Source organism: Mustela erminea, chromosome 1, assembly GCF_009829155.1.
Source record: "Mustela erminea isolate mMusErm1 chromosome 1, mMusErm1.Pri, whole genome shotgun sequence".
NCBI lineage: Eukaryota > Metazoa > Chordata > Mammalia > Carnivora > Mustelidae > Mustela > Mustela erminea.
In genome coordinates, this window is record NC_045614.1 from 181,367,906 (window position 1) to 181,439,994 (window position 72,089).

The 72,089-nt window shown below is 34.3% G+C and overlaps 1 long non-coding RNA gene across 1 annotated transcript; it reads right to left on the bottom strand.

Annotated features, from left to right (window-relative positions):
• Positions 1–21,973: 21,973 nt before the first annotated feature.
• Positions 21,974–44,108, bottom strand: LOC116567196. Its single transcript, XR_004276147.1, has 3 exons — positions 44,094–44,108; positions 26,545–26,549; positions 21,974–22,065 (listed from the first exon to the last, which is right to left on the bottom strand). It is a non-coding gene; the product is annotated as an uncharacterized LOC116567196 (long non-coding RNA).
• Between the last annotated feature and the right edge of the window lie 27,981 nt (positions 44,109–72,089).

Sequence of the window (72,089 nt, forward strand, 5' to 3'; positions counted from 1 at the left end):
AATTAAAGATTATCTTTAGATACATTTAAAATGGTAATATAACGTATAATTGCAATTCATAGCACCAGTATAAAACACTTCTAGAATTTGTTGATATTCAATGAATCATTTTGAGAACTTTGGAAAGCTAGATTTTAAGTTTTCATTGTAGCAGGCTGTTTTCTTTGAAATATATGGTGAGAATTGTATCCTAATTGGTGGCAGCTTCTTCTTCTTCTTCTTCTTTCCTTCTTCTTAACATATAATGTATTATTTGTTTCAGGGATACAGGTCTGTGATTCATCAGCCTTACACCATTCACTGTGCTCACAATAATGCATAATCTCCCCAATGTCCATCACCCAACCACCACATCCTCCCGCCCCCCTCCTCTCCAGCAACCCTTAGTTTGTTTCCTGAGATTAAGAGTTTCTTATAGTTTGCCTCCCTCTTTGTTTTCTTCTTCTTTCATTTTTTTCTCTCTTCCCCTATGATCTTCTGTTGCACTATATTCTTGCACTACTGGGTATCTACCCCAATGTTACAAATATAGTAATCTGAAGAGGCACTTGCGCCCCAATGTTTATAGCAGCAGTGTCTATAGTAGCCAAACTATGGAAAAGAGCCTAGATATGTCCATTGACAGAAGAATGGATAAAGAAAATGTGAGATACACACAAACACACACACACACTGAAATATTATGCAGCCACCAAAAAAATGAAATGTTGTCATTTACAATGACGTGAATAAAAACTAACTGACTTCTAGGTAAAATATTAGTGGATTATTTGAGTGTCAAGCCATCCATACATCAGTAATCAGTTATTACTCCAAATTCAAGTCCTAAAAGATTTATAATATACCCCATGATACCAATTACTTTCATTGTCCAAAAGGAATAGCAAGAATGTTGGGCAATAACAAAAATATTTCTATATAGAACAAGGCACTTCTTTATCTAGAGTAGAAAACACGGTTTCAAGATAAATTTAGTTCTCTATATCAGAATCACCCCTGCTTTAGGGTTATTCCATTTCAGAATATTTACCTGATGCTTGTAGAGACACATTCAATTTCTGTTTCAATATTTTGTTTAAATTAAAAAAAAGTGTCATAAACAATGAATTCTGGAACACTGAAAAGAAATAAAATAAAATAAAGTATCATGTTCTTAAAACTATATAGTTTATAATTTTGATGATAGACTTTTTTGTTTCAATCTTATATAGGTTTAAGACATTAAAGATTTAAATATTCAAAGACATTTAAAGATTTAAAGTAAAATTTAATTCATGCTAAAGGTATTTGTGACAAGATGAAATAAAATTTTAATTGTTCCTGAGACAATTTTCAAACACTACTTGCATAATAGATGAATGGATCAAGAAGATGTGGTATATATACACAATGGAATACTATGCAGCCATCAGAATCCGTTTTTATTTCATGTCAGAGGTTGATGAGGAGATGACAAATTTAGTGAAGTTAGAAAACAACCATAAAATGTAAAAGTATGAAAAAAATAGTAGATATTTTTCTAATATCTATAGAAGATAAACGAATGTGAAGCTGTCTTAACTTTCAAGGAGTTAACTACTGAGATAATGCAGTTAAATGAAACAGAGAATATTGTAAAATTCAATAAGAGAAGTCCAAAGATTATGGGAATTCAGAGGAATAACAGAGTATATACATTTAGGTAAGTGAGGAAATACTGTAAAATACATTTGATATGAGCTGTAAAGAATTGGTAAATATTCAAAAACATGAAAAAAATGTTATAATTAGAAATATACACACAAACAGGCATATACATATACAAACTCTATTGGATTATCCCTGAACAAGGTGAATGAAAACTTTTAATGATGGGATTTTCTGGTGACCAACACTGATTGGACATTTTTTAATATCTCATAAATATCTTGAAATACAAAAACCATATATTTACTAAATCCATTAATGACCCAGCATTTGCCATTTAGGGACATGATACACAGATGTCAATAAACCATGGAAAGAGAGTGCAAATCTATGTGATGAGACAGATAATTCTGGCAATGAAATTCAATATAGACAGCATAGCTGATGATAAAGGAGCCTCTAATCTGACAGGAAGCCAAGATACGTTGCCAAATATTTTAACTAAAAAATCCTGGTAACCTAAATTTTAAACAAACAAAAACCAATGTAAATGTACAAAGTATGTTTTATTGATTCCTTCATTTACTCAATAACCTGTTATGAATGCATATCATCAGGGAAAGACTCATGTGAATTGGGAAGAAGGAGCAACTAAATATTGTATTTCAAATTCCAAGAATGAAATTAAAAGTGATTTGTTGGATTTCAAGGAATGTGAAAACAGGGAAGGGAATTGCTTTTATTCCTTACTCCCTTAATGGTAATCCTGTTCATCAAGGCTTTCTGCTATAATCCTGTCAAATGTATCTCCGATATGTCTTTAAAAATCTGTTCTCTCCTATTTCCTCTCATTGTTGCTGCTCAGTTCAGGCCCTCATAGCTGTCACTTGAAATATTGTAAAACAACCTTTTAGCAGCTTTCTATACAACCAGTTTATCTAGTTCCATTTGACTTGTCATGCTGCCACTCCAGTTATCACGCTTAAAATGCAAATAAATCATCTATTTACCAGTATTAGAACTGTGTTGGGACGCTGGGCATATAGAATAAAATGCAAACCATTGGCTAGACATAAACTATAGCCATACATTTTGCAGCAGAACCTTGATTGACATTTTTCAGCCTCATTGCCTATACAACTCTGCACAATCCTCCCCCTCGTTATTGTACCCTGTGGTCTGTGAAGCTTTTTATCACACCTTGGGCACAGTAGGCTCTTTCATAGTCATACAGCTTGGTAAAGTTTGCCCCTCAGTTTCTGGAATTGCCTTCCTCCCAGATTATTTACTTATTTACTTATTTATTTATTTAGTACTGAAGTCGTATCACTGAAGGCCCAGCTTAAATATCACCTCTTCTTTGTAGTATCTCTTTGTAATGCCCAAGAAACACTGTTCTATTTTCTGTGATCCCTGAAAACCATATACCCATGCAAATAAAACTAGTTTATATTTTTACATTTTTTTAGAGTCTGTTGGTTTCTGGCTCTTCTATCCTACTCTAATAGGTAAAATAAGTTCAAATTTCATTTCTTCATTTCCATCTATCTTTTTATTTTTTTTTCCTCAATACCTAACATAGGGCTTAGTATAATGGAAATAATAACACATGTTTGTTAAGTAGATGAACATACCAGTTGAAAATGATGCTGTCTGAATTTCAACTTTTACATGTAAATTATAGTTTTTACTTTTGTAATTTTTTATTAATCAAGTTTATTTCTATATTCTAGTGTTAACTACAGCAGCAAAGAGAAAAGAACCAAATTCTGTGTGTAAGATTAATTTACAGTCATATATTTTCTTAACTATGGATGGCATTTTGCCTGTTGCAGTAAAATACTCCCTCCTCTCCCACCAATTGTGATTTGTACCTTCTTAGTATGCCAATATAAGTGCAAGGTTCAAATATATGTTCTATATTTTTACCTTGGAGACAGTAATTGAAAAAAATCTATGGTGTTCTTGTCAAAAAATCTCCACAAAAGATCAAAATAAATTCAGAAATTGGTGAAATATGAGAGTTTTTAATGTATTTTTCCTAGAAAGTCCTTCAGACTTTAGGAACTTTTGTAATTAGAAACTTTTAATAGATTTTGCTATTTATTTTATATCATACATGTGAAGGCTTAGATTTCTCTGTCTTTGGGGAAGTAGATACTTATCCATGATTGGTGGAAAACTGGGAAATTTATTAAACTATTTCTGAAACTCATTTTTATTAGTATCAGGATTCCTCATCAAAATTCTACAAAAATAATTGGTGCCCTCTATTAAACTCCCCCCAATAAAAACCCTACAGTTGCTTTACTTTTCAACTCTCAGAATTCATGTAAGAGGGCTGAGAATTCGTACTATGAAGATGTAAGGTGGTAGTGAATAGAGTAGAAAAGAGAGGGATAAATATCTTCCCTGGCTTCTAAACTCTTCTAAACCAAATCCTCTCAATTATGGAGATAGGAAAGAAAACTTAGGAAAGACAAAACAGTGGTAAGGTGTGACAAATGGCATGAAAATTGATGAAGCCTCACCAAGAGTGGTTATGTAACCTCAGTATTAGAATAAAGAGATCATCTGAAACTATCAAGAGCCCTCTTGAATACCATTCCACTATAGCTCAAACATCTTATTAGGTTTATTTATTGGCTCCAAAGTGTTTGTGATATGTATTATAGCTTATTCAACAAATACTGAATTAGACATATTTTAACCATGGTCTAAATCAGTTTACATTTTTTCCAAATCTTTCCAAATGACACTGCATTTTTCTTTTGAATACTGGCATAATGCACAGAGCACAAAATTGTACCTATAAGAGTAAACAGATTTTATGTTATACCAATTTTCTCTCTTAAGTGAAATGTTATCCAATTGGTAACTTAACTAAACTAATAATCTTTAAACATATTTAAAAATAAATTTTAAAATATTTAAAATACATTTTTAGAAAGTATTACTGAAAAAATAGAGTAGCATTAATTCAAACTTTTAAGAGATGGCTATAATTAAAAAATTTTAATGAAAAAATAATTTTCAATTATATATGATTCTTTTGACTTCTTACCCATATATGACCATACATTATCATACCTATAATCATAGCAAATTTTGGTTACTTAATTTGGCATTATAGTGTATGCATTCTCCATGTTGCCATACATGATAAAATATTTGATATATCATGTTACTTGATGTATATTTTATAATTGTTTCACTGCATTTTAATTTTGAAGTATTGTAGATGATGTTTCATAAATGTAGAATTCTTTTCCTTAGATTTTTTTTAATTCTTTTTTTTTTTAAAGATTTTATTTATTTATTTGACAGAGAGTGATCACAAGTAGGCAGAGAAGCAGGCAGAGAGAGGAGGAAGCAGGCTCCCTGCTGAGCAGAGAGCCAGATGTGGGGCTCGATCCCAGGACCCTGGGATCATGACCTGAGCCGAAAGCAGAGGCTTTAACCCACTGAGCCACCCAAGCACCCCAATTTTTTTTTAATTCTTAAAGTTGGAAAGAAAAATAATAAAAAACCTATGAGGAGACTAAATGTCAAATATTTCTTAAGACATGGATTTTATATGTAAACCGAAGAAAATTTATGAATAATATATATAGCTCTTGATGTATTAAATTACTTTACATAATATGTAATGTAAACTAATATAGTTCATATTATAATTATTACATTAAACAAACAATTATATTAGTTTTACAAATAAAATAAGAAAGTATATATTCATTTGAGAAAAGAAAATGATAAAAAGCCACAAAAATCTTTTTCTGTAACCTTGAATGCTTTATGTAAATTCTGAAACTTTGCAGTCTCCTATGTATAGAACAATGACAATATCTACTTTTCAGGGATTTTTGTTTGCTTATTTTGAGGATTAAGTCTTATAAAAGTATACAAAGGCCCTACTACACTGCTTAGTATGTAATATAAGATTAAGACACATAAAAAATTAGGCAATATAGAGACTTTCATATATATAGATTTTACCCCACTTTTTTCCAGATTTTAGTTAACTTGTAAACAATTGCTTCTATTATCCCTTTTTATTCCTCAAACTTACCTTTTTAAAATATACCTGTTTACCTTTTAGGAATAAGGTAGATTGATATTTCAGCTCAAATAATGTTTAGTTTTCATTCTTGCTTAAGCATGTACTTTAGAAATGCATCGAGGAAAAAGAAAGAGAGAGGCCAACAATAAAACAGACTCTTAAGTGTAGGGAACAAACTGAGGGTTACTAGGGTGGATGGGGGATGGGTTAAATGGGGGATGGGCATTAAGGAGGGCACTTGTGATGAACATTGGGTGTTGTATGTAAGCGATGAATCACTAAATCTTACACCTGAAACTAATATCACACTAACTGGAATTTTTAAGAAATCGGAAGAAAAAAAAGAAATTAAGACAGAAACAGTCTATATGTCCAACTCTAAAATAATGAGAGAAATTATTAATCCATATTTTTTTACCTTCTAATTTTGAAATAATTATAGATTCACAAAAAGTAAATTTTTAATTCCTAAAGTAAAGTTGGAAGGAAAAATAATAAAATACCAATGAGGTGATTAAATGTCAAATACTTCTTAAGAGATTTATTTTATATGTAAACTGAGGAGAATTTATGAATTTACATTATCATTTAGAAAACTGACCTTTTCTCACATATGTAGACTGGTGAAACCACCTCTGGTCAAGGTACAGAACCCTTACATCACCTAAAACATTTCCTGTGTGCCAAATAGTCACACCAACCTTTCCCCATCCACCAGTTTTAACTCCTGGCAACCAATAATCTGACCTACAGATTCATACGTTGTCATTTTGGAAATGACTTACAAATGGAATCATACAGTTTGCAACCTTCGAGGCAGGTTTTTCACCAAGCACAGTGTCTTTGAGATCTGTGCAAGTCATTGTAGGTATTAATCCCATTCTATCCTGCATTGTAATTTATTGTGTATATGTACTACAGTTTGTTTAACCATTTACCTAGTGAAAGTTATCTATTGTTTCTGGTTTTTGACTGTTCAAAATAGTTGCAATGAACAATTGTGCATGTTTTTGTGTGTACATATGTTTTCAGATCTCTGGGATAATGATCTAGAAATACAGTTGCTGAGTCACATGGTGCATGTATGCTAGAGTGGCTGTATCATTTTACTTTCCATCAGCAATGTATGAGTGATCAGTTTCTCCATATCTTTTCAAGCATTTGGCATTGCCATTACTTATAACTGTTCCAAGTGGATATGTAGTTGTGCAGAAGAATTTACATAGTAGGTCTGAGATTGCCATCTCAGGTTGTCCTTGGCTGGTATCATGGAACCTGGATTTAGAGAGGCTTCCCACTATCCCCTAGTAAGAATGAATCACTGTATCTAAACTCTCTTGTAAAATGATCTGGTTTATGTTGAACACCTCCTTTCCTTCTGGAACTCTGGAATTTTGTGCTTTGTTTTTTGTTTTTTAAAAAGAGATTTATTTATTTATTTATAAGGAGGGGAGAGGCAGAAACCTTAGCTGAAACCAAGAATGGGAACCTCAACGGACTAGGCCACCCAGGCACCCCTGGAAATCTGGGATTTTGATAGGTTGGAGGCAGGGGGTGCCTACACAACCATCTCCCGATTAGAAAACCTTAGCACTGAACCTCTAATGAGATACCCTGAACTACAACATTTAACATGGGTTGTCACAATCATTGCTAGAGGAAGTATGACATGTGTGACTACACTGGGAGAGAACTGTTGGAATCTTGCGCCTGATTTGCACTGGAATTTTCCCCATGTATGATTTACCTTTGCTGATTTTGCTTTGTATCACTTCACTGCAACAGATCATAGCTGTAAGTAGGACTATATGCTGAATCGTCTGAGTTCTCCAAGAAAATCAGCAACTTGGGGTGGTCTTTTGAACCTTGATATAGAATTATCCCATGTTAATCTTAATTTACATTTCCCCACTGGCTAGTGATGTTAAACATCTTTTCATGAGCTTGTCATTTATATATCATCTTTGATGAAATGTTTTTTTATGTCTTCATTTTATTTTCTTCTTTTCTTTTTCTTTCTTCATTTCCTAATTTGACTTCCTGGTTTTTTCTACAGTTGAGTTTTGGAAGTTCTTTATATATTCTAAATCTTTTTATCATATTTATGGTTTGTAAGTATTTCCTCCCAGTCTGGAGCCTTTCTTTTTATCCTTTTAACAAGACAAAATATTTAACTTTGATGAAATCTAATTTATTGATTTTTTTAAATTTATGCATAATGCCTTTCATATTATGTCTAAGAATACCTCACAAATCCCATGTGCCAAGGGCATTTTCATATGTTTTCCTATAAAACTTTTATAAGGGGGCGCCTAGGTGGCTCTGTCAGTTAAGTGGCTGTCTTCGGCTCAGGTCATAATTCCAGGGTCCTGAGATTGAGTTCCCATATCTGGGTCCCTGTTCAGTGGGGGAATCTGCTTCTCCCTCTGCCTGCTGCTTCCCCTGCTTGTGCATACTCTCTCTGTCAAGTAAATAAATAAAATCTTTAAAAAAAATTTTATAGTTTTACATGTTATATTGAAACCTATCATCTTGTTTAAGTTAAATCTGTATAATGTGTGAGGCTTAAGTCAGGGTTTTTGGTGAATGGATATCTGATTACTTGATCTTCATTTGTTGAAAATACCAAACTTCTCCCATTTAATGACTTCACAACTTTTTCAAAAGCCAGTTAGTTATGCTTGTAAAGGGATACTTCTGGAAATTCTATCCTACTCCATGGATCTATGAATCTTTCCTCCACCAGTGCCAATCTTGATTACTGTAGAGATACAAAGCTTGGTGTGAGGTAGAGTGATTTCTTCTTTTCTTTTGTCCTTTTTCAAAATTAAAGTTTTAACTCTTCTCATTCTTTTGTCTTGAAACAAAGGTAGCTTTAAGAATGATTTATAAAATATCTTGGTGAAGATTTTGATAAGAATTATGTGAAAACTGTATAACAATTTAAGGAGAATTGACATCTTTATTATGTTTAGTCTTCCAATGTATTGACACAATCCATTTCTCCATTTATTTATATCTCCTTTGTTTTCTTTTATCGGAATTTTCTAGTTTTCAATGTATATGCTATATGCATGATTTGTTAGATCTACATCTACGTATTTACTTCTTTTTTTGAGTGATTGTAATTTATATTGTACTTTCAGTATCTATACACTCATTGTTAGTATACAGAAATACAATTTATTTTTATGTGTTTGTCTCTTATCCAGCAAACATACTATACTCACTAATTAGTTTTATGAACTATTTTTATGGATTCCTTGGGATTTTCTACATAGACCATTATGTCGCCTGTGAATAAGGACAGTTTTTTTTTTTTTTTTAAAGATTTTATTTATTTATTTATTTGACAGAGAGAAATCACAAGTAGATGGAGAGGCAGGCAGAGAGAGACAGAGGGAAGCAGGCTCCCTGCTGAGCAGAGAGCCCGATGCGGGACTCGATCCCAGCACCCTGAGATCATGACCTGAACCGAAGGCAGTGGCTTAACCCACTGAGCCACCCAGGCGCCCCAATAAGGACAGTTTTATTTCTTCATTTTTGATCTGGGTGCCCTTAATTTCCTTTACTTGCTGCTTTCAATTGTTTTTCTTTGTCTTTAGTTTTCAGAACATTTACTATGATACATTCTGAAATGGATTTCTTTAGGTTTATATCGTTTGGGGTTTGCTTAGCTTTTTGATTCTGTTGGTTTATGTCTTTTGCGAAATTTAGAAAATTGTCCATCATTATCTTTGAAAACATTTTCAATCCCATCTTCTTTCTCTTCTCCTAGTGGACTATGATTGCATCATTGATATATCTTTTTTTAAATTGTATCACAGATTCCTGAGGCTCTGTTCACTTTAATTCCAGCTCATTTCATATCTGTGGTTAAGATTCAATGATTTCTAGTATTTAAATTTTGAGACACTGATGCTTTTTTCAGCCACTTCCATTCTGTTGTAAATCCTACCATTGTGGGTGTATTTTTGTTTATTTTGTTATTAATCATATTTTTAAGGTAAAATCCACATTTGGTTATTAATTGTGTCTTCTATTTCTTTGCTGTTTTCTAGTTCTTCGAGGAGACATTCTCTTTTCAGTTAGTTTTAAGCTTGCTCATGATATAGCCTGTTGAAATATTTTTATGATGGCTGTTTTACCATCCCTGTCAAATAATTCCACTGTATCTGTCATGCATGTCAGCTTTGATATCTATTGATTGACTTTACTCATTCAAGTTGAAATTTTCCTGTTTTTTTTTTTTTAATATGACAACTGATTTTTAGTTGAAAACTGGACATTTTGAGTATTATGTTATGAGACTCTGGATTTCATTTAACTTTTTTGTTTGTTTATATTAACTAGTTTCCTGATACTGCTTCAGAAGGGGAAGGGGGTGGGTACTGCTTTCTTACTTCCATGTAACTATGAAATTCTAGGTTCCCTTTTTGGTCTCTATTGACACCTGGGGTTGAGGAGAAGTTTCCTCATTATAGTTGAGCAGGGGTAGGGTGGAATTTTCAGCTGTCAGTATGCCTCAAAAGAAACCAGTCTGGCTGGGAGGAGCAAGAATGTCTTATTGCTCTTCCCCACATGATCTCCACTGTCACTGATGGAAGAGGGAGGGCTCATTAATGTCGGCTGGTGATGAAAGTCTTGTCTTTCCATAGGGCCTACTCTGACGCCACCCCAGAAAAGAGAGTGCCTCATTTTCACAGACTGAAGGTAGAGTACAGACTCCCCATCTAGTCCTCATTTATACTTAAAATGAGAGATGAAAAATTCTGGTTCCCTACTTGTGCTTCTCTGGAATAACCCCAGCAGGGAATTTGGGTGTCTGTTGGGGATAGAAGCCATGGATCCTCACTTAGCCTTTGCTGCTGGAGGATGAGGATGGAACCAGAGTTTATTGTAGTATTTGGTTGGAATGGAAGATTTCATATGTAAAATATGTCTGTCTCATTGGGCTGCCTTTTTTCCTGGTCCTTTGTTTAAAAAAAGCAAGCTTTGTTTTCTTATTTATTTTGGGGGACAGTTGCCATTTCTGGTTTGCTAGCTTCTCCAGCACCAAGTCTTGGGAAAAATGGGGCAAAAAAGAAAACTCAGTGATCTCACCACCACATTGTTCCTGAGTCTCTCCCCATTTCAGAGTCTCCTTAGTTTGTTTTATAGATAGTCTTTAAGATTTTTAGTTGTATCAAGTGTAAAGAATAAGGAAAAAAAAAAAAAAACATTTCTACTCTATCTTTCCAGAAGCAAAATACCAAATCTATAGGGTTTTAGTAAAGAGAAAATAAATTTCATCAAGAGTCTAGAGTATTGACCATTACTTACAAACATCTAATAATTATTAGTATCCAACTCTCACAGCCATATAAATATTCTGAAAATTAATTGAAAGAGGGATTACATAAAATGAAGAATTAAGTTTCCTCCCTGGTGATATGATATATATTAAATTCACACATTAGTTAATCATCACCTATCAATAATTTGCATAGAGTTTGTAAGAAAGTGAGGATTTTTAGAATACAATCTATTAAATGAGAGTCATATTTCTTCTGTACAACACTTGCATGGATTTCATTATTTTGAAATCTTTGGTACAAGCTCCCTATTTATATTTCTTAAACGTAATTACTAAGAAGGAATTGCATCAACTGATCTCACTGCCCGATTGCTTTCCCATCTGTCCTTGACATTTAAGTGGATTTTCCGAGTATGAAAGAAAATAATAAAAAAGAAAAAGAGAGAAAGTGATAAGAGCATAAGTAGATAGAGGTCAAAACTACTGAATTCTCTCTCTCATTTAACAGCTTGAAACCTTAGAGATTCTACAATTGTAGATATACTTGCTAGTTAAACTGTTCCACATCAAGTTTTATTCATAATGGTGCAAAATGAAAACCCAGATACTGGATAAATCATGATCAATTTAACAGAGTCTTTATGCCTTTATCTCTTTATGAGGAGAATAACATTATTACCTCTACTACCTTTCAGGGACTTCATGCAAACATCCTTGACTGTGAATTTCCAAATTTGTGTTACCTAGTTTTCCTACTGTTTTAATCCCAACCTTCCTGACTATGCCATGCTGTCTTATTTTTTTTATTGTATCTTTTCACTTTTATTATATTAAATGTTACTATTTCCAAAGCCTTTGCACAAAGCTCTGTGTTCTTAGTAGTAAAAGCACTATATAAATCTAACAAGCAAAGCCAAGATTGAAATCCAATAAAGGAGAACCTCTAGAAATTATTAAAGACTTCACTGACAGAGAAATTAAACCTTGATATACCATTTCCTTATCTTTTCACTGCAGTAGAATCAGTGAAATCAATATATCTGAAATGAACCGCATACAGACTATTCAGAAGAATGGTTCTGGCACAAAAGTAAACAGCTTCTAAAACTTGTCAAGACTACTCATTCCTTGAAAAAGTGTGGACAGAGTTGTAGCAAGTTGCTTTTGTTTGTTTGTTTGTAATGTATCAAAATTATAAAAGTGAAAGCTATCACTTCAGATGGATCCACAAATGGATGCTAATGTACCCCAATATTAAAAATAGAAAATCTCATAACATAGCCACAATATTATAAAAAGGTCATGCCTGTTTCATGTTTGGAACTCAGGAGCAGAGGGATCAAACAAGTATTAATAAATATGACAGAAAAATAAATAAATTATTTGTAATTTAATTAGTAGGCACTAGTATCCAGTCTCCAATCACCATCTCTACAAGCTTAGCACAAAATATATAACCATCCAAGAGTTAACAGACAATAGTACACACAGATGACTGAAGATTCTTTAACATTTTTTTTTATTCTGGGGGCGCCTGGATGGCTCAATGGGTTAAAGCCTCTGCCTTCGGCTCAGGTTGTGATCTCGAGGTCCTGGGATTGAGCACCACATCGGGCTCTCTGCTCGGTGGGGAGCCTGCTTCCTCCTCTCTCTCTCTTTCTTTCTCTATCTCGGTCTCTCTGCCCACTTGTGATCTCTGTCAAATAAATAAAATATTTTAAAAAAAACATTTCTTTTATTCTGGTCACATTAAACTATTTTAAGTTTAAGGAATAAATATGTGTGACTAGATACATATTCCTAGAGATGAAAAACAAACTGAAAGATAGAGCAACTGAAGAATGATATACTAAACACATGCCAGGTACCATACAAAGTATTTTTGCACACATTTTCTCATTGAATACCTCCAAATTCCACAAGTTAGGAAGTAATGACTTATTCTAGACTTGTAAGTTATAGCTCCTGATATGCTTTTAAGCTTTCTCTATCTTTTTTAAAAAAAAAGATTTTATTTATTTATTTGATAGACAGAGATCACAGGTAGGCAGAGAGGCAGATGGGGTGGGGGAGGAGGCGGGCTTCCTGCTGAGCAGAGAGCCCAATGCGGGGCTCCATCCCAGGATCCTGGGATCATGACCTAAGCCAAAGGTAGAGGCTTTAACCCACTGAGCCACCCAGGCGCCCCTGCTTTCAACCTCTTAAGAGATGCTCCATCTATAGGCCTCCTTAAAAGTATGGCCTTAGGTGGTTATGAATAGTACTAGGTATTTTCATTGCATTACTCTTACTTATACGTGATTTGTTTTGGGAATAGATTCCCTCATCCAGTCAAAATTGGGCTGCCAACATGAAAAGGTATTCCAGGCCAAACAAATTCCTTCTTATAGGAATTTCAACTGGACAAATGGAAACAATCTATTTGTAGCTGGCTGTATAAGTCAAGGTTCAGTCAGAAGACAAAAACCACCCAGAGATTTGGATAGGGAGAATGTAGAGAATTTCTGCATATGTTATTTCAAAGATGAGAAGAAGTAATAAGTTTATCATCCCTAAGAGAAACACCTACCATCCCTAATCCCAGGGGAGAAAGAAAAAATTTTGATTTATTAAGATTAAGAAATTTAGATAAGGGGCCCCACAAAGCTAAAATTCCGACTCCTGAGGAGAAGATCCTCGCCAATGATGTTGAGGTTTCTGACCTTGGAGGAGAAAACTAAATTGTCTGGTACGTGAGCTTCTAGTATTGGTGTCTCAGAGCAGACAAGATGAGGCTGAGTTTGCACGTGTGGAAAAAAACTGTGAACTGGATTTACTGTCCCCTAGAAGAAGGAACTGCTGCCTTTGGATTAATCATTGTTAGAGTAATGCTTACAGAAACAAGCAAAGAGAAAGCAACCAAGAAGGAACTAGTCCTTTTTTCTTCTTCTTAGCCTTCTGCTCCTTTTCTAACACTCTCTATTGACTGGCCAACAAGGAGCTCGCAAAACAGATATAGGGCTTCTAGAATCTCAACTCCAGTGCTACAAAGCAGATTATACCAGGATGGGTTTGAATCTGAGAAAGAAAAAAACCTTTCTATTATATGTAACTATTATATTCTCCTCATTTAGCTGCTCAGCTTTCCTATATGCTCTTCTATACATATTTTAACTTTCCTATGACAACAAAACATGTTTTTACTTAATAAGATGTAACTTTCATTCAAGTGAAGCCATTCTTATACTCTACTGAAAAATTAAAAAAGTGTAAAATTCCAGCAATTACTGTACCTGAGTCTGGGACACTGTCACATTATCCATCTCTGATTTATGTTAATTTTTCCTCAAATTCAGTCACAATCACATCTACATATTTTGTTCCTTGAATTATAAATCCTGTTACCTGAGTGGTAAACTGTGTTACTACATTATACATTTAACCTTCTACAAGGCTTGAATAAAGTAATGAGGGGAAGAAAAAAAATACAGAAGGAAACTCAAACTCACACATACACATACGCATGCATATATACATACGATAAGCAAAGAAGAAAATAAATAAATATAAATACCAATATAAATATATAAAGCAAGGAATTCCTTATTTCTGTAACTGATTTTGAGGGCATAGTTGATATTTATAACTTCAGTCTTACATTAGTTACTCCAATTTATATTTTGCCCTTAAGCCATGGGTTTTAGGCCATAGTTAATATTTTATAACTTCCTTTTTTCAGAACTCCTTCCTTATTTTTTTGCTTTCAACTGATCAAGCCATATATTTTTTTTTCTTGGTGTGGTACTCTTGAACTTTCATCCTTAAAGGGTTTAAAATCTTTGTAATCCTTTTTTTTAAAAATTTTACATTAACTTATACTATAAGACATCCCCCAGAATCTCTGGGTTCCAAATATAACATTTGCTGTCTTCATTTTCTAGTAGCAACCAATTTCCCTTTTGTTTATATGTATCCATCACTCCAGTGATTAGAGTAACTATCTGTTTGGTTGCAGAAAAGGGTCAGGTGACTGTCTCAAATTGCAATTTAATGGAACCATGAATGTATCTTTGGTGGAAATCTGATTGATTGCTGCTGTAAATGCCCAAACTTAAGAATTAATCTTTCAGATGACATCTGAATGAGATGCACATTCAGATATAGAATGTGCTTCATAATAAGAAGCACAAGTCATACAGTCCTTTGTACTATAAGTATCCAGTGTCTTCCAGGACTCAGAAATGAGGAAGGAGCTAAGTTTTAATGGGGACATCAGCCATTTGTGAATGTGGGCAATGATTTCTCAAAAGCCACACAGGATTTTGATTATTGTATTAATCCTTATTAGAAACTCCATACAGGATTTTCCCCAGACACTTTGAGAAATATTGGATTATTTGCTTAAAAGGCAAAGTAGAAGAGTAGCTGGGACTTCAGCCTCTAATTGCTGCAAAGACATTGCTTGCTTTGGTTCTTACCAAAAACTGTCAGATTACTGGTTACTTAGTATGGTTTAAATTATCATACTGAATTAAGACATATGATGCTTCCAAATCCAAAAAGATCTATCAAACACTCTATTTATTTTATGGTGGTAGCAAAGCAAAGTGCAACAACTTGTCTTTCAATGTGCAGGAAATATGTACTCTCAGAAAATTCCCTCTAGTTAGTAAGCCCCTAAGTATTCCTGGGGTTTCTCTGATTCACTTACTAAGGAACCCAAAGTACTTGCTACTTGGTATTATAAAGTCCATCAAGCCATTATTCTAGTGGAACAATATGATGTTGTGTAGAGTATCAATACTATTAAGGCTTCTGTGAATTGCATTATTGCAGAGAGCAGAAGAGTCCTGAGGCAAAATTTCCAAATGTGTACTGTTGGTTTTGCCATGTGAGAACAATAGCTTTTGATTACCTTTTCAAATTGGTATTGAAAATTGCATTATTCAAGTTAATAGATGCATATTAAGAGTCTAGAGATGTGCCAATTTGTTCCATAAAGGATACCATAACTAGCCACAGGGGCAACTGGAATTTCCAACTGATTCAGGTGCAAAAATTCATATTCTCCAAGATTCATTGACCTTCTGCACAGCTAAAAGAGGAAAGTTAAATAGTACTCTCATAGTAATGATCACACATCTTTCAAGATTTTAATGGCCATCCTAATGCCCCAAAAATGTGGTAATTCTTCTCATCTACTCTCTTAGAAGAGAAGGAAGTTTTACTAGCTTCTATATCATCTTTCCTTCTAGAGTAGCTCTGCACCATTGGCCAGATGGCAATGTGGTGATTTTTACAGTTTGTCAATCATAACTATTTTTATTAATTTTAAGAAACTGGAGAGATAACCATAGGATAAAACCTCAAACATATTGGGATTAGTGTGATGTAAACTTAAACCAAAATCTCATTTATCACCTGAATCAAATAAAACCCTCTTCTGGCTGGTGGACCATGGACAATTATGGTATCTTATATTTTCATGATTTCCACCATTTCAGGGTCAGTATCTAGAAATTTCCAAAAGGTTTAGGTATTTACTTATCCACAGTGTGTAGTCACTCTAATAAATGGCTACAATTCCCTTTGGCAAATGTTTGAAGAAAGCTTATACTTAGAGAATATATTGGTGGCATTTTTGTAATTCCTACTCATGTGAGTCTAGATTGTTCTTCAATGCATGTACTTGGGGTCTGTGAAGTGTCTTAATTCTGGAAACTGGATGAACAGCAATGATTTAATATTGTGGTGAATCAAGTTAGAGTTTTGGTGACCAGATTTGGAGTTTCTGTCTGCTATGTAGATAAAGTAAACTTTTAGTAACTGGACTATATGTTCATTTATAGAGACACCATTTTAACAATTAACTACCAACAGATGTGGTTCAAAACTTTCTAATTACCATGTTATCTTTGGTACTATTTTCAGTGAAAAAAATAAGGAAAAAAATAAGTTCTGCCACCCAGTATCCATATTTCTGGCATTGAGTTATCTCCATTAAAACTAGAAAGCTCATTTTTATTGCATCATCTCTACCATAATGCTTGTTCCACAAAGGATAGCTAATGCAGAGGATTTCAAGAATGTTGATGCTCCATTCACTAATAAATTTCTTAATATCTTAATCAATGGAAGCTTCTCTGAATCCTATGAGGGTATTTACTGAGAGAGTACATATGTATATGTGAAAAGTCCACTGCAATATTCCATATGCTCTAATTACTTGAATGTCTTTCTCTTAATTATTCCAGGTAAGTTGTAGAAACTCAGCCTCATTAAATTCAGACCATGGTTTTGTCCAAGCTTTAGTCAACCAGTTAAGGAAACTATTGCAGTCACTTTCAGGTGCACAAGGTTACACATTAATCCAGAATCTTTCCTAGGCACATTCATATAAATAAACTAACTCAATTTGGTATAATTTCATCTTACTTCATCTAACATCCTTAAAATATATTCTCATTCATATTTCACATATTTCTTCTGATATGGATTAGTGAAATATTGAAAGTATTTTAACACAGAAGCTATTGCCTCCCAGAGCAATTTTTGTACTCCCCTGTCTGGAACAGGCTGTAATCTGTAATTTATCCCTATTTATGGGCCTGGTAGCAACAATGTGTTTAGGGGCTTATTCTTAAGTAAAATTAGTATCTATTTGCAATAAAACTGATATAATGTTAGTACAGGGTATTTAAGCAGAGAAAAACTCCTGATACTAGCAAGAGAAACTAAGAGTGACTGAAAAGTTCTTTAGTTGCATCTGGGTCCAGATAGACTTACCCATTTCAAATTTTAGATGCTCGGTCCTTCACAGTCATTGTCATAACATTCATGTGAGAGAATTACAAGGCAGTGACTTTATCTCACATTGTAATTCTGCAACCCAATGAAATATTTGTGTTTAGTTTTAGCTGTATTGGCTCTGTTTGTTTTATGGAGGCCATAGGTCTATTTGATTTTTCATGGTCACTTGACCTGAGAAATAAAGATGTGAGCATATCGTTTTGTTTCTGTAAACACTTCTGTGCACTTAGAGAATCTGCATCACTGACCTTTTGGTCGGCAGTACTTCCATAATTGAAAAAGTGTAACAGTTATTTGGTCTGCTGAGGCACTTGCTTTAGTAAGCATTTCAAGACAAGACATGTGATAATTGGTTTAACTATGATGATTATTCATAGCAGAGATTACTAGCATTCCATTTCCCATTGCCAAAAACAAACACAAATAACACTTCATTAAAGACCAATAACATGAGCAATACAAGTTCCAAGTAATATCTAATGATTTCTTTGTTTCAAAAAAAAAAAATTCTTATCAGTCAGTGTCCAATCAGGAGACAGAAACCACATCAGTTATTTGAATAAGAAAACTGAATATAAAAATTTTTAACTAGGTATAATGGTTTTAATTACTTAACTAAAAGGGAATAAAAAATACTGTGTTTTCACAGAGGTTATGATTGTAGGAAATTACTACTTCTGGGACTACAAGAACAAAAAGAAGAATTTGTAATTATTAAAGACAATAGCTTGGAGAAACCTCTGCGTTCAGAGGTTTCATAACTCTAAGGCAGTAATATCAACTACTTGGGTGCTATTGTGTTTGATGGGGGATAGTTAAACTTGTTAAACAATTGGTAGAAAATCTGCATACTGGATTCAGTTGCTACTAAAGGTGAGAACTGTAGGCCTGGTGAGCAAAATAGGTAAACAATTTTGGTGAACAAAAATAGGTAGGATGACACTCATAGGAACAGCAAGAAGAGAGAAAGAAAACAGGAAACAAAAAGAAAAGAGCAAGTTTCTACTTCTTCTTTTCCAGCCTTGCTATCTTTTTCCAATGTTTTTCTCTGACACAGTCTCTTATGAAATAACTGGCAAAGAATAAATGTGTTTTACAGAGTTTAAGCCTGAATATCACAAAACAGAGAGAGAAGTGGGTATTTGGAGTTGAGAGACAATAAATTGAAACATGGCACATTAGAAAAGAATCAGTTGAAAGAACAGCCAAATTGAGAGTGAAGCATTACCGGGGAGATGTTGGACTCTCTCTACAATTGATAATTTCCCTAGGCCAATTGTACATATCTTGCTAATTTCATAGGCATGTGCACCCCTATAATAATCTAGATCTGTAATTCTAGAAATTGGAATCCACTTATTATTATTATTAAAAATTCCATCAACTATTACGAATAGTTCTTATTTTTTTTTCCCCATAGCCCTGGAAGTTTGGGTGCAATGAATTCACCCATTCTATTTTCTTATTGAATTATTCATACACATAATAATTCCACTACTTTTTTTTCTATTTTATTTCTAATGTATGAAACGGAGATTTTGAGACCAAAGCCTCCTGACTAATCCAAAATAATTGTACTGGATTATTTCTTTTGGGAATGTGGATGCCCAATCCACTTAGAATTACATTTTACCTGAGGCAGGTATAACACTCACTAGAAATTAATTGACTTTAGCTACAAAACTTTTTCTCTTGAATTTTGTTTCTATAAGTGTGTCTGCCAAGGACTGATTATCTGAGGGTTTGTTGTCAACTAAGCTTTCCAAATCACAGGGTAAGGAACCAAATCCTTGAAGAAGAAGTGATCAACCTGAGGCAGAATGTTATTCTGAACAACCCATCACTATTCCTGACAAGAAACTGTAACTACATTCTATTTGCAACGAAGTATTAATGTGGTAATAAGGCAGAATTTCAGATGCTTAGTTTTTAATGTTTAACTATATTTTTTATTTATTCCAGTGGAATTATTATAGACTCTATAAACATCATTATACCTTTAAATTTTTTAAAGCCAGAATGCATTTAATTGCAGGCTGGTATTGCATAATATATTTGATGTTAATATTGCTAAATAAATGCTTCTAGAGAAAATTATAAAATAATTGTATAGTTTTCTAGTCAGCATCTATAACACTTTATGTTCATGTGTTATTCTATTTTATCTCAAAATGCAACTCTCCCATCAAGTTATAATAAAAATCATATCTAAGCAGTGCATTTCCTTTACTCACCTGTCACACATTCTTGCTTTATCTAAATGACACTCAGAAACTTTCTATAAATTAATGCATCATTAACTTTATTACTGCCTAGAGAGGTCAAACCATCTTGAAAAATATGTGAATATTATATGATGTAGTTATTTCTCTACAATCCCTTAAGTTTTAGGGTGACCTACTTAAAAGGACTACCCGAGGAGGCTGTGAATAGTGTGTGTGTGTGTGTGTGTGTGTGTGTGTGTATTCATACATATATATGTGAAGTTATAAGCAATAAGTTTGTAACAAATTATTAAAATTATAAAGAGTCATTGATACCATCCCCTATACAGGATTCAGTAAAAATAAATTAAGTAGTATATAGAAAGGAATATTTATAATATAGGTCAAAATCACTCTATGTTTTACATAGATAAGACTGATTTTGGCTGCTGTTGGTTAACTAATATTACTAGCTACTACATTCTTGTGATGAAATAAAATCCTATAATCTTAAGATTGTCACTCTAATACATACACTTTTATAGTGGTAGTCCTATATCTGAGTACTTCAGACAGGAAGTAATTCTGTTCTTCTAGGAGATTACTCCTTACCTTACTGCATATGAAAATCCCTAGAATATTTAATAAGAGTAACTAGATAAACCATAGAGTAGATAGAATTTCCCAGAGAAAACCAAGGAAAGAGAAACTAAGAATCCTCCTGAGGTGAGGACAAGTCTCAAAGTCTGGCCTCAAAAACTACCCCTATGAAGGGGTTAGGACTTAAAGGATCTAACTGTGGAAGAATTATGCCCCAGAGAATAATGAAAAATGATAAATTAGCTGGCAATTAGTAGAGGCTAACAGCTGGGTATGGTGTAAAATAGAGCTATCAGGAAAGAGACAGTGAAAGAAAGTCCTGCTAAAACCATTGTCCCTCCGTTGTCATACCATTTTGAGCATGGTCAAGGCTATGCCGTGTCACTTGTATTAGTGACATCAGAGGCTGCACACTATGGGAAAATAAATTTTACTGAGATGGTCCAGCCAGTTCACTAAACAAATAGACAAGCAAATAGTAATGACAAATCCTAGAAAAGAAGGCTAGACCAGTACCCAATATCACCACTGTAGATATTACAAATATCCAGCTGTCAACAACAAATGAGACATGCAAAAAACAGAAGGGTGTTACCCCTATACTAGGGGATAACACTGGCAACAGGAAATTCTTTCTGAAAGAGCCTGAATGTCATACTTCATAAAGACTTCAAAACAACTTTATAGATAATGTTCAGAAAAGTAAAGCAAGGCATACTAAAAAGATAAAGAGGTCACAGGTCATATCAAATAGAGAATATCAACAAAGAAAAGATATTAAGAAGTCAAATAGAAAGTTTTGAGTTGAAAAATAAAATAACCAACGTGAAAAATTCACTAAAGAATTTCAATAGTAGAGGTGCCTGGGTAGCTCAGTCTGTGAAGCAACGGACTCTCGGTTTCGGCTCAGGTCCTCATCTTGGGTGATGAGATAGAGCCCCACATTGGTCTCTATGCCCAGTGGAGAGTCTGCTGAAGATTTTCTTCCCCTGCCTCTCCCCTAATTCATGCATGCTCTCTCTCAAATAAATAAATCTTAAAAAAAAATTCAATAGTATATTTGAGCTGGCAGAATAAAATGATAAGCTACCTGATGATAGATTGATGTATATTATGCTGCTTACAGAATAGAGAGGAAAAAAATGAAGAAAAATGAATAGTCTGAAAGATAGTGGGATAACGTTAAGACTAGCAATATATACATAATAAAGACTACCAGAGAAAAAAGGAGCAGAAAAAAATGAAGAAATGATGGTTGAAAAACAATATTTTTTTTCTTCAAGTAGTATTTGGAAAACTAGATATCCAGATGCAAAAATAAATAAATTAATAAATAAATTAATTAATAATAAAACTGTACCCTTTCTTTACAGCATACAATTTTTAAATTTTTTATTTAAATTCCAGCTGATTAACATACAATGTAATATTAGTTTCAGGTGTACAATATAGTGATTCAACACTACCATACAACACCTAGTGTTCCTCTTAAGTGCATTCCTTAAACCTTATGACCTGTTTAACCCACTGCCCACATACCTTCCCCTAGTAGCCATCACTTTGTTCTCTATACTTAAGAGTCTGGTTTTTGCTTTGCCTCTTTTTTCCCCTCTTGCTCATTTTTTTTTCTTAAATTACACAGAGAAGTGAAATATATGGTATTTGTCTTTACTGGCTGACCTATTTCATTTAGCATAATCCTAGTTTCACCCATGTTGTTGCAAATGACAATATTTCATATTTTTAATAGATGAGTAATATTCCACTGTATATATACATACAACATTTTCTTTGCCTATTTATCAGTCAATGGGTATTTGGTCTGATTATATAATTTGCCTATCGTAGATGCTGCTATAAACATTGGCATGCATGTAACACTTTGAATTAGTATTTTTGTATTCTTTGATTAAATACCTATTAGGCAGTTGCTGGGTGGTAAGATAGCTTTATTTTTAACTTTTTGAGAAACTCCACTGTTTTCCAGAATGACTGTCCCAGTCACAGAATACAAAAATCCATTCCAAGTGGATCATAGACCAAAATGTAAGATCCAAAACTATAAAGATATTAGGAAAAAAAAACAGAGAAGTAAATCTTTTTGAATTTTGTAAAAAAGAAAAACTTCAAAAACTTTCAAAAAAACTTCTTGGATATAGCATCAAAAGCATAACTGAGGAAAGACAAAATAAGCTGAACCCCATCAAAATTAAAAACTCATGTGCTTCCAAAAACAGACACATAGATCAATGTAACAGAATAGAGAACCCAGAAATGGAACTTCAATTCTATAGTCAACTAATCATCACCAGAGCAGGAAAGAATGTCTAAAGACAGTCTTTTCAACAAATGGTGTTTGGAAAATTGGACAGCCATATGCAGAGGAATGAAACCGGACCATGTTCTTACACCATACACAAAAATAGACTCAAAATGGATGAAAGACCTAAATGTGAGACAGAAATCCATCAAAATCCTATAGGAAAACACAGGCAAAAACCTCTGTAACCCCAGCTGCAGCAACTTCTTGCTGGACACATCTCCAAAGGCAAGGGAAACAAAGAAAAAAATGAACTATTGGGACTTCATCAAGATAAAAAGCTTTTGCACAGCAAAGAAAACAGTGGCAAAACTAAAAGACAACTGACAGAATGGGAGAAGATTTTTGCAAACGTCTTATCAGATAAAGGGCTAGTATCCAGAAGCTATAAAGAACTTGTCAAACTGAACACCCAAAGAACAAATAATCTAATTAATAAATGAGAAGAAGACATGAACAGATATTTCTTCAAAGAAGACATTCAAATGGCCAACAGACACATGAAAAAATGCTCAACATCACTCAGCATCAGGGAAATAACAACTCAAAACCACAATGATATGCCACCTCAAACCTGTCAGCATAGCTAAAATTAACATGTCAGGAAATGACAGATGTTGGTGAGGATGTAGGGAAAGGGGAACCCTCCTGCACTGCTGGTTGGGATGCAAGCTGGTGCAGCCAATCTTAAAAATAGTATGAAGGTTCCTCAAAGATTTGAAAATAGACCTATTCTACAACCTAGCAACCACTAGGGATTTACTCCAAAGATAGAAATGTAGTGATCTGACAGGACAACTGCACCCTAATGTTTATAGCAGCAGTGTGCACAATAGCTAAACTATGGAGGGAGCTCAGATGTTAATCAACAAATGATTGGATAAAGGAGATGCAGTACAAATATACAATGGAATACTACTCAGCCATCAAAAATAAAATCTTGACATTTGCAATGACATGGATGAAACTAGAGGGTATTATGCTAAGCAAAATAAGTCAATCAGAGAAAGACAATTATCCCATGATCTCACTCATATGTGGAATGTAAGAAACAAAACAGAGGATCATAAGGGGAACGAGGGAAAGACAAAATAAGATGAAATTGGGACACCTGGGTGGCTCAGTGGGTTAAGCCTCTGCCTTTGGCTCAGGTCATGATCTCAGGGTCTTGGGATAGAGCCTGGCATCGAGATCTCTGCTCAGTGGGGAGCCTGCTTCCCCCTCTCTCTCTCTTCCTGTCTCTCTGCCTACTTGTGATCTCTGTCAATTGAATAGGTGAAATCTTAAAAAAAAAAAAAAAAAGATAAAATCAGAAAGGGAGACAAACCATGAGAGACTTCTTTTTTTTTTTTTTTTTTTTTTAAGATTTTACTTATTTATTTGACAGAGAGAGACACAGCAAGAGAGGGAACACCAGCAGGGGGAGTGGGAGAGGGAGAAGCAGGCTTCTGGCTGAGCAAGGAGCCTGATGTGGGGCTCGATCCCAGGACCCTAGAATCATGACCTGAGTTGAAGGCAGATGCTTAATGACTGAGCCACCCAGATGCCCCAAGATACTTTTAATCATAGGAAACAAACTGAGGGTTGCTGGAGGGGAGAGAGGTGGGGGATGAGGTAACTTGGTGGTGGACATTGAGGAAGGCATATGATGTAATGAGCACTGGATATTATAGAAGACTGATGGATCATTGAACTCTACTTCTGAAACTAAAACTATACTATATGTTAATTAATTGGATTTCTATTTTTAAAAAATAAAATAATTAAATAAAAAAACTCTGTGTGTCAAAGGATATGATCAAGAAAGTGAACCAACAGCTGACTGAATTGGCGAAAATATTTGCAGAGCATCTATCTATTTAAGGACTTGTGTCCAGATAGATAATGTAATTTTAAAATGGGCAAAAGATCGGATAAGTATTTCCCAATGATATCCAAATACCTTAGAAGTACACGAAAGGAGTTACATGTGATTAGCCATTAGAAAAATACAACCAATACCACAATAAGCAGTAAGATATGACTTCCTCCTCACTAGGGTGACTATAACAAAGAAGACAAATAATGCCTACTGCTGACAAGAATATGGAGAAATTAAGATCCTTATACATTACTGGCTGGAATGAGAACTGCTGTAGCTACTCTGGAAAAAATTTGGCTATTCACACAATGTGAAACATGTGAGCTACCATATGATCCAGTAATTTCACTACTAGGTGTATACCTAAAAGAAATAAAAATATATATCCACAAAAATGAATAACAAATGTTCATAGCATCATTCACAATAGTCAAAGAATGGAAATAATCCAAAAGTCCATCAATTGATAAATTTATAAACAAAACATAGAATACAATACAATGGAAACTTATTTGACCAAAAAATAAATAATGAAGTATAAGTACATTCTAGAACATGAATGAACCTTGAAATTATGCTAAGTAAAAGAAGCCAGACTAAAAGGCCACATATTGTACAATTCATGTATATGAAATTTCTAGGATAGATAAATCTACAGAGACTGAGGGTAGATCAGTGGTTGCCTAGGGTTGGAGAAATTGGAAAAAATGGAGAGAGACTAATAATGTGTTCAGTTTCTACTTTTAGTGATGTTTGTCCAACTCTGCTTTTCCAAAAAGCCATTAAATTGTGCACATTAAGTAGGTGAAGTGTATGGCATAATAATTACATTTCAAACTGTTAAGAAAGTACATCTGAAATCCTATCATTTGTGACCACATGGTTAGACCTTGAGGGCATTATACTAAGTAAAATAAGTCAGAGAAAGACAAATACTGTATTATTTCATTTCTATGTGGAATCTAAAAACAAACATAGAAAAAGAAATCAGATTAGTGATTACCAGAGGTGGAGGTAGGGGGAAGGGAATGAGGAGAAAGGTGATCAAAAGGTACAAACTTCCAATTGTAAGATAAATAAGTACTAGGGATATAATATACAGCATGACTATAGTTAACACAACTGTATGATATACATAAAAATGTTAAGAGTGAAATTCCAAAGATTTCTCATCACACAAAACTGTTTTTTCCCTTTTCTTTTTCTGTTTTCTTTTTCTTTTTATTGTATCTATGTGAGATGATAAATGCAAACTAAGCTTATAGTAATAATCATTTTATAATAACATAAAAGTCAAACCATTATGTTCTATACCTTAAACAGTGATATCTATCAATTATATCTCAAACTAGAGTATGGAAGAGAGTACATCTACCCTAATTTATAGAATGATAAAAATATCACTTCAGTTCTCTGAATAAAATGAATGTAAACATTTTCTAGATAGTAAGATTAATACATTTAAAACATAATTGGAATTGTATGTATTTATTTTAGGTATTATGTTTCTAGGATAGCTGAACTATTTTTCTGTCTAATCTGAGAAAAAAATACTTACGATCCCTTCTAACCATTAGATTAATTTGTTCTGTTCTTGAACACATTTATATCATATTAGAAAGTATTGATACTTTGATTCAGTAACATTGAACCCCCAATATTCTGAAGTGTATTAGAATTAAAGTTTAAATTTTAGTGTTTCAAAACTTTATCATTATGAATATAAATATTAGAAATAGTAATATTAGAAACTAATGGTTATTGTTATTTTAAATCTGTGAAAACTAAAACTATATTTGACTTAATTAATTTCTTTAAGAAGTTATTATAATTATATATTAAGACATTTAAAATTATGTAATTTTACTCTGCTTTAAGAAGTATACTTACAATCCTAACATTTGTAACAATTTGTTACAATCCTAACATCCTTTGTAACATCTGGAAGATAAAATAGATTTTGAGACTATAAAATTAGGGAAATTTTTTTTGGAATAAAAAAGAGTACTAGTGATTTTTCCACTAAACTTGAAAATATCATATTCAGATCTTTTATAAACAGCTAAATTTGGTTCACATGTAAAATTCCACATAATAAGATGGTATTTCTGAGGTATTACTTTGTCTCTTACTAAAAAGAAAAATACAAAATAAGCTGATTTACAGGTGATTATAAAGGTCTATAAAGACAATTATCTTCTTCATTTGAATACTAAATTTAAAATAAAAGTTCATTTTAAATTCAGTCATTAAAGGAGACACAGAATAAAATGATTTTTTTTAGTTATAATTCAGAAATAGAACTCCATAAATCAATTCCCTAACTAGAATTAACTCTTTTGAATTATTTCAATTACCCTAATGGAGGATTAGAATAGAATTTGAATGAAACCAATATATCACATTTTCTATACCAACCAGAAAAATAATGATCTAGTGACAGGGACAGTTTTAGGATTCAATGTAAATTTCCATTAAATTTTAAAAAGAGGGGGTCTTTCAAATATGTCTAAAATGTCTAATTAATCAAACTTTAGTGAATAATTAGTCCATTGTTAAAAATAATGTGCCCTGAAAATTTTAAAAGGATATAGTGTAAGAAATTTATATGAATTGTCCAAAAAAAGAGCTACTTTTAAAATGTCTCACTAAAGTTAAAACTGTTCAAATTTTAAATTTGTAACTAAAGAACAATATCTATACTAAAATTAATAATATAAATTATAACAAATATTTACACAAAATATACTTATGTATTTTTAAAATGTAAAATGTAGATGTTAAAATGAATTGAAGTAATGTTTGACTAGATTGTATAAAAAAAGAAAATAGAAATGAGCTTTGACTTCAAAATGTATTTTAAAATAACATATATTTTAGGTGTTATATATTCACAATGTTCTAAACAACTTTTTCCCAACGTATTTATTTATTTATTTATTTATTTATTTATTTATTTATTTGACAGAGATTGAGAACACAAGTAGGCAGAGTGGCAAGCAGAGAAAGAGGGAGAAGCAGGCTTCCCACTAAGCAGAGAGCCCAATGTGGGGCTCCATCCCAAGACCCTGGGATCATGACCTGAGCTGAAGGAAGACACTTAACCAACTGAGCCACGTAGGTGGCCCTTTTTTCAACCTTTTTAAAACTAAATGTATCTTTCCTCAATGAAAAAAAATAAGTTAAAGCGTGTCATGATAATATTGCATATCAATAACAGTTTTAAATAATGCCATTCTTATATAGATTGCAGTATTTCTACAATTGTATTCATTTTTTACCATAATTATTTTATTACATTGATAATATTTATCATAGTGTTTAAAAAATTAGGTCTGAAAATATTAACACAGAATAGATTACATCAAAGCTAGTTTAAATAATGCTGAAAACTTACCATCATCAGTGAGCATTAGGATTTTCATGACTCAATATCTGATATACAAAAAAAAAATTCAAAAATTATATAGACACAATCACTAGATGAGGTGAAGATAGGTCTGCCATTTTCCCTTCTTTTAGATCTTTCTTTATGACCGCCACAATATCTATCTATATCAAAGGAAAAATGTTACTCAAAAAAATTTAAATGTATTATTTATCATTGTTATGGAAATATCATCCTCTTTTATGAAATCAATATAACATCCACAATAGCCAACATGCAATTGTTAGACATGTGAAGAAGCAAGAGAACATGACCTGAGGGGAAAAAAGGCATTAACAGTTCTAGAGATGATAAAGATATTGAAACAAATAAACAGGGAGTTTATATATTTAGGGGCAGAAAAGTAGTTGTGTTTTTTTCCCAAAATAAAAATGTATCCTTCAGTTCCAAGAAAATTAAAAAAAAAAAAAAAAAAAAAAAAAAACCTTGAAGCAAAATAAACACAAAGAATCTACGTGTAAGAATGTCACAGTTTTGTCGTTTGCAAATATCTTCTCCCATTCTGTCAGTTGTCTTTTGATTTTGTTAACTGTTTCCTTTGCTGTGCAAAAGCTTTTGATCTTGATGAAATCATGGGATTGGGAGGGAGACAAACCATAAGTGACTCTTAATCTCACAAAACAAACTGAGGGTGGCTGGGGGGAGGGGGTTTGGGAGAAGGGGGTGGGATTATGGACATTGGGGAGGGTATGTGCTTTGGTGAGTGCTGTGAAGTGTGTAAACCTGGTGATTCACAGACCTGTACCCTGGGGATAAAAATATATGTTTATAAAAAATAAAAAATTAATTAAAAAAAAAAAAAGAATGTCACAGTTAAATTTTCTAAAAGAAAAAAAAAATTAGGGAGATGGGAAGAGGGAAAGAGAAAATCTTCAAAGAAATTTCAATAAGAGGGGTGCCTGGGTGTCTTAGTAGGTTAAGTGATTGCTTTCGGCTCAGGTCATGATCCTGGAGTCCCTGGATTGACTCCCACTTCAGGCTCTCTGCTCATCAGGGAGTCTGCCTCTCCCTCTGACCCTTCCCCTTCTCATGCTCTCTCTCTCTCTCTCTCATTCTCTCTCTCTCTAATAAATAAAATCTTTTTTTTTTTAAAAAAAGGGTATTCCATAAAGAAATATATTACATAAAGGGAAATAAATACAACTGACTTCTGATCAGGGAAAAATGCAATTGGGAAGCCAGTACAACAACATTTTTAAAATTCTGAAAGAAAAACCTGTCAAATTCGAATTCAGTGTCCAGCAAAAATACACTGTAAAATTGTGGCAAAATAAAAATTATTCATATACACAAAAACTAAGAGAATCTGCCACCAGCAGATATACACTAAGAAATGTTAATCAATTCTTTGGGACGAAGAAATGTGAATCTAGACAGTCTAATTTGTGATGGTTAATTTTATTGTCAACTTGACTAGGCTTTGATGCCTAGCTTGTTAATCACATACTAGGCTGGTTGTTATTATGAAGGTATTTCATAGATGCTATTAATTTTTACAATCAGTTGACTTTAAAAAACACAGATTACCCTCTATCACATGGGTAAATCTCACTCAACCACTTAAAAGCTTTAAGAGCAAAACTGAGTTTTCCCAAAGATGATGGGTACTTGTCTCGAGACTGATATATAAATATTCTGCCTGAGCTTCCAGGTTGCTTGTCTGTTCTGCAGATTTCAAAATTTACCAGCCCCAGAGTCACGTAAGCTATTTCTTTAAAAATCTCTGTATATGTCTTTATATAAATGTGTATCTTAATAAGATATCTCTAGCAAAATGATTTTGTTTCTCTAGAAAACCTTGATTGATACAAAGCTCTTATATACATGAAAAAAATTCCATAAATGGTAAATATGTTGACAAATGTAAAAGAATGTATCCCTTCTGTATATTTAAAAATATATGCATTGTTGACTAGTTCTATTTTAATTTTAGTTGAATAAGCTCCTGTAAAACTAACTTCCCCACAGAAAATAGCTTAACTTGAAGCAAAATACCAATTAAAAAATACAAACTTAAGCCTTCAGAAAATAAAGAAAGACAGGTTATACAGTAAAAATATAATCTATAAATAGGAGTCATTATAGGGTGAGTTCTTGCTTTTACTACATTTAGCTCAAGGGTTAAAACTGATTTTCAAAATTTATAGTGTTTGTGGTCTGAAGAACTGGAAGATAGAGTGCTGGGCAAATAAAACAAATGTAGAATGTGGAATGGCCATGTCGAGAATCCACCTCCCATGTTAGGATGACTATTATCAGGAAAACATGTATTGATGAGAGTGTCAAGAAAAGAGAAACTTTATACACTGTTAGTAGGAATGTAAATTGGTACAGTCATTTTGTAAAATGGATATTTTTCAAAAATTAAAAACAGAACTATCATATGATCCAGAAATCCCATTTCTGAGACTATATCCAGAGAAAATAGAATCTGCTTCTTCAAGAGCTATGTGCACTCCCATGTTCACTGCAGCACTATCCATAATAAGGAAGGTATGGAAACTATCTGTATCTATCATAAGGTGTAGAACATATACAATGGAATATTATTCAGCCTCGAGGAAAAAAAAAAGGAAATCCTGCCATTTGTGACAATATAATATGAACCTAGGGGACACTATGCTAAGTGGAAAAACCCAGACAAATATAGGCAAATCCCATATGATCTCACTTATATCTGAAAGCTAAAAAAGTTGATTCATAGAATCAGGAAGTAAAAGAGTGGTTTCCAGGGGCCCATTGGGAGGGGTTGGGGAAATGGGGCAATATTGATCAGAGGATACAGACTTTCAGTTTTACAGCGAATAAGTTCCAGGTATCTAAGGTACAGCATGGTGACTATAGTTAATAATATTGTATCGTATACTTGAAATTTGCAAAGAGAATATATATAAACCCTGTGTTCCCAAGGACAACAAAATAGTAACCATGAAGTGTTGAATGTTAATTAACTTGATCATGGTGATCATTTTATATTTGTGTATATTAAATCATCATGCTGTACACCATAAATATAAAAATTTTATTTGTCAATTCTACCTCAGTAAAGCTGGGAGGTAGGGGAGATATGGGATGATCTTAGTAAGGAGAGTGCCAGAGAAGTTGAATCACAAATTTTTATATAAATCTGTAATTCCCTGTTCAATTCTGACACATGACTGTGTAAGACTGAGTCCAAGAAAACTGAAAGGGGATAAAACTGACTGAAATTTAACTCTTGGGACTTCATCAAAATAAAAAACTTCTGCACGGCAAAGGAAACAATGAGCAAAACTAAAAGGCAACTGACAGAATGGGAGAAGATATTTTCAAGTGACATATCTGATAAAGTGTTAATATCCAAAATATATAAACAATTTATACAGCTCCACACCCAAAAGACAAATAATCCAATGAAGAAATGGACAGAAGAAATCAATAGACATTTTTCCAAAGAAGACTTAAAGAGGGCCAATAGACTTATGAAAAGGTATTCAATATCACTCATCATCAGGAAAATGCAAACCAAAATCACAGTGAGATATCACCTCACACCTGTCAGAATGGCTAAAATCAACAACACAAGAAACAACAGGTGTTGGCAAGGATGTGGAGAAAGAGGAACTCTCCTGCATTGTTGGTAGGAAAGCAAACTGGTGCAGCCACTCAGGAAAACAGTGTAGAGTTTCCTCAAAAATTTAAAAATAGAACTACCTTACAATCCACCAACTGCACTACTAGCTATTTATCCAAAGAATACAAAAATACTAATTCAAAGGGATACATGCATCCTAATACTTATAGCAGCATTATCAACAATAGCCAAATTATGGAAACAGACCAAATGTCCAACAACTGGTGAATGGATAGGGAAGATGCAGTATATAAATCTATATATATATATCTGCACACACATCTATCATTTATCCATATATATACATATATATGTATACACACACACACACACACACACATACACACTACCTACATACCTATGCACATACATACTCATACAAGGGAATATTACTTATCCATAAGAAAGAATGAAATCTTGCCATTTGCAATGATGTGGATGGAGCTGATAATATTACGCTAAATGAAATAAGTCAGAGAAGGACAAATACCATATGATTTCACTCATATGTGGAATTTAAGAAACAAAATAAACAAAGGGGAAAATAAGACAATGACAGGTAAAGCAAGAAACAGACTCTTAACTATAAGAAATTGATGGTTACCAGAGGAGAGGTGGGTGGGGGGAATGGGTGAACTACGTGAAGGGCATTAAGGAGGGCACTTGCTGTGATGAGCAGTGGGTGTTGTGTATAAGTGCTGAATCACTATATTGTGCACCTGAAACTAGTATTACACTGGATGTTAACCAACTGGAATTTAAATAAAAACTTAAAACCGACAGATTTGAGCTCCAAGAGACAGAGATTGCAATTCGTGTCTAACCAAAGTAATTTACACTCTTCAGAAAAGTATAGAAGAATCTAGAATCTAGAATCTGCAGTATGTAGGATGTAATACCAAATTTTCAATTCACAAAGAATTAAGAAATTTTGATTCATTCTCAAAGGAAAAAACAAACTACAGATTGTACAGAAAAAACAATCTTCCAATTCTGAGATGACCTAGACGTTATAGAGAGCAGGAGGTCATTGAAGCAGTTATTTAACTATGCTCAGTGAAGTAAAGAACATGATCATACCAAATGAAAAGATGGAAAAGCTTAGTAGCAAAATAGGAACAATAAAAGGAAGAAGAAAATTCTAAATGAAAGAGAAGAAATGTGATAGCTTGTATTAAACACTGTACAACACTCATAGAAAAATACAGATGACAGAGTAGAGGGTCAGCAACTTTCAAGATAGATCAATAGAAAATATCAAGTGAGAAGAAAGAAAAAGAAGATAAAAAATAAAATGAAGATAAACAACTTCAGGGACTTGCATGGCAATATCAAGGTGTCTAAAAAACACTGAATTTACCTAAAAGAGAAGAAGAGAATGGGACATATTAAAATGGGACAGATTAAAAATGAAAACAAAACTCAACCAGAAGTTTTCTCCATTTGGCTAAAAACGAATTTATAAACTCTAATCTTAGGCATTTATACAGAAGAGATGGACATCTATGCTCTCAAAAAGACTTACACAAATGTTCACAGCAGATTTATTTACTGTAGCTCCACATTGGAAAGACAGCTTATACTAATAAGAATATGAATAAACAAAATGTGATATATCCACACAGTGAGATATACTTAGCAATAAGAAGGAACAAGGAACTTATGAATACAACTGAATTTCATAGACATTATGATAAGTAAAAAGGGCAGATAGAAAGAATACTTTCTGTTTTCATTTATATGAAGTTAAATGAAAGCAATAATACCCTTTTACAATAGAAGTTATAAGTGTCTGCTGCTAGAAAAGGTGGGCATAGAAATGTTCTTCATCTTGGTACAGGTGTTGACTATATGAGTATGCACATTTGTCAAAAGTCATCAAAGTATAACACCTAAGATCTGTGAATTTCTTTGTAGAAAAATCAATAGAAAAAGTTAAAAAGAAAAAAAAGTCAAGGAACAAAAATCAAAGGATTTTTTTTTTAAGTAAGAAGTGGAAGAAAAACGTCAGATAAAATACTCATATTTGATTCTGATGAACCTTAATAATTAATGAAGCAGAAATGTCATATTGATGTCAATCACTTTGTAATTTACACATTCTATTATTTAAAGAAGATACTAATAGGTTTTGTTATGCTTCTTACAAGGACTCAGTTGAAAGCATATGGATTTCTTTGCTAATTAGGTGGAGCACTGATGATGCAGTATCTTTGTTGTTTAGAGATGGTTGTAGAATCATGTGCACACTATTTATAATACACAGGCACCCCACACTCTATTAATTTATTACATATTTACTTATTTAAATTTTTAAAAAGATTTAATTTATTTTTTTGAGAGAAAGAGAGAGAGAGAGAGAGAGAGTGCATGAGCTGGGGAGAGGGGGAGAAGGAGAGGGACAAGTAGATTCCCTGCTAAGCAGGTGCCTGAAGTGGGTCTCAGTCTGAGGACCCAGAGATCATGACCTGAACTGAAGGCAGATGTTCAGCCAACTGAGTCACCCAGGTGCTCCACACTCCACTAGTTTATTAAAAAGATATTTATTAAGTAGCCATTAAATGCTTGACAAAATGCTAAGGATCAAGATACAAAGATCCACACAGCTCTGCCTTTTAGGAATCTCCATTAATATTAATGAAATTGAGGGGCACCTGGGTGGTCCAGTTGGTTAAGCATCCAACTCTCAGTTTGGGCTCAGGTCACTATCTCAGGGTCAAGCCCCATGTCAAGCCCCAAGTTCCGCTTGAGATTCTCTTGTCCTCTCCCTCTGCCCCTCCTGCTCATGATCTCTCTTTCTCTTCCTCTCAAATAGATGGATAAATCTTTAAAGAAAAATTAATAAAATTGAAAACCTTCTTATCATTGCACTTAACACCTACATGTCCTCAATAAATGTTAATTGCATGTAAAACAGAATATCTCTACTTTTTTGGATCACTATGAGAATTTGATGAAAGCTATAGATATAAATTCAGAAAAAAATATATATATAGGCATATAATAGTTTCCTTACAAGGAATTAATTTCCAGTAAGGGAATTCATGGTCTCCTGAAGTTGTTTTATGAAACCAATATTAGGACTTAGAAATTAAGTGGAAGACATTTGAAGAACTAATGTATGTGCATAAACATTCTAAACAAAAAAATGTGTTGGGCTTTTTTAAGGGAGCAGCTAATTAAGAGAAATACCTCTAGGAGGAGGAAGGTCACTGTTAAGTGTCCTGGATGATCAAAATCTGTTTCAATGTGCTTATGGCTACGTCTAGGTTGATTGATATGGAAAGTATTTCTTTTGACTTAAAATATGCAAGTTCTGTTTCTTTGTGTTAAAAGTTGCAATGCATTCGAGAAGTAACATAACTTTGATTTCTGAAGTCAGACCTCTGGTTTTAAGTCCCAGTTTTTTATAATTACTAGTTCTAAGTTTTGTTTTGTTTTTCTGTTTTGTTTTTTCCTTTGTAAAATGGGACTAATCATGCCACCTAACCTATGGTGGTTTTTGAGGTTTAAATTAGCTAATATTTGTAAAGAACAAAAGATGACATATAGAAATACTAATAGGTATACAAATGAATGTTAAATAGTATCTCTCTGACTTTGAGATGAGGTAAGGAAATCCTGAGCTGTGAAGATATCATTTGAAAGCAAAAGGAGTTGGCAAAATTGAGAAAGGCAGAAGATTGACAGATTTTTGCTCAGATACTATTTTTACAGCTACAAATATTGTTTTAACAAGCTATTGAAAGTAAAAGGAGGATTCTAAAAAATCTCTTGATCTTTAAATCTCTATATGTTTACTTCCACATCTGAAATACTAAAACATATTTTTAGATCAGTTTGCTTGATGCCTTTTGTAAATGTCTCAGTGATGAAAGGTGTAGAGGGTAAGGGGAATTTTCACATGCGCATCACTAGGATATGGCAAGGCCATAATGAGACAACAGAATGGAGGCCGAAAAGGAAAAAGAATAGAAAAGAAAAACAAACAAATGAGAAACAAAAGAAGAGCCTGTAGAAATTCTCATTACTCATATAGAAAGCTAAGTGAAGGCAAAACTCGGCCTGGGCATGTGGTAATCAGAGTGTAAAAGATTTGCTATGCACAAAACATGGTATTTCTCAACCATTCCCACTGTGATTAAATGCTGCATGTACTCACTTTCTGCACCCTAGTAATTTCCTTTATCTTTCTTTCATTCAGCAGTATTTATTGAGTACTTAATATCTGGTAGGCGCTGTAGAAGAAATAAGTATATCAAAATGTTTGCACTGTGTCCCTGACCTTGGGTTGCCTGTAGGCTAAAGTCAGGGAGGCTTAGACAAGCGCATAAGCTGCAGAGCTATAAGTGCTCTAACAAAGGCATGAACAAATTGCCAAAGGAGTAGAAAAGAAGGAATGAGTAAGTGATAGTCAAAAGCAGAATCAAGAGTAGGTAGCTGCCATGTATCACTCTTTGTGACACTTTGTTTAGTGATGAGAGTCTATACTTTTCATTTTTATTTCAGTGTTTTCTCCCCTTTAATAGGAATATTTCTTGTATTTTTAAAAGTCATCTTCAGGATCCTACTCCAGAAGTTTTCTTCATCATCCTTTCTTTAGAGTCTCTTCTTGGCTAAATTTTGATTTCATTTTTATATTTTAACGTGATTGTTAATAGCTAATATTTTGCCTGACTTCTACATGATGTTATTTTCAACATTGGAAAAGAATTGATTTGAACAACATAAAAGAAGCCACTGATCTACCTCCAATTAAAATATTGACTAGAAATATTGCAAATTTTAAAGTCACCTGAAGAAAGACATAATTATGTAAGATGAGGCTCTAAATAGACCAGATGTCTCAAATGGGCTTTTTAAAAATTAGCAGATTTGGATGCATCTCCCTATGCATGACAACAATTAGAACTTCAGTCTTCAATATTGAAAGCATTGAATATAAGAAAAAACAAACTCAGATACTAGACCATAACAAAAGAAAAGACAATAATCTTTTTACATCTGAATTCTCCTGAAGCTATAAATTATTCTATGCACACATGCATAAACATATGAAAATATTAAAAGCCCACATAAAACAAAGCACAATCAACTTGTCTCTGCTCAGGGATGTTTTCTATGTGAATCATTCTTCCAATAGAAAAGACTACATTTCTACAATGTAGACTACTTATCCATGTTAGCTGTTTCTTACTTTGCCCATTTCAAAGTATGGATAAGAATTCTTAACTACTTCATACATATCACGAGGATTAATGATTCTAAGAAGCTTTCAAGATGGAATTTCTTTCAAGTATAAAGCATCATTAATAATAAAGGAAAAGGAAATTAAACCTTTGCATAAATATCCTTGCACATGATGACAAATTGATGTCCTGATGAACATAATTGGCATTGCATATTCCTGGCTGTAAGGCAGATTTTGTAATGCACCATTATAATTCTACCCAGGTACACAAATGACACTCATAATGAAACTTACACATCCTGCACTTAACATATATGCATTCAATGCGCACATACACAAACACGTACATACATATCAAATCTCATATGCTTTCCAAAAATTTACCAAAGATAGAAATTAATCTCATGAATGGATATAATCAACTAAATATGCTTCTATCTTCAAAATCTAAAAGCAACTTAATAATGCACATGCAAAATGAATAATATGAGGAAAAAAATAATGCATGTTCATTTTTTTTTTTTTGCTGTAGCTAGTATTTTCATGTCTCTCAGAAATCTTTGAGAGTTTACCTGCAATAATCCATTCTGTCAAACCATAATATGTCATAATCTGACTTTATGGGATATTAATTAAAATATGAATTATAATCAATATTCTCAGAAAATATGTGATAACAATTTTGTTAATAAGAGAAATAGTGATAGTTTTCAAGTCAGGTCCAATTCCGTGATCACCAAGCAGAGAGTCTTCAATTCTTGCCAGCATTTAAGAGACAATCTAATATGCAAAGACACACACAGACATTTGTATGAGAAGCACAATTAATTTTGATATGTTTAAATAAGAGGGTACTTCAATCAAAACATATATTCCAAAACAACTCTCTGTGATGTTTTTGATTCAGAAGTTTAGAGATGATAACACTGATGAGAATGTGGATAGTAAAATATCAAAACTGGCAGCACACAACTCTCATTTAGAAAAGAAATTAGATTTCCCTGCAAAATAAATTAGGAAAGGAAGTAGAGGCAAAGTGTGGTAGAACACAAAGACAATTCAAGCAACTCTTTTGAAATTGGCATGCTGGAGTTGCATTTCTGCTTCCTGAAGTGTGTGATTTTAGAGAGTAAGCCCCCAGGCTTTCAAAGGGGAAGGATGATAAAATAGTTACTGGGCAACCTGCATTGAAATTTAAAGTATCCATGCTGAGCAGGACACACCACTCTTGTGTTTCTGTGGTTCTAGAACTCTAAAATGTTTACTTGTCCTGAAAATAGAGAAAATAGAGTTTAAAGACAGAGTCAACAGATAGCTATTCCAGTGCTGAAAGTAAAAACAATGTAACACTGACTAGTGGAAGAAAATGCCCCCTCACTCTCACCTTTGTAGTCATCTGAACTATTCATTGAGTTCCTGTTACTATTGGTTGCCCAGCCTCTTTCTAAGAGGAAAACTTTGGTGGAGATAGCTTTCCTGAGTATGACATTCTAGTGGAAGAAGATAAGCAATAGAGAAAACACTACAGCAAGGAGATGACGCAGAATATTAGAGGTACTGAGCATTATGGAGAGAATAAAGTAGGGAAGATGGCCAGAAACTGCCCAGCTCAGGGGTGAACACTGAAATATGAAAAGGTGGTCAGGAAATGACTTGCTGAGAAAGTAACATGAATGGAGAAGACTTGAAAGAGGGGAGAGAATTAGCCTCAGGGATATCTGTGGGCATCATTCTGGCTGGAGCTTGCTGGCATAAATGCCCAGCGGCCAGAGTGTCTCAGCTACTCTAAGGTTGACAGGAATGATTGGGGGTGGGGTGGGGAGTGAGGGGAAAGAGAGCAATCAGAGATGGAGACAGAAAGGAAAAGAATCAGATTAGGTAGAGCCTTGTAGGCCATTGGAAACCTTTGCTTTACTCTGAATGAAATAGAAGGGCATTGGATGCTTTCAGGCAGAAGGTAACATGGTTGGACTGAAAATGATCACATAGATATGGGTACTTATCTATTATATCACCTATTATCTATACATATACACAGTATTTAGGTGATGACAAAAATATTGCTTATTTCTGTGCAATTTTAAGTGTGAAATCACATCCATTAATCTTTCCATAAAAGGGTTATATGATAGAGGTGCCTGGGTGGCTCAGTCCGTTAATCTTCAGGTTTCAGCTCAGGTCATGATCTCGAGTTTGTGAGATCACACCCCACATTGGTTTCCTCACTCAATTCAGAGTCTGCTTGGCTCTCCCTACCCCTCTGCTCATCCCCTACTGTCCCTCTCCCTCTGCCCCTCCCCCCGTTGGCACCCTCTTTCTCTAAAATAAATCAATAATAAATATACATAAATATACAGTAGGCATCTTGTCTTCTGAGTTTGATCTTTTGTTCAAAACAATTCCAGCAGAACAAAGGGTATAGGCCTATGGCAGAAACTACTTATTTTCTCCCTAAATCCATTTTGCCTTTCACCCATAGTAGTAAAATGGCTAGCATACATTGTCATCCAGAGTATTACTATGTCACACAACCTCCCTTGCAGATAGATGAGACTATGTGAGTAATTTCTGGCCAATGTCATGTAAGCGGTGGTGGTCTATGGCAGTTTTTGAGATCTGTCCTCAAGAAAGAGTTGGCATAAACAGTGCATCATCCTTTATTCTTCCCCAGACCTTCCATTCTGTTAAGTGACAACAGTATTTCCTAGTTCTTGTGTTGCCCTCCAAATTAATTTCTACATTTCAGCTTTCTCTTTCTGGATAGTTAAAGGTATGCTGAAAATATTGTGGCTAAAAGTGTAGGTTCTAGCCCTGCATCAGGCTTCCTGCTTGGTGGGAAGCCTGCTTCTCCCCCTCCCACTCCCCCTGCTTGTGTTCCCTTTCTCGCTGTATCTCCCTCTGTCAAATAAATAAATAAAATCTTAAAAAAAAAAAAAAGGAGGGTGGGTCTTAATGTGAAAATAATCAGATTCAAATCCCACATTCACCATTGGCTTACCTGTGTGAGCTTCAGCAAGCTCTTTACCTTATTTGTGCTGAAGTTTTATCATCTATAAAATGGAATTATTCTGAGAATTAAATTCATATAAAACTCACATATTTCTATATGAGAGTACCTAGTGATAGTATACCTCCAGTACCATTTTTCTTACTCTTATCATCTATTTTGGTAACAAATAAACACTTTGATCGCAGTGTTATAAATCAGATCCAAAATGTAAACACTTAAAATAAATCACAATTACCTAATTAATAATTTCCTTTCTTAAGATGTGGGTATGGACAAAGTTTACCTAGAATCATCTTTTTATTTGTCTTCGAAACCAGAATTCCTAGACAGAACTGTTTTTCTATCAGATTTAACCTAGTTTCTCCATTACATTCAAGTTCCCAAATAGCTGTTGTTTGCCTTTGTTGTTCAGAACCACAATAGTACCAGCCACATAATTGTTGCTCAGGAAGAAGTATTCAGTGCATAAATACATAAAATTGTGGAGAAGCCAAAATCCGTAAGACCTCAAGGACTTACAATCTTTAGCTCCAGTTTTGTTTCCAGACCACTAATTGAAGCCCCTCCAAAGCCAAATCTACTGAAATTTAGAGGCAGCTACTTTAGGGAAATGTTAGAGAAAGAGTCTTTTCCTGAAGTAAACACAACAAATGAGTAAGTGCAAAGGGAAAATAATGAGTGTAATTATATCTTTATCTAGGTGTTACTTCTAGTATCTATTCAAAAACAGAGAAAGACTAGGGGGAAAAAATGAAAAGCTCTTTTTTTAATACTGCTAGAACCTAAGTTTCAATTAATGTGCCAAGGCAATGTTATTCTGAAGATATGGCCATCCTGCTGGAATAGAACATAGAGGACTAGACGTGAATTTGTGCTTTCTTTCTTTTGAGTAAAATTACGGCAAGAAAATTTAGGTGCATATGAGGAAATATTGTCTGTTTACAAACTGTCCTTTTAGACCAAGTCTGCATTTTTTGAAGGGAAAATTAAAGGAAACCTTTTATTGAAGAACAGAGACGCACATGATAGAAGCAGTGTTATATCCGGTTAGAAAGGTGTTATACAGTCCTTTTCATTTGTTGTTATAGCCGTACAGCAGAATTATGCACAATTTTTCCTCTTTTTTGAAGTTCTCTGTACCTTCCAAATTTTCTGGAATGAAAATACTTTTTTTAAACAATAAGAAAATGAACAAATAGCAAATGAGAAAGCCAGTCAACAGAAACCTACAACATTCACCTAGATAGATAACACGAATGAAATTAGCATACAAGAGATGATGACTTTATGTTTTAAGAATTAGCAATGATTGGCTGGAAAAAAAAAAAAAAAAAGAGAGAGAGAGAGATGTAATAAATTAGTGAAAGCCTGTCCCGAAATTGTGAATATTAGAGGAGTAAAAACCAAGAGGATACATGGGACAGAGCCAGGAATTAATAATAAAGGTATATCTTTGTGGGAAAATAAAATCAAGAAGAAGAAACATTTGGGCCTGTGAAATAAGGTATGGACTTTCAAATGATGGAATAAAAAATTAGAAAATTTTAAATTGTAGATTCAAGAATTACTGAAGAACCAAAAGCACAAAGGTATAAACTAAGTGGTATGGGCCAATTACATAATGTCAGCGATCTCTTCTATAAAGGAGGATATAGTCTACTGCTAAAAATGTTTATGATGATTTAATTAGGTAATATATGGCAAATGATCTTCATCAAACTTTTTTTCTCTTAAATTTCACCTCTCTTGGGGCGCCTGGGTGGCTCAGTGGGTTAAGCCGCTGCCTTCGGCTCAGGTCATGATCTCAGGGTCCTGGGATCGAGTCCCGCATCGGGCTCTCTGCTCAGCGGGGAGCCTGCTTCCTCCTCTCTCTCTCTCTGCCTGCCTCTCTGCCTACTTGTGATCTCTCTCTGTCAAATATATAAAAAAAAAAAAAAAAAAATCTTATAAAAAAAAAAAAATTTCACCTCTCTTAAAGAAAGGAATTCCAGAATTATTTGGTTAGCACTAGAAATTAGTGGAAGAAATTTTAAAAAATAGATTTTAGAAAATGCTTGATTTTTTTGAAAAATAGGTATATTATGTTTATCTTCTAACTTTACTAACGAACTTCTAGTAAACTACATAACTATATTAATGTAAAGAAAAACTAAAGAATAACCATAGAAAGGAACTTACAGTGCTATATACCATATTACAAATGTAGTTATTACAACACTAAATATAAACCTGCTGATGTACCTTTAGCATAGGTGGCAACAAGAATAAAACTGAGAAGTAGGTTAAAGTGTCATTTGAGAATTAAACTCTAAAATCAACACATTGTAGATGCTACATGAGATAGCCTGACATCGTCTTAAAGAGATAGAAATGAACAAGAAGAAATACCAGTTCCAAGGAGCCAACACTGACTGGGGCCCTCAAAGCACCATCTGGGAAAACAGTGTTCTTTGAGAGAAATCAATTATCTAATTTTATGACAATCTGTCAGAGTATATGTGGTCATCAGAGTCTGGGACCAGGAAATCTTTGAATTATGAGGATGGGAGTTCTTGCTCTGATTTGAAGTTCAGCCAGCAACCTTCTGTCAGTTTGCTTGCCACGAAGGTTGCCTACAGGGAGAGAATGTGCTGATATGCAAGCTGCAAATATTTCTTTCACTTAGCACTTGTATTTATCATTTAAATTAATAAATTAGCACTCTGATTTTTTTATGATCAGTCTCCCGTCATCTTTACTCTGTTGGCATCTGTCATTCTAATAAACTATGTGACAAAGACAAGGTCAGGTATAATATCTAGAAGATCAAGGGCTGAGCCCTTTATCATGCCAGCCTATTTTTTCCAGGATTCTTCCTCAGCTACACATTTTTATTTTAATAACAAATGCAACATATACAAAATAAGCCTCAATTATTGTATTTTTCCTCATTACTTATCTATTACAGTCATACCTTTTCAACCAAAAGGCCAACTACTTGTTTCAAATTGACTTTGACAACCAATACAAGAAATGAAAAAAGATGATTATTTTGGTGAAGTCAGTAAAAGGAGTAAACATAGTCAAACTATTATGGTAGTATGTATTAAAGCAAAAAGCATAAATGTGATAAGGTTTATATTTAGAAAATTAACTAAGGGCATCTGAGTGGCTCAGTTGGTTAAGCAACTGCCTTCAGCTCAGGTCATGATCCTGGAGTCCTGGGATGGAGACCCGCATCAGGCTCCCTGCTCTGCAGGGATTCTGCTTCTCCCTCTGACCTCGCCCCTCTCACACTCTCTCTCTCTCAAATAAATAAATAAAATATTAAGAAAAAGGAAAAAAAAGAGAATTGAGATGAAAAATCAAAGAAGAGGAATATCATTGAAAGGAGACCAATCAGGAGATGATAGGAGGAATAAGGATCCCTCGTTAGCAGGGATGGAGAGAAGATTCATATTGAGGAAACACTTAATATGGGTTTTTTTTGTTTTGTTTTGTTTTTAAAGATTTTATTTATTTATTTGACAGAGAGGGATCACAAGCAGGCAGAGAGGCAGGCAGAGAGAGAGAGAGAGGGAAGCAGGCTCCCCGCTGAGCAGAGAGCCCAATGTCGACTCGATCCCAGGACCCTGAGATCATGACCTGAGCCGAAGGCAGCGGCTTAACGCACTGAGCCACCCAGGTGCCCCTTTAATATGTGTTTTTAATTGCAGTTACAAAAGCTGACTGGCAGATTAAACTGAAAAAGGGTTTATTAATAAGATTTCGGGTAGCTCAAGAGCTGAGAAAGCTCAAAAACCATTAACAGATTCCCAAGTGAGCTTTCGGTAACGATGCTATAATCATGGCCAAATTTGACCAAAAAACTTTCCTCTTCTGCTGACGCTGCCGACGGTGATGATATGCAGCAAGTACTAGTGCCAGGAACTAGAGTTTAAAGCCACTGCTGCTTCTTTTCCAGGATCTTTCTATTTTTATTTTTATTTTTTTACTGAAATGCAATTAGCCAACATATAATTCATCATTAGTTTCAGATGTAATGTTCAGTAATTTTTCAGTTGTGTATAACACCCAGTGCTCATCACATCACATGCGCTCCTTAATAATCCAGGATCTTGACCTTATAATCATTGCCAGATACCTCTGATATCTCCTCTAACATAATCGATTCTGTATGGAACCTCCTTCCTCAGTTTGCTTATTTTTAAATCAAACTCTCAAACAAGTCTACCTAATTGTAGAGGAGGTACCAGGCACAAAAATTGGCGGTGCTGATTTTTCTTGCTTCCACCTTGGCAGAGACAGAAGTCAAAAGGAGGAAATTTCCCCAGGGATAGCACACATGATAAAAAATGTTGGGTATCCAAGAAAACAATGATACATTCTATTATGGGGAGACATTTTAGATTGCAATTTTTTATATTGATTGGAAGTAGTTGGTAAGATATGGAGAAGGTGAAGTGTCAGGGAGAAGGAGCTAGAACAGTAAGACTGGCCCCACCAAGAGCCTTCCTTGGGAACTACACTTTGCATCTCAGTTGCCGTAGCTTTGAACTGTGTCTGGGGACATTGTGCTTTATCTTAATTTATTTTGTACCTCTGTTAGCTGGATGTGTCCTAAGGTAATAGAAAAGCCTAAGAGAGGTTATTTTTTGGAGGTCTGGAATGCTCAAAAATTTGTTCTTATAAACTAATGGTTATTGCCTCTTTGCTTTATGCCATTTTGACTTATGAAAGTTTTCATAGGAATTCTATACTTTTGGATACTGGAAGAAACCTGTAATATACTCTATAATTACTTATTATTTCATAAAGCCTGTATTTTTATTATTAATTTCTATTAGTTGCAAAACAAAATAGATTTAAAAAAAAAAACAACAAAAGTATCCCCTTAACTTCATGAATTTGCTAAGGCTCTTTTTTTTAATCACAGATATTATACTTATTTATTTATTTAAAATTTTTTTTTAAGATTTTATTTATTTATTTGACAGAGAGAGATCACAAGCAGACAGAGAGGCAGGCAGAGAGAGAGGAGGAAGCAGGCTCCCTGCTGAGCAGATAGCCCGATGAGGGACTCGATCCCAGGACCCTGAGATCATGACCCAAGCCGAAGGCAGCGGCTTCACCCACTGAGCCACCCAGGTGCCCCGATATTATACTTTTTAAAAATATATATATATATTTTTTTATTTTTAGAGGAACAGTTTAAGTGTTTGGAAAACACACTGTGGGATTTCTTCAGTCTTGCTACTGTATTTCTGCTTCATTGTTTTTTGGGTGTGTTAAATTCTCCTTCACAGACTCAGTGCTCTCTTGTATGGCTAAATCCTTAATCATAGTATTAATATGTCAGTCTGCTCACACACCTAGATGTCTTCACAGCATTTAAATTCACCCCCTCTCTCTCTCTTTCTCTCTCTCTTTTTTAAAGATTTTATTTATTTGACTTAGAGAGCAAGGGAGCAAGGGAGAGAGAGAAAGGCATGAACACAAGGGGGAAGAGCAGAGGAAGAGGGAGAAGTAGGCTCTCACTAAACAAGGAGCCTGATGCAGGACTCAATTCCAGGATCCTGGAATTGTGACCTGAGCCGAAGGCACACATTTAATTGACTGAGCCACCCAGGCGCCTCTTAGCATTTAAAATCTTCATGAAGCAATGTCTCTAGTACATGCCAGAACTGTCCTGTAGTTTTCAGAAATCCTTGTCAAAATCAATTCAGATCTGGACTTTAGATACAAATGAATACATTTTTTAAAAATAATACTCTATCAAGTGAATTATTTAAAACAGAAAATAATTCATGTGTAAGAACAGGTCCCTGAAAAATTTGGAATTTTGGTAATAAAGAATCTCTTCTCTTGGTTTTACAAGTTAAAAATGGGCCGCTGATACTTCAGTGCTGGGACAAGTATGCCCTAAGACTACAGTGATGGTGATTGTTTGGAAGTAAGAGACTGAAAAAAGAAGCATTTTCCGGGGCAAGATGAGAAAAGGAAATCCTGTGACCAATAGTTGAAATCTTATAAAAGGTATTTTGAAAAATTATCTTCTACTAAAAGTGAAATCTATTTTTTTTTTTTTAGATTTTTAAGTTTTTCTTATTATTAACATTCAAAATTCCCTGCACTTAGTATGTAAAAATCAGTCAATACTGTAAGAATAACTGCAGTGCTATCTCCACAGAGTAGGTTGAGTTTAACTGCTGAGTTCACTATATAGTTTTCAAAACAGTGTTTTTTCTGCCCCATAGATGTGTTGCCTAAGTTCCTCATTCGGTTCAGTTGGCTTCAAAAGCATTGCCTTGAGTTAACCTACAAATGTGAGTGACAACTTCAAGGTACAACTTATGACAATGCAATTAATTAATTAATGGCTAAGATAGTAGTGATGTCCATTAAATATCAATTAACTGTTTTTATTTTAAGAAATGTTCTATCCTTCCTCAAAATATCAATTTTGATGGATGTATTTAAGTCACCTTCGACCATAATTTAAAGTAATCATTAACTTTAAGAATAATGTATATGAGTTCTCTGACAGGAGGCAGAAAAGTAAATTGATTTATCAAATAAAATGATACAATTTCTGCCCGAGTTTTGCTCCAGGAAGCAAACTAATTCTTCCAATTTACCTATTGTTATCTAGGTATTAGGAGTATGACAATCAGACTGAATCACTCTAAGAAATGAATGAGTGAGATCTCCACCCACTAGCCCGGGGAGTTTTACATTTTCAATGGACAGATTTTCACAGGGAATATGACACAGCAAAATGAAAAAAAAAATCAAATTATGACAGGGAGATATTTTTGAACTCAGATACATTTTTAGACTGTTAAATCTTACTTAACTGTCTAGTCTGCTTGGGCTGTTGTAAGAGAGTATCACAGACTGGGTGACTCATAAAACAGATTTTTCTTTCTCATAGCTCTGAAGGCTCGGAAATCCAAGATTAAGGCACTGGCAGAACTGGTATCTAGTAGGAGACAGATTTTTCTTTCTCATAGCTCTGAAGGCTCGGAAATCCAAGATTAAGGCACTGGCAGAACTGGTATCTAGTAAGAGCTGGCTTCCAAGTTAGTCCAAGACAATCTCTATACTTCACAGGGCAGAAAAGCAAGGAAGCTCATTGGGGTAGCTTTTGTTAGGACACTAATCTCATTCATGAAATCTCAGCCCTCATGACCTAATTGCTTATCAAATCCCACCTCCTAATATCATTCCATTGAGGAATAGGTGTCAACAAATGAATTTGGGGGATACACAAATATCCCTTCTATGGAAGAGTATTTTCCAGATTATCCCTGCCCTTAATGAGGCTTCGTTGTTTCCATGTTCTTCATATATGTGTAGTCTGTTCGTGGGAAAACTTGATTTTAGGATAACTTTCTAAAGCTATGAAGAATTTGAGAGAACAAGAGATGTTCTCCTACGATACGCACATTGGATTATTATTTGGCTTAATTTCTCTTTTTAAATTAAAAAAAAGAAAGAAAAAATAATTTTATTAAAGGTTTACATTTTAAACTGTTCATGTGAAAATAAATAGTTCCTATCTTATTTAACTTGACACTTGCTCTGATGACTAGGTAAATGGAAATATTTCTTCTCTTTGTCCCATACTCTTTCATTTCATTATGTGATACTGATGACAAGCTTTTCACCTAGATTGCAGTGAGCAGGCTTGAGCATCGCCTGCCAGAAGTGATTAATACCAATCAAACATAGTTTGTTCAGTTGGAAAGACTGGCAGAAAACATTTATCATCTTCTCAAGGAATTAGAGTTCCAGATTGGCTCTGTGCTTGAGATAAAGAGGATACAAATGCATTTGCTCCAATGTTCACCTTGTGATCACATTTATTGAGCCTATTTTCCCAAGCCATGAAAGTGACTGTGCCCACCCTTCTCAATGGCCTTCATGCTTAAATTGCAAACATTGACAATCTTTCAGTTTAATTCTAATGTCCAGATCTTAAAATCACGGAGAAACCAACTAACACCCACTAGGACAAATGTTAAGCTCAAACTCATTCTTAGATCTCCTTTTAGATAATGAAATATAAATTAGATGCTACCAACCTCACATGTTGAGGCATTCATTTATGCTTTCTTAAGTGTTGCAGTTTAGCATAAAACAAGTGTGCTTTACTATTTTTATCCCTCTCAGGGAAAGATGGTAGGAGAGTTCCTGTCAATTTTACCACTGACTTCTGGTTCCAGGGGATGAAGCTGGGTAGCTGAGATAGACCCAAAGAGCACAGGATGACAGCAGTGAGAGGAGCAGGAATGGAATATTTGCTAGTCTGTTAAGGCTGCCTCCTATCTCTCCAATGACCCCCACTGACCTCTTCCAAGCTATGTGCTCTCAGTCCTAGCTCCAAGTTCCCAAAAGTTCATATCCCTTTCCCCTTGCTGTGTACCTTCTGACTTCAACCCTGATTACTTCTACACAGTCTTCCCAGCTTCTGAGGATAATGTGGCTTATCTCCTCCTCTAACTTCTCTCCGGTCAAATATTTTGGTGTAAACTATGCCAGGCTTTCCTCAAAACATTCTTCTTTCCTTTTTAAGACTCTCTGTTGCAGTTAAAAATAAACATTAAAAGAAACATTTCTGCTGTAATAATTTTCCTCAAGGCTATGTGGTGGCTTCCCTCTAACCAGAGAGAGATCATAGACAAGAAAGGAAAAGCACATGTGGAAAGCACACGCTCAGCATCTTGTGGTTTGTTCTTTCCCTCACATAGCAGACATTTATCTGGCCTTTGCCTTTTATGGCCAGGCCCTCAAGGGGCTCACTGACTAATGGGTCAGACATAACCCCCCCCTCCAAAAAAAATCAATCCTTCCAGTTCCTTACATCAGAATAAGTGTGTGTACAGAGTGTATATCTAAGAGGCCCACAAAGAATATTTGGAAGGACACTTGAAATGACTTTCAGAGAAGAACAGGAGTTAAGAGAGTTCCATTTAGACCAATGGAACAATGAGAGCAAACACAGAGGGATAAGCAAGCAGGTTACACTTGAGGAAAGAAAAGTGGTTCAGTTTGTCCACGATAACAGATGGTAAAAGGGAAACAGAAAGCAGAACTCGGGTCAGAAAAGGTCTTATTTATCCTCATAAGCACTTTGAACATTAACCAAAGAAAGTGAAGCCATTACCAAACCTCAGAAAGATGTTAAACAGAAAGTAATACAGATAGATTAACAAATCACAAGGTTAATCACTGTAAGTGTATAGGATGGTTTGGAGGGAAAAGAAACAGAGGACAGGGTGCTGCATTTATGTAACAGAGAAATTATGAGAGCCTTAAGGCAATGGAAACAGACATTTTCAGTTCAGGTTTTCAATATAGAAACCCTATCAAACAATATTTATACATAATGCTGTTTCTTTCTAATTAACTACAGCACAGATTATGCAGTATAGTCAGAATCAAGTGATGTTGTTCTCTTGAAATTCCTATTCTAAAACACATGGTGGTTGCAATTTGGGGGAAATACCCTCATTCCCATGGTAGAGGGCACGGTCATGTACTAACATGTATCACAAGTGCAAACCTGGCAAATAGTTAATAAATTCAAGTCAAATCCTGTTTATCATTTGATTACATTAAAATATAAAGATGTCTTACAATTTGTTTTACATAAAAATGCTGATTTTGACTTGAAAAGTATAGCTTCAAAAAAAAAAAGACTAAAAAGTGCTATGTAACATTGTTCGACACAGACACATAAAACAATCTTAAAATCTAGTTTGTGTTCTTTCAGTGAGCTTGGGATTCCTGCTTATGACAGAGGCCATAAGCGGTTTCTTACTAATAAGGTTTTAGAAAAGGTTACAAGTAGGAAACCATGAAGGTAGAAGGTCACAGTGAGTACTTCAGGTACTTACCAAATAGCATGTGTTGCCTGAAGCTGTTTACTCAACTCAGAACCTTTATTAACTGCGTTCTTTTCTTTTGGAAGATCGGATTCAACTATAAATTATTTGGATAGGCTACAATCTCCCCATTAATTTACCCAGGCTTTTATCCTCCTACACTGAAGTGTATTTCTTAATACAACTCAAAAGGCATCAAGTACCTCATCCAGCCTATTCACCAACTCTAAATGGGATTTGACATTACGAGGTCAGCATTGCTTTTCCTCATAGATGACTAACAAATTTACGGAGACATAAGTTCACTGTTCTCACATGGATCACTGCGCAACAGACCAGTGGTTTTTGATCATAACATTTAGGTTTCAGTTATTAAATGAAAGCAGGAACTCGAGCTGTGACAAATTGCTTGGCACCTAAACAATGATCCAGAGAGCTACCCAGAAAGAAAGCCAACGTGTCTTTAGGTTTTAAGACAGAAACTTGGCCAAAAATATTGAAATTACATTATTTTATGAAATCCTACAAAATTCAATAATTAGAATAAATTAAAATATGATGTACAGTCTTAACATTGCTTTCATTTACATGAAATTCTTTTTTGAAAGTATAATGAATTTTAATTTTTCTTAAAATTTCCACAAAGCTAATATTCATAGCATAAAAGTAAATATTTATAAAATTAGTTTATTTTATCATGTGCTAACCTTTTAATTAAATTCAAAACCTGAGACTAGAAACTCATTGCCCTGTTACTAGAAAAACCAAGCAAGTGTAGAGAAAAATCCGTGTGAATCTCCAGTGAAAAGGTAATTCATAGTTTATTGGCTAGATCTACATTAAGTTACAAATTGAAATGAAGAAACCACTCATGTATTCCAATGTGTCCAAATACAGGCAAGGTTTGATCTGGGACAAGTGATTTTAGAATGGCTTGTTCTGTAGGAAAAATCAGTAGTGGCATATTGTGTCACAAGCCACAATTTCAACTTTTGCTTCCTAAATCAGAGAAATTTGCAAGTGACTGGTCCGGGCAGATATCTTCTCTTATTTAGTCATCCATCATGGTAATTGCACTTCTTTTCTTTACTTAGGCAACAACTTTTTCCATGCTTAAAAATAGTAACTTCACCTCTCCTTCACCTCTCCCTTCTACTTCATTGCTCTGTCTTTATCCCCATAGTTGGAAGACATGTTTTCAATATCTTTGGTTATAAACCTGAAAGCATTCTGTCATTGAAAGCATAGATACTTGTAGAATCAATGTTATAATGCTTGTTGAGTAGAGGTGAAAAAGCACTAAAGAAATCCCTTTTCCAATGCATAATTCATATGTCAATTCAAAAAATGTATTAAGAACACAGTATATGCCAGGTAATAGAGATATGAGAAGCAAGAAATAAAACTTCTAGAAATGTCCTTTCTAGTAGGGGATAAAGACAAAAAATAATTACAATAAAGCTGGTGGGTACTATAGGTTATTTACTAAACATTCATCCTTCCCTTCTTTTAAATTGAACATCCTCTCTAAGACTAGGGACCCAAAGTATGTCTTTATTAGTCTAAGCTAATAACCAATTAGTCTAAGCTAATAACCACTCCCAACACTCCCAATGAAGACCACCATTCAGTTGGGAGTGTTGGGAGTGGTATTGCTGATCAGGAAATATTAGGCAATGTTTAAAACATTGTTCATTGTTACAGCTTGGGAGATACATGCTGTCCCTGGAACCCAAGGATGTTGCTAATACTCTACAATGCACAAAGTAAAGAATTATCATGTCTGAAATGTCAGTGGTCTCACCATTGACCTAACCCTAAACTGAGGGTAGTAACCTTATGCCTTCCTGATTCAGGAATAAGGTTATAGTTTTCTTCAGTAACTGCCATTGGTCCACTTGGTCTAATCAGAATAATGGGGGCAAGGCTTTCTCTTTCATCCTTCAGATTTGAATAAGGAGACATTTTGCTACATTATCTTGCAATTATCTTGGATTTATTGGGCAGTCATACAGAGAATAAAGCCAACACAAGGAAGCATGCAAAAACCCCTTTATTTGCCGAGAGAGAACCAGAGACTTGATAATAGAATATTTTGTGGGGGCTTTAATGTGAAATAATACATTTCTGGGATGCCTGGGTGGCTCAGTGGGTTAAGCCGCTGCCTTCGGCTCAGGTCATGATCTCAGGGTCCTGGGATGGAGTCCCACATCGGGCTCTCTGCTCAGCAGGGAGCCTGCTTCCCTCTCTCTCTCTGCCTGCCTCTCTGTCTACCTGTGATCTCCCTCTGTCAAATAACTAAATAAAATCTTTAAAAAAAAAAAAGAAAGAATACATTTCTTCATTATCTAAGTTAATTTGTGTCAGGGTTTTTTTTGTGTGTGTGACTTAAAGGTCTCCTAAGCAAAGACAATATTAAGATATACTTATGGATTGGGGACTTTAGGGGAGTACAAAGAGATAACTAGTAAAGCCTAGAAAAGTCTGGAATGGCTTCCCCAAGGAAGAGGGGTCTGAGTTAGGTCTTAGTCAGCCAGATAAAGATGTGGTATAGGAAGTATATTACAGATAAAGAGAGCAGCCTGAAACCTGAAAAAAGAGATGACATGCCTCACTGAAAGAACTATGAACAATTCAGTGTGGATAGAATGAGGGAGGCATGGGTTATGGGTGAGCAAGAATGACAGGAGCATGACACTCAAGAAGTGGCGGGAGACTGATTCCGAAGGACCCCATGTGCCAAGCCAAAGAGTTCAAACATTTTATTGAAGTTTCAAGGAACCACTGAAAGATTACTAGCCTTAGGGGATGGAATTACATTTGTATTGTTGCAATAAAATTATATTTGTGCTGTCTTAAGATTGCTGTAACTATGCTGTGGAGACTAGAATGGAGAGGGAAAAATAATAAAAGAAGCCAACCATATGAGGGGCTGTTACAGTAAGCTAATAGCAGGTGTTGGCAGCTGGGTCAAAGATGATGACAAGAATAGAAAGAAGGGGATAGATAACATTAAGTACTAAACAATTTGAAAGAGGTTAGATTAGAGAGGATTCACTGGTTCACTCGAGGAAGAGATGAGGGAAAGAAAAACAGTGGTAATGAGAATAAGGATCCAAGAAACATAACAGAAATGGTATATTCACTCACTGTGGGCCACAAGAGTTCTCACACATGTGAGGTGGGGGATGGGCTAAGTTGCTGCTCTACTAAGGTTGAGGGAGAGTGAAACAGTTTTCTGCAGCAGTCCTCTAGAGATGGGTAGTGAAAGTCCTGCAGGAGCTAGAACATGAGAAATAACCACTGACGTGTCTTAAAACCAGAGAGAAAATGGCCTCTCAAAGATAGCCATACTTATTCTCTATGTATTCAGAATTCTCTGGAGAAACTGAACCAATACTGCACGTATGTGCGTGTGTTGTCTCTGAGAGACAGAAAGTGATATTGATGATAAGGAATAGGTTCATGCAGTTATGGTGGCTGACAAATTCTAAGACGTTTAAAGGGCATTGACAAGCTGAAAACCCAGCAGAGCCAAAGGTTCAGCTGCTGTCTGCGCTGAAGGCCTGAGAAATGGAAGAACTGAGAGTACAACTCCAGTTCAAAGGTTGGGTGTCTCAAGAACCAGAAAGAACCGAAGTTTCAGTTCAAGTCTAAAGGCAAGAAAAATAGTTGATGTTCCAATTTGAAAACAATCACGCAGGAGGGACTCTTCCTTCCTCAGGGGAGGGTCAGCATTTTTATTCAGTCCTTCAACTGACTGGCTGATGCCCACCCACATTAGGAGGACAATCTGCCTTACCCAGTCTACCCAGTCTACCCAGTCTGTCATCTTTGAATGAGATGATACCTTCCTTCAAAACCATCCTCACAGAAACATCCAGAAAAATGACAAATACCATATTTGGGTACCTAGTGGCTCAATGAAGTTGACACATGAATTACCATTACAGTAAGCCCACCTGGCAAAATTGAATTTTCACATATTATTAAGATAGAATCACAAAAATATCCTGGATCATATGTGTGAGCCCAATACAATCACCAGGATTCTTATAAGAAGGAGACAAAGGTGTTAAAGAGAATTGTGAACATAGAAGCAGAGTTTGGATTGATATACTTAGAAGGGAAGAGAAGGGAAGGGACTGTGAACAAAGCAAAGGAGATGGGCTGGAAAAGCTGGAGAAGGCAAGGAAACCAATTCTTACCTAGTACCTACAGAAGGAAATGGAAGAAATGACCCTACTGACACTGTGATTTAGGACTTTTGACGTCCAACACTGTAAGAAAATAAATTTGTATTGTTATAAGCAACTAAGTTTTAACTACGTTTGTTGTAATTTGTTACACAAGCAATAAGATACTAATGTATGCATTGAACATCTGAATGGAATGGTCGACAGGAACAAAGTGCATCACAATATTTGTATGTCTATCACAAAATTAATTTAAGCACATTTGGAAGTACCTTTGTTGAACTTGAGGGAAGAGAGTTTATAAACACCTTGCCTATATTCTCTTAATACAACAACCTCTTGAGTTAGTACTGCAATTTTCTCTATTGGATGGATATTGAATTGATGCAGGGTGGTTAAGGAGTTGACACAATGTCACATGGTTAAGAAAAATAAAATCTTCAAGAAGAGAATGGAAAACTATTTGTCTTTGGTTTTTAGAGTATTGAGGTGAAGATAAGTTCACATATTCCTTTTAGTTTACGATCTTGGCCTTCTGCTAACATACTGTATTACAATTGTGTGATGAAGGAGAAAGTAGTACCTGAGGGATTTCTAGAGCACAGTCTGGGGTTGGCAAGGCTTAAGGGCAAGTCATATAGTATTAGACAAGTTGTGTTCACCCAAAGTTGTTTGCCTTTTTGCTGTTGTAAGATTTGATTCAAATGCTCTGTCTTTTTTTAAAATTTTCTTCTACTTATACATGTTTTACTATGGGTGTAGTGTTAATATGTGACTTTAATTTACAAGTATAGATAAATTTTAATAATTTTATGTTGCTTGATTTTTAAGTGAACTGTCAGTTACTCCTCCATTTACTTACTAGGTTTAGTTACTGAGTTCTAAAATAAGTTCTAAAATAAACAACTTTGTGAGATCCTGGTATAATCAGGTTACTGCTGAGTTCAGATTGCTTTTATTTATTTTTGGTATAATACGTACAGCCATCAGTCACTGATGTATATCCATAAGATTTCTGATGACAGAAGAGCTCTAACCATAAAATAACATATGCTTTCCTATTTTACACAGTTTACAGAATGCTTATATTTTTCTGTCTTGTTCAATAAATTCTACAGATTAAATGCCTCCCCCTGCCAGGATCTCTGCCTTCAAAATATGAAGACTTTTGTATTTCATGCTACATAGTTTTTAATACCAAATTTGTCTAAATAATGTTATTTGTGGAATTATGTTAAAATGTGATAATCAATGATCTAACAGGAGCTAGAAAACTTTTTTAGTAAAAGGATAAATAGTTGGGTATTTTTTTCTTAATTTTTGGCTTTGTAGAGCTTATGATCTCTATTACAGCTACTCAACACTTCAACTCTGCTACTGTTTCATGAAAGCAGACTGACAGACAGCATATAAACAATGGGGGTGGCTGTGTCTCAATATAACTTTCCTTTTTACAAAATGGGCTTCAGGACACATTCATGGTCAGCCTACCTCTGAGTTTCAGAACTTCAATAAAGTTGAGAAAGCAAATATTGTGGTTACTTGGAGAGTGAGTTCAGGCGCATTGGTAAGATTGGGTGGAGAATTTTTGCCCTGATGGTTTCCTAGTTGTCTCCTTAGAGACATTTTTATTTCTGAGTGTTCGATGCTGTTTCTTTCCCTAATCCAGCTGGAGGCAATGAAAATGAATGCTTGAATAAATAAATAAAAAACACACAGAAAGGAATGCATTTTAGAATTCTCAATAAACAGTAGACTACTAAGAGTTTAGAAGGTCCAAATTTGGCACAAACAGACCTCTCTTCCTTCTCCATTTTTATGCAATCTTCCCTGAATAGTTTTGCTTTACATTCCAAATTGCAGCATAGGCTTTTTTTTTTTTTTAATTGCAATAACTATGACTTCAGAGTGAGTTTCTGTCTGCCTTGCCTCTTAAAGAAAATGACTGACTACCATTGTGTGGGCATTGTGTATCTACTCTTAAGGGAGAGCCACATTCCATTTCATCCATTAGGACTACAGCCCTAACTGTCCTGCTACACAACCACTTCACAGTGGAGTTCTCAGCTGAAAAAACCTGAGGAAATGGTGTTGGGGCTCTCTAACAGAAAGAAAGGGCAGAAAGTAAAGTAGCAGCAAGACCATTGTTGTAAAATTTCTTCCTCCATCCTTCCCAGGCTATATTCTCAAATATGAAACACGCATGATGATTCAGGACCATAGAAACAATCACTAGAAGAAAATGTAAAGATATTCGGTCTCAGCACAATCAGTTGCAAATGATGTCAGGAAACAATTTTGTTCTCCATTTGTACATTTCTTTGGCCAGAAAGTTGCTTGCATTAGCGATCTTCCTAACTCTGATAGAGAAATAGCATATCAAGTATAATTGTAAATATAATTGAGGCTTATATAACTACAAAATAAAACTGTAAAGCTTCTAAAAGAAAATCCAATGCAGAATGGACCTACTGTTTAAAAAACAAGAAGGAAAAAAAAAAGAAAGATTAATAGATATGTGCTCCCATGGAATGAGGGCTCTCATGCATTTAGCGTGAAATTGGTATTCTGCCATTAAAAAAGGGAGACATTTTAGAGACCTTTTCAGTTATAAGAGGAGGTGTTGAAAAAAAAAAAACTTTTGAGGGGAATGAGGGAGAGGATCACTATAACAAAGAGTTCTTGGATATTATGTTATTCTCACCTGATTTAAAAAACACATTAATATCTGTCAATGAGTGTGTTATAGAAATTTTAATAAAGATACCTCTCATATGCTTCCTGTTATTACCTCAGAGGACCATCTCCTATTTGTTACCACAGTCTTATCAGTGTTCCATTAAATAAAATTTGGGAGGGGGAATTTTTATTAAATCATATTTTTATAGAGTTAAAAGACTGCAAAAACATATACTTTTATCTAGTAGTAGAAATATTTCATGTGGCACCTAATATATGGTGGATACTTTAAAAAAAAAAAAATGAGCTTCTAGTAGAAAGAATTCTATTACGTGAAAATGTTTTTGGACTGGGTGCCAGAACATGTTCTTTCTCTGATGTGGTAGGGACTTATAAAATCTCTATATCTAAAATCTTTATTCATCCTGAGAAAATATGGTTATATTTATTTGTTTGTTTGTTTGTTTTAGATTTTTATTTATTTGAGAAAGAAAGAGAGCATAGAATTGGGGCAGATGGAGAGGGAAAAGCAGACCCCTCACTGAGTAGGGAGCCTGACATGGGGCTCAATCCCAGGACCCCAGGATCATGACATGAACTAAAGGCAGATACTTAACCAACTGAGCCACACAGATACCCCCAAAATATGATTTTCATTAGATCGTCTTGTTACTAAATGTTGTATTCCTTTCTCTTTTTCCTGTCATTCTGGAGCTTATCTGTAATTAGGTTCAGATGTGGTCATTAGAGTCTGATCTTATAATGGGATTATAAGAAGGTACTAATAAGAAGGCACTTGTTCTCTCTCTTTCTTGCCTTGTCTTCTGAAGATACAGCAAAAAAGATGGCCATCTGCTAGTCAGCAAGACAACTCTCACCAGGAACTGAATCAGCTGTCACCTTGATCTTTGACTCCAGCCTCCAGAACTCTATGGGAAATAAATTTCTCTTGTTTATGCCACTCAAAAGTGATATTTTGATACAGCAGTCAGACTAAGAGGAGAGAAACCCACCGGTACCTCACCTTCAAGACAAGATGTGAGTATGGATATCAGCTCCAGCCCTTAGGGTAGGCACAAATCCTGCCAGTAAATAAATATATTGGCTCAGTGTAATGAATACTCCTCAGGTGTTCTTGTGGGGAGTTAAAAAATTTTCTCATGCTTTTGAACCTAGAAGAATGTAGCATCAAGAGCTCAGAAAGACAAAATGAAACCATGATGGGAACGCTTCTTAAAAAGTAGAGTCAAACTTACAGAAGAGTTTCAAACTGGGGATGCCTGAGATAAGAAAGAGAGAGGCAGAGACAAACAGAGGTATTTTGATATCATTTGAGCCCGTGTTTTAAGTGAAAGTCAGAAATATCCCTGAATTGTTTTGTTTTATTCATTTATTCATAGTAAAAATCAATTCAAGATACTGTATATTAACTGTTCCTAAAAGATGCTTACATATTTCAACCTCTAAAGATTGAATTTTAAAAGTATATAGTATTAGTTTGATCCATAATGATATTATACATCACCATGAAACTATGTGTAGAACTTCATATACTAAGTGCTACTCTGTTGCCACTAATTAACTAGTAAGTATGATAGAATTCCTTTCACATTATTTAAGCTCCAGCTTCTTCATTTATAAAATAGTATACTCACATCTGTATTTAATGAAGACCCTTGATACCAGTCTGACCCAGTTTACCTTTCAAATTTAACGTCTTGAGAACCCATTCTCTGAACCAAACCCCTCATTTCACTGAATATAATTTTTGCCTTTTGTTTCAGATGGCCTGCTCATGTCTCTCTATCTGACAAAGAACATTTGATATCTAGACTTGCTTCATTTTCAGTTGTCTTACCCCTCCTGAAAATTATTACATTGCCCCCATACTAATCTATACATGCCTCTAATATGCCTCTTACTGTTTTGGAATGTAATGATTTGGTTACTTTCTTTTCACGAATGCAATTGTTAGAAGTGCTGAGGAGTATGGTATTTTCTGAGTATCTTTAGCAAACTCACACACATACACATATGCTTTCTGAGTATGGCCTTTTATAGTAATTCATCCATTGCAGAATTATTGAAAGGCAGTATTTAAAAAATAGCAGGATGTAGGGAGATGAGTTGGAAAATTAAGATTTTAATTTTATGGCTTTGATTTTGTGACTTCAGAGTCTGACATATAGTTAGTATTAAAAAATTGTTTTTGGTTTGAAAAAGTATTCATTGAATGACAGGTTCAGCTCAGGAAATTGATAATAATGCTAATATCTCTAATAAAATGTTTATTAATTATTGTTTATCAAATAGCCCCAAGATTTAAAACAACCAACATGGGGGCACCTGGCTGGCTCAGTCAGTTGGCCATCAGACTCTTGATTTTGGCTCAGGGTCATGAGATTAAGCCCCATCTCCAACTCCATACACAGCTTGGAGTCTGCTTGAGAGTCTCTCCCACTGCTCCTCTCCCTTTTTTAGTTCTCTCTTTCTGCTCTCAAATAAATAACTGAAATCTTTAAATAAAACAACCACCACCAACATTTTATTGGCTTATTATTCTGTGTGTCAGCAATTTGTACTGTATTCAGTTGGATGGTTTTTCTGCAATCATCTGACTTTGACTTGGAGAATATTTGGTCTATAGGTTCCCTCCTGCTGCAATGGTTCATCTACCCCAGGTGATCATATCTTCTAACAAGTTAGTTCTATTAACTTGAAAGGGCTTCCATAATAAAGTACCACAGACTGCATAGTTTAAACAACAGAAACTTATTTTCTCACAGTTCTGGAAGCTAGAAGTCCAAGATCAAGGCGATGGCAGGTTTGCTCTCTTCTGAGGTCTTTCCTTATCCTGCAGATGGTTGCCTTCTTGCTGTGTCCTCACGTAGTCTTTCTCCTGTGCTTGTGCAATGCTAGTGTCTCTTTTTCACATGTCCAATTCTCCCTTTTTTTATAAGGGAGATGAGGGCCCACTTATATAACTTTATTTAATCTTAATTACCCTTAAGAAAGTTTTATCTCCAATAGTCACAATCTGAAGTACTGGAGGTTAGGACTTCAGCATATGAATGGAGGGGGTACACAGTTCAGCACCTAACAGCCAAAGCTGCCTCAGTGATGATACCACTTTCTAAAAAAACAAAGTATATGTATTTTTGGTCTTTGGCTTAGAATCCGTGCACTTCTGCCACACTCAGCTATTAAAAGCAAAACACAAGTGAAGTGTAGATTCGAAGATGGGAAAATACAAATAATAGCAAAGGATGTGCACTGGGAAGTCTTAGTCATTGCAAATGACCACTAATGGAAATATTGATGAAAATAATTGCTTTTAGGGGTGCCTGGGTGGCTCGGTGGGTTGAGCCTTTGCCTTCGGCTCAGGTCGTGATCTCAGGGTCTTGGAATTGAGCCCCACATCAGGATCTCTACTCAGTGGGGAGCCTGCTTCCTCCTCTCTCTCCTTCTCTCTGCCTACTTGTGATCTCTTTCTCTCTGTCAAATAGATAAATAGAATCTTAAAAAAAAAAGAAAAGAATTACTTTTAAAGAATCTTGGAGGAACATCCATAGAAGATAACCACGAAGAAAATAAATTCTCGTAGACATAATAATTAAAACTGAACAATAGCAAGGAAAATACCCAGAAGATCCAAACTTCTTATGTGTCTAAGGAATGATGCTAAGTCCTTAACTTGTACCATTATACATAATCCTCAAGACCATACTAAGAAATATGTGCAATTATTAATTGCACTTTATAAGTAGAGAAATTAAGCTTTCTTGTGATTAAGTAATTGTTCATGTTTTAGGGTTGCTAATTTGTAAGCTGAACTATTAGATAATTCATCAAGATCACTATATTTGTGAGCTATTTAGTATCGATGCCAAAGGTTCCAATAAGAGGGAACTTAATTTATTTTTGATATCTATAAAGTTCGTATAAGTTAATACAGATTGCATTATGATTAATAATACCTTACTTATTCTACCTTGAATTTATTATCTGTCTTATTTTAAGGAGATAATTTATCTTCACATCTATAGCTTTTTTTTAACAAGACAGATAATTTTTAGGATCAATTTCTGTAGAGTTTGCAATATCATATAGTATAGTTATTTCTTTTAACATACAATGAACTCAAAATGTAACTTATTCTGAGCCACACAGTGATTATATATGCAGAAGTAAACCTTTTTATAAGCATACTTTAAAAAATTTGGACATACAACTCTTCCTAAAAGGATGGCATTAAAGAGATAAAATTGTTATAATAGTTTTGTCAGATATTAACATAGATTCAAAATTAAGAATTAATTTATTTAAGAGAATGTGCATAAAGCCCATGAAACCATGAGTTGATATAACTGAGAACAATCTTGAAAGAAAATCACAACTAATTTAAAAAATAAGTTAACATTTTTCATTATCAAACTACCAAAATATTTGAAAAAGATATGACTGAATTCTGTTGAGTGTGATAAGATATTGTAAATGAAAATCAGTAAGCTATTCTGGAAAGCAATTATCCAGTGTGCATCAGAAAGTATGTGACCTAATAATGGCACAACTGGAAAAGATCCCTTAAGAAATAAAAATAATTAAAACAAACAACAAACACAGTAACACACACACATGCACATTTTCACAAGGATATCTATCAATTTATGATTCTTAATAGTAAAAAAAAATCTTAAATTTTCAACATAAAATGTTGTGTAAGTGAATTAATTTGAGCCAGTATTTTTTAATGAAGAATTTAAATAACAGCATAATTACCTTTGTCTTGATGTTAGGGAAAAAAATTAGGATATTATACATATCAGACAGAGTAGGCCCTACTGTGGACCCATAACATACTGTCTCTAAACCTTGAATCCTCAACACAGCAAATATTATTAAATTTTCACTGAAGGGGCGCTTGGGTGGCTCAGTGGGTTAAAGCCTCTGCCTTCGGCTCAGGTCATGATCTCAGGGTCCTGGGATGGAGTCCTGCGTGGGGCTCTCTTTCGGCAGGGAGCCTGCTTCCTCCTCTCTCTGCCTGCCTCTCTGCCTACTTGTGATCTCTGTCAAATAAATAAATAAAATCTTAAAAAAGTTTTTTTTCACTTAAAAGTATAACTACAGATCATCAAAGGGGCTCTTGTTTTTTCATCGAAGATGCAGGCTAAAACATTTCACTCATTCTTCTATCCTGTTTGTACCTTTGGGATGGAAATAGTGACTGTACAGTGTCTTTAAAAGCACCAGAATGTGGCACATATCATTGCCCCTCACAACCCATTGGCCAACTCACATGGCCTCCACCACTTTAAAGGAGCTAGGGTACTGTAAACATACCTTATGTGCCTAGAGTGCAGCAGAGAGATAGATGCCAATGTTTCTTTTCTGACTGTTAAATGCACAGATTCATATGGGTGTACACACACACACACACACACACACACACACACACAAACATAGTGACCATGGCTAAGGAAAAAAAAATAGTATCATTAGAAAACAAAGCTGAAAGAAAATCTTGGTAAGTTATATTAGTGAATGGACTTCAGATAATATATTTATCATCTATCTACCTGTATTCTTTTAAAAGATTTATTTATTTGAGAAAGAGAGACAGAGTGCACCAGACAGTGTGAGTGAGTGGGGGAAGGGGCAGAAGTAGGCAGAGAGAGAGTCCTGAAGCAGGTTCCCCTGCTGAGTGTGGAGCCCAACAGGGGGCTCCATCTCAGGACCCTTAGATCATGACCCCTGAGCGGGAGACCAGGAGTCTGATGCTTCACCAACTGAGCCATTCAGGCATCCCCCCCCACCTTCCTGTATTTTCTATAACAAAGAATATTTAATTCATAATGGAAAAATATATAATAAACACTGTTAATTATTAGATTTTTAAAAAGAAAATTTAACCTCCATTTTTTATTATTACTTCTCTTTGTGAGTTGTCAATTCTCTATTAAATACATTGTGTTTATTAATAAAAAAGTATGTTTTTTCCAAAACAGAGAAGTCTAGAAGAATATCAGTGATTATAGTTTTATTATTATTAATACATTAAAACCTGGAAAGTCTTATCAATTTTTCTCTGACTGTATTTGTCCAGGACAAATGTCAAATTGATTAATGTACTGAACATCTATTGTAATTTATTGCACAGCTCTGAAGAGCAGAGCTGACTAAGCTGACAAATTAGGAATAAAGTTTCACAAGAAGACCAATAGTATAAATTATACTGTTACCAGTCACTGGGCATCAAAGTTTTAAGAAAAAAATAGTTATACTTTTTGGGTAAAGTCGAAAAAACTCTTTTATATAGTGATGGGTAGAAGACTATTCCTCCTTTGAAATAGAAATAACATATAATACCTTGCTGATATTAGTCAGAGAACCTACTCCTGCAACCCAAAATAAATTTAAAATTTTACTAAATTGAATATATTATATATAACCAGCTAAGATTTGCACCTGATTTCTAAATCCTTATTCAGTAAGTTGTATACACTGGTATAGTTTTTCAAAATCATGCCAATTTCATGGGTTCACCTACAATATAAAATCTTACATATAAATACAAAAACAAGAAAGTCACAAGTTTCACTCAAAGAAAAATTCAAATTATTTTAGGAATTTATAGAACTATAGAAGATTCATTTTGAAAGGAACTTAGAGGTAATGCAGTTGGATGAATTATCAGTTTTTCTCCCTGTAATTTCTTTCTTCAAAGGAAATCATAACAGGGAGCCAAAACTTGAAGATATTAAATACAATTGTTATGATAGAAGTGGAGTGGAAAAATCCTTCTGCCCTCCTTTCTCCTTCCTTTTCTCACCTTCTCTCTCGCTCTCCAATTCCACCACAGTTTTTTAAATATAGAAGAGACACTTCACAATAGAGAATTCAACTTTCTGTACTTGTTCAATGACTTAAAATTTTCAAATAATTTTCTTATATTCAAAACAACTCAGAGTTTCTCTCTCTCTCTCTCTTTTTTTTTCTTACTCTCTCCTCCCACTCTCTTTCTTTTCCTCTCGTTCTCTCTTTCAGTTATATAACCATCTTTCAATGAGAATTTTGGATTCCAAATGGAGTATCCTCATTTAATCAACTCAAGCCTGGCCTTAGCACTGTGCTACCTGCTACCTGAATTTTATGACCTTATTGTTAGAGATTCTGTATCCTGAGTTACTGTGAAAACTGTTGCTTGTTTCCCTATATATTTTCTCTTCTCTTACCTGCTTGCAGAAGCCCATTATTACTGCGTCCTTCCACTGCAAGGCCATGAGCTCAAGAATGGTGACCCTATTTCCAGCCCCAAGAATAAATCAGGATTGATTCAATCCAATCATCTTGGTCTTGTTTCTTTGGGCAGTGGACATTTTATGCATTGTCATGTAACCAAGTCCTAATCAATGCAATGTGAGAGAAACTCCACTGACAGACTTTTGTGGGAGATTTTTCTTACTGTAAGAGAGATGCTGGCAGCACCTGGGTGGCTCAATGGGTTAAAGCCTCTGCCTTCAGCTCAGGTCATGATCCCAGGGTCTTGGGATCAAGCCCCACATCGGGCTCTCTTCTCAGCAGGGAGCCTACTTCCTTTCCTCTCTCTCTGCCTGCATCTCTGCCTACTTGTGATCTCTGTCAAATAAATAAGTAAAACCTTTAAAAAAAAAAAAAGATAGAGAGAGAGATGTGCAGGAGCATATTCTCTCCTCTTTCCTGAATAATGTTATGTTTTCATGTGATTGTAGAACTGCTGCAGCCATTTTGTCTCCATGAAGAGAGACATACTGTAAAAGAGAAAAACCTTGTCTTTATTTCATATCATTGTAAGTAACAGAGGCAGAAAACTAAGCAAATTTAAAGTTTCACTTCTTTCACTCAACAAAAAACCAGAAAGTTGGTGTTTGTTGGCTTTGGGACAGCAACTCTAAGGATATCAAGAGCAAGAATTCATAACTGCTTTGGCCTTTCCCTATTAATACAAGAAAGCTGTTATAGTCCCAGAAAACATGTCCATATCAAAACAGTCAAAAGAGAAAGCAGGACTGAAGAGACTTAATGAGAAGACAAAACACGTTTTCATATAGGCATTCTTCATGGGAAAAGAGTCTGAGAAAGTTTTTTTTTTTTTTTTCTTTCCTGCCTCTATTATAATGAAAGTAAGGAAATAGTTCTTGAGATGGGTGCTAAGTAAGCTATCTACTGTATCTTCCCCACTCCCTTACATAGACAGAAGAGAAAGACCTAAATTCTTTTTTAAAAAGATTTTATTTATTTATTTGAAAGAGAGAGAACATGAGCCGGGGGAGGGGGGGAGAGGAGAGGGAGAGGAAGAAGCAGACTCCATGCTGAGTACAGTGCCTGATGCAGGGCTCAATCCCAGGACCTTGAGATCATGACCTGAGCCAAAGTCAGATCCTTAACTGACTGAGCTACCCTGGCACCTCTAGGAAGACCTGAATTCTTGATGATGTTATTGATCCATTGAATAAAAACACATTAGATAACAGTTTCTAGACACTTTATTATATAAGAAAATAAAGGTCTTTACTACTTAAAATACTTATAGTTTGGAATTGTGTTTCTTTTCCTTGAAAATATCTTACTTGAGCCAAATAAATATTATCAAATAGAAACCTAGTGTAACATGTCAATAAAGGTCAAACTGATGACATATTTTTAAGTTAGAAGGAATAAATTAAATATACCTGAAAGCTTTATGTTGCAATTTATAAATATTTTTGTTCTTAACTTTTAAGCAAATTAGTTGTAACTATATAGACATCTGTTATGGGCTTTATTTAATGTCTGTCTTCCACTATTAGAATGCAGTCTTTCTGATAGCAGATACCATTTCTGCTTTGCTCACTGCTGTGTACACAATGTCTTTTAAATGGTACACCCTAAATAAATGTCTCAAGAAATGGATACTTGTTTTCTTTTAGTTGGATTTTTGGCAAATCTGTTTAAAAAACAGCTCAAGACTTCTTGAAATTAGTAGTGTTTAATAACATGATTTCTACTACTTCTGAGGTCAGTGATATGGATGGAAAGAAAAAAAAACTTATTTGCAGATGTTGAGTAGTCGAGATGTTTGGTGAAATTAATTTTGTTCAAATACGTTCTGAATAATAATTTAATCTTTATATGAAGGAAAATGATTCATTTTCATTCTTTTGTATTTGCCATTGATCTATGAATTAATGAGAGCTTCAGATCAATGTTCTTTGTATTCATAAAAGGAGGTCATAAAATCTTAGTGTAGGTCATTTAATCCAATCTCTTTCTCTTAATCAAGTTCTTATTAACATGGAAAGCCTCAATATATGCAGACAATGCGTAGGTCATATATATAAATATAATTTTGACCCACAAACTGCACAACCTGCTCTGGATACCAGACCCCTTATCTACAATATTCAGCTGAGGAAGCCAGCCTGCTCGGATTGCTATCTCTAGTGACAATCCAGGAGCTAAACAATAACTTCTATAACAATTGGTCCAAATAAGCACGACTTGATTAATAAATGGTAGCTTCCCCAATTTTTGTTCCTGTTCCCAATTTAGGACCAACCAGAGAAAGCAAAGTATGTAGCCTAAACCAATCATGTAGGATGCCCACTTCTAGTTAGTACAACCTACAGCTTCCCCAGAAAAAAGCCTCCAATAAGGGCATACCTGAAATCTTTCTTTTTCTCACTGTAAATCTTTCCCTCTCCTTTATCTGTCCACAACTCTGCCAAACCCGAATGATGGTGGCTTCCTGATTTGCTATAACAAACTCAGAATAGGCATTAAAACGTAGAAGTCTGTTTGGATTTCCTTAAAGGAAATTCATAAAATGTTACAGTAAAGATGATCATTAGATAGTGATGCATTGACCAGGTAGCAAGGAGTGTCAGTTAAAAAAAAATTAATCTTTATGAGATTTTTCTAACCTATTTTAAGCATATTTATCAGTTAGAAAATAGAAAACTTTGTTTTCCTGAAATATTTATTAAATATAGATGTAACCAAAATAGATCCAGCACCAATAATTTAATCAATCTGAAGGATTCCGAATTACCTTTCAAAAATGATTTACCTCAAATTTCAACATATGAAGGAAATTATGTAACCTTTTTGATGTACTTGCTTTCCAAAAAATGGAAGGAATGTAGCTGCAGTTCTAGGTTTTGTTTCGTTTTGTTCTTGTTTTTTTAAACTGGCTTGTTGGAATTAAGGTTTTCTGCAAAGAAAATATGGACACTTATGTGTTAAACTTACAAAATCTCAGATTTAATCTTCTAATTGTTTTTCACATTTGAATATAAGTACATAGAAAATCACAAATTTAGAGTATGAATGATTAAACAGACTTTTTAGAAGGATCCTAGATGAACTAAAAATAGTTCATTCTTTCTGATCTTTCAGTTGATGTTTTCTTTTAATATGAAAGGTCCACATAAAGATATGACATTTATTGAAGATATACTAATTTTAATTATACAATAATACTATATTGCTTTATCTTGATAATTTTTAAGAAAAATTAATTTTCAAAAACTGATTACAATTATGAAGACTCTGTTTCTTTAAAGATATTCTCATATTTTTTCTTTTCCTTAGGGTTTATCTTAGATCACAGACATTTCTTATTGCCACCATAAGAGCTTGGAGACAGAGATGTCACTAATCTTCGATCCATGAAATAAGAATCCAAGACATAAAAGCCAAAAGAGGGCCTTTTAAGGGAGGATAATAAATCCAAGCAACCCTCAAAGGGAGAATGCACAGATGAACACCTTCCCTAAACTAGGATTACATAAAATTCCATTACTTGAGATTCTCTTTTTGGGCCATGAGGACATTTTAGTCAGTTTCTTGAACTTCCTAAAAAAGTTAAACTCTCCTACATTTAAGTGGTAATATTTTTACAGCCTTAAAATAACATAAGGAGTTGCTATTCAATGTGTATTAAATTTCAGTCATGAAAAATGAATAAATTCTAGAATCTGCTTGTACATTATGCTTACAGTTAATAATTCTGGCCATATGTATAAGTATTTATTAAGAAGGTAGATCTTATGCTATTTGTTCTTATCACAATTAATTTTATTTTTAAAAATTTGGGATAGTAATAAGAAGATACAGTCTGGAACAGTCTTTCTGAATCTCTGACTTTCACCATCTCAACATACATGATATATATAACATCACATAGTACTTAGCAGCACAATAACATGGGAACTTGCAAAGCATTGAAATTTTGCTTTTCCTCTATTTTCCTATGTAGTTCTTAAGAGTATGCTCCCATGGAGTGCCTGGGTGGCTCAGTTGGTTAAGGATCTGCCTTTGGCTCAGGTCATGATCCTGGGGACCTAGAATGGAGCCCTAGGTAGAACTCCCTGCTCAGCAAGGAATCTGCTTATCCCTCTGCCTCTGCCCCTCCCACTACTTGTCCTCATCTCTCCAGAGCTGTCTTTAAATAAATAAATAAAATCTTTAGAAAAATAAATAAATAAATGAATAAAATCTTAAAAAAAAAAAAAAAAGGACACTTCCAAGAGTTTTGGAAACAACTGTAATGAAATATTTGGCATTGGACAAGGGAAGAGTGAGTGAAAATGAAAAAGGAGAGTCATTTGACTACTACACAATTTGGCTTGATTTAGCTTTCACATTGGCAGTAAACACCTTTACATCTATAACATATATAACATGTAACAGGACATCCTGGGTTTTAATGCCTTGGAAAGACAGCATTATTCTGTAAGAAAGGCCACGGTGCAGTGGATAATAAACATTCAGTTTCTCTTTAAAAATTACACAAGATTTTAGTGGAAAACTTGAGATCAATGAAATAAATATAAGTAATACAAAAGACAGCAGTTAGAATATCATTTCTACATGTTCTGATACAATGATATCCCCAAACAATAAAAATTCAAATATAAAATAGGAAATATATTGCTGCTATTTTTAAATGTTAAACTTATGGAACTTTCTATAGATTAAATTTATATTAGAAATACATTGAAGAATACTAAAAACAAGATCGTGTTAAATATATTGTCAGACACTGATACTTTTATCATAAAACTATGCTTATGCAATTTGTCCTTTTAAAAAATGCTCATTTTCAAATTTTACTTCAATGCTTACTTTATTACTCTCTGAAAGCTCAGAGGCTTGATACTTACATAAATGTATTTTTTAATTACGAATAAAAAGAGTGCTACAAATATGACATAAGCTTTCAATATTATTTCAATAAATAAATGTAATCAATTGATTCTTTTGCAATAAATAAATAATTTATTTGGGGGGTATTTATATTGTTCCTTTCCACCTAAAAATGTTAATGTTATTATACAAGGTATAATGATAGGCATTTAGGTGGAAAAATTTCAAAATGTGTTATGTTTTCATTCAATTATGTCGTTTAGATTAGTAAAATTGAGAGAGAGAAACATAGAAAGGAAGAAAGAAAGAAAGAAAGAAAAAGAGAAATAAAGAAAAAGAAAAAAAGAAAGTGAGCTGAAGTATTTCTCCAGAGGTGCTGGGGGACATGCCTAAGGAATTGGAAATGATGTTGGTAATGTAATGGTCTGTGTAACCTCATGAGCTGTCAAATCCTAGACTGCACAAGACTAATAGCTCTTTTATAAAGAGTTTCTTTTAGCACTGCTCCCCAAACTCAAAGGCGCAGAACACTAGCTATTTAAGGGCAAAGTGATAAAGACTCACTTACTTAGGTTGATAAGCTTTCTCAGGAGTAGCATTTTGATTCTGAAACAAGTCACAGAACTCATTAGCAGAACCAATGGCAATTATAATAGACTATGACTATCTTTAATTGTCCTTCTGTTGTGTTATGCATTTAAAGGCTACATTTGAAATGAAAGCTTTGTCGGTGATTTAATGGCAGGATTTGGGTTTTAAAGTAAGATAATCTCACACCTATAACAAGATCAGTTCTGCATTAGACACATGCCCTGGATCACCTTCAGAAATCATTGTTGACCGCATAAAATGCACACATTTGAAGATCCCGATTTTTCAAAAAAAAAAAAAAAAAGTAAAAAAGTCTACCTATCATTTAATATCCAAAGATATTAACTTTATGTTTCATGAAATATGAAATAAAATGCTAGCTACAAATGTGGCACATACTTCAAATGGCATTCTAGACTTTAAAGCATCAAAATGTTTTAAATAGGCATTACCACTGTATATTGCAGAGAGTTTTTAAGGCTGTCAGTGTGATAAAGAAAAATATTTCAGCATCCCTGGAAGGATGTATAAAGTTTAAATAAGCATATTCAATATGACAATATAATTTTATATTTAGAAATGTAAAGGAAAAGTCACTATTTTTTAAAAATATTTTATTTATTTATTTGACAGACAGAGATCACAAGTAGGCAGAGAGGCAGACAGAGAGAGAGAGGGGAGCAGGCTCCCTTCTGAGCAGAGAGCCCGATGTGGGGCTCCATCCCAGGACTCTGGGATTATGACCTGATCCAAAGGCAGAGTCTTAACCCACTGAGCCACCCAGGCGCCCCAAAAATCAGTTTTTTGACACAAATTCCAGAAAGTTGGCTCATAAATAAAGTTCTACTTCTTTGCATGTTATTGATTCTCAAAACAGGAAGAGTTATCTTGAATGTGGGATATGTTTATGAGGTGTTTGTTTAAATGGAACACAGATTGTAAAACTTTGGGAACTTTTAATAGAACAAAAAGATGCAGTAGAGATTAAACTGGGTCCCAGTGATCTAGATCGCAGACAGAGTTCAGTATAAACCCCTGAACATTTTTATACTCCTCAGTTTGGACTTGCTTAGCTTAGCAGTCCTGTGGGTCTATCCCTTACTTGCAGAATACTATCGTCATATTATAGATCCCAGGCTGTTTTCAGTGTCCTCTGTTGTTCAAGAAGGGGTTTGGATTAATTATCAAATTATTTCAGATGTGCACTTATTTAAATTATTTGTGCTTATTTAAATTTTGACAATGTAGTGAATTACATTCTCTCTAAATTTTATCTATGTGATTATTCTTAACACTATAAGTTATGTATAATAAAATTCTAAAATAACTGGAACAATCAAGGAAAAACGTGTTTACAGCTTATTGTGTCTATATAGAATGATGTGGTTAGAAATGGGAGGGCTACTGAGATTCAGAAACTTTAACAAACCAGCCTTCTGTTATTTTCCCCTTTGTTCTCATATATCAAAAGGAGAAATCAAAAAAACCAAAATAAAACTTGGTTATAGTAAATTGGATGAAGAGTCAGACAACTAAGACATTTGTTGTTTCTATCATCTATCATCCCTTTATTCCCTTAAAAAAAAAAACACTTCATTGAGATATGGTCAACAAACAAAAAGCTGGAGGTATTTAATGTATACAACTTGATGAATCTGGAGACAAGTATATATTTGTGAAACCATCACTACAATCTATGTCATAGATGTAACTGTTACCTCCAAATACTACATGATACCACTTCTATGAGAAATCTAAAATTGTTGCCTAATATCACGTCCAAGCTTTTCCTTGGGAAAGTATTTTTGAGATTGTTTATGAACCACACTTATTGAGAGTGATAACAAAACCAATCAACCATTTGTATGCATCCAAACTGTAGGTTACAAAATATGGGAAATATTTTAAGCAGTTATAAGAACTTTTGTAATCGGGATACTTGAATATATTATAACGAAATTTGGAAAGATAAAAGTGCAAAGGCATATAAAACATTTTGGCTTCAAAAAAGTTACTACTCAACAAACATTTACTGAAGTCCTACTATGCATAAGTGTAGTATAAATGCAAAGATGAAAAACACATAGTTTAAATATTCTAATTTACTATACTTGCAAGAAGTTAAATAGCAAGAAGATGATTAAGATGAATAATGAATGCTGTGAGAAAAGTGGACATGGGTAACTAGAGGATTTCACAGGAACAAATAAAATGGAGTATCAAGTTCAGTACCCAGATTAAGACACTTTGAGGAAGTGATGCTGATTTCTAAAACATTGGTAGGAATTAGAGTCATTAAAGGGTGATCAAGCAAAACAATAAGCACATGGAAAGATGAAGGAAGATAAAGCTTTAATTTTGGGTAGAATCTAAATCTATGAGGATGAGAGTAGGGAGTGAAGATTTAAGCAGAATTTATGTCAAAAGGGGCATATTACAGCATACTAAGAAGTTTGCACAGTAGCCTAAAATATATTGGAAGACATGGAAGAATTTTAATGAAGGGGTGGTTTTTCTTTTACATATTTTTTTCATTATAGTTGACATACAATATTATATTAGTTTCAG